A 72,089-nucleotide genomic window follows, 5' to 3' on the forward strand; every position below is an offset into this window, starting at 1 on the left:
TGTCATTTGTGAGGGGGATATCAAGGAGGTAAGTACCTCAGAGGAGTGTTTGATTACCTCTCCTACTTTTCCAGTATCTAAAGTCTGATCAATTGAGTCATATTTTCTCTAGATACAGATAGTACTTACTTGGGACCTGGCTTGATTTTTAAGGTAGGGTTTACCAGAAACTCCTGTCTCCCATTCTGGGATTCCATGGGTCTTGTATGTAGAAAAAGAGTGGGTTTTTGTTGTTGTTGTTGATAGAAATGACTGGTTCGTGATCCTAGCATATGTATCTGGCAGGACCAATATGGGCAGCCCCCATGTTCATCTGGCCATTTTTTTCCAATCATCTTTTGTCTGTTTAAAGAGAAATCAAGCAAAGAGATCATAATATTTGGATGGAATAGTGGATGTAGGAATCACAGCAATTTGGCTTTATTTCCTGCATCCGGCTACAGAGCAGTTTCCTGACTCTATTTGGAAAGACTACTACCAGTAGGGGTTTCTTGAATCTCAAATCTCCAGATGTAAGGGCTACCCTGGATGGAAACCAACAGGATGGGGAGTATGAGAAGCCCTTGTCTAATTCAGTGAGGTAGAGCACAGCTGCTGGATTGGAGTCTCATTTTCTGAGATTGGAGACAAGGTGGGTGGTCTTGATGTTTTCTGGAGTTTAACACAACAGGGTCCTGTTTTGGTCAATGTGTAAAAAGAAAAGTCATTTTGAGGTGGAGGGGTGAAAGGTTTGTGGTGACACTTGTGGACCCTGTGAGAGAGTTCCTCGAGTTAGCAGCTATAGTAGTCACGAAAATTGCATTGAAAGTGCCCTGCCATTTAGGAGAGAGGGGTGTTGGATGATGGTCTGGAGGGGATAGATGAACTTGGTCTCCAAGACTGACAGGCAGTGGATAGGGGACATCTATTGACCATGGTAGACAGAGGTCAGCCTAGTTCCATAGGAGAGAACAGAGGTGGCAAAATAATGGGGTAAGTAGATGATCAGGGAGGGGGAGAGCATTTAGGTGAAAGATCAGGAGTTAGGACCAGATGTCCATATATGAGTTCAAAGAGTGTGATGAAGAGAGGTTGCTTGGGGAGGGCTTGTAGCCTGAAAGGATCCAGAGGTAGGAGTTCTACCCAATGGAGGTGAAGTTTCTGGGACAGGTTGACAAGAGTGGTTTTTAGGAAGCAGTTAGTTCTTTCTACGTTAACTGAAGACTGGGAGTGGTAGAGAATATGAAAATGCCAGTGGATGTCTACGGTTTTAGATAGAGTTAAAGGAATTTGGGAAGTGAATTATAGACTTGTCTGACTGGAGGGAGGCTGAGACAAAAAATCAAGAGATGATCTCTTTGAGAAGGAGATCAAGAATTGCCTGAGCTTTTTTGTTAGCTGTGGCAAATGCCTCCACCAACCCTGAGAAGGTGTGCACCAAGACCAAGAGGTATTTGACACATTTGACAGTGGGCATGTGGGTAAAGTCAAGTTGCCAGTCAGTTCCAGGAAGGGAACTTCTAGCCTGATGGGTAGGAAAAGGGATGCTACTATACCTGGAGTTGGAGTCTGACATCTGACAAATTTTCCAAGAGACAGTGATAGATTCTGAGAAACTTAAGTCCTCAAGAGTAGGCTGTAGATGGGTCTTAACAAAATAACACAATGCTTGGCTGTTAAGATGAAAGAGTTGGTGAAGATAGGGCAGTGTTTGATGAGGGTCAGGGAGTGTGAGTAGGAATGTGAGTTGCATTGTAAGAATGTCCTGGGGAGGGTGAGAAGAGTCTATACCCCATATATGCCTCAACTCTAGCTGCCTTGTTAGCTCAGTAGTTTCCTTCAGAAACAATGGAGTTATCAGTCTGGTGGGATCTGCAGTGGACAATCCCAATAGCTGTAGGAAGATTGGAGGCCTTTAACATGGCCATAATTTGGTTTGCTTTAGTTACTGGTTGTAAGGATCCTGTCATGCTCCTTTCACATAGTGGCACAAGGCAGCAGCATATGGAAAGTGTACTTGGAGTCTGTGTAGATGTTGAGGAATTGTCCCTGTGACAGTTGAAAGGCATGGGTTAGGGCTATTAGTTCAGCCTGTTGATTGTTGGCATGAGCAGGAAGGGCATGTGCCACAATCATCTTTGTGTCTGACACTATAATATAGCCAGCTCTTCTGGACCCTTCATGTAGAAAGAAGTAGCTGTCTGTATACCAGGTACAGAAGGCTTGAGGCAATGTGCCCTCCTGTATGTGTGAAGGATGAGGTAATAGTTCCTCTAAAGTTTCAGTGCAGTAATGAGATAGGGAGTGGTTAGTATTTGATCCAGGAAGAACATTGTAAATACTAAGAGGCGGGCATGATTGGAAGGAAAGTGTGGGTATTAGTGATACCCGAGGAGAGGTATAGTCTGTAAGGCATTGTCAGTTAGGAGCTGTAACAAGTTCTGAGAAGAGAAGACAGTTATAGGCTACCCAAAGTTTAAGTTTTTTGACTCTCAAATAAGGAGTTCAGTGGCTGCCAAGGTACAAATACAAGGTACCCATTCCTGAATAGTTAGATCTAGTTTTTTGACAGGAATGCTACAGGCACGAAAGAGGGTCCCAGTTGGTGACCTAAGACTCCAAGGGAAAATCCCTCCTTTTCAATTACGTAAAGGGAAAAAGAATGAGGCAGGTCAGAGAGAAGTAAGGCTAGGGACTTAAAGAGGGCCTGTTGGAGCCTTTGAAAGGGCTTGGTAACAGGTTTACAAACAAGAGGTACATGGGCGGGAGGAATCTATTTCTGCTTGAGATAAGGGGCAAGAAGGGAGAGGAAAGGAAGGATCCCAGGAACGTAAAAAACTAGGTATTCTTAAGAATGATAAAATCTCTTCCTTTGTAGAAGAAACAGTTGGAGTTTGAATCAGATTCCTTCTACCTAATGTAATGGCCTTGTGGGTTGGGGTAATTATTAGTCCCAAATAGGTGATCTGAGGAGTAGACCTTAGAAGGTGAGACCCTGTAGCCAACTGGAAATTCAGAAGAGCAGAGGTGTCAACTTGACTAAATTTTAGAGAAGGGCTACCAAGAAGGATATTATGTATGTAATGCATAATCTTAGCTTTAGGGAGAGACAGAGAAAGTAAGTCAGAAACCAGGGCCTAGCCAAATAGGTATGGGCTGTCCCTGAATCCCCGAGGTAGAACTTTTCAGGTGTCAGGATCTGTCCAGTAAAAAGAAAATATGTTCTGTAACTGGGCATCTAGAGTGATAGAGAAAAACGTATCCTTGAGATCTAGGACTGAGAAATGGGAAGTTCCTGAGGGGAGAGTGGGAAAAAGTGTGTATGGGTTAGCCACAACAGGATGGAGGGGAACCACTGTGGTATTAATGAGTCCGAGATCTTGAACCAGGCAGTAGGTTACATTAGGTTTCTTTTTTTTTAGGGTTCCTAGCATTTATTTTTTTATTGGATATTTTATTTACATTTCAGATGCCATCCCTTTTCCCCATTTCCCTTCCCTAGAAAACCCTATCCCATGCCCCCTTTTCCTTTTTGCTTTTAAACATTTTTTTAAAATGTTAATCAAAGGCTTTATAAGTTTGGTAATGCTCAATCAGAAGTGTAACCCAATACCCAGCCTAGATATATCAACTATCATTGACTGGTGGAGACACGTGAACATCTGCCTTCATGCCCCCCTCTCTTTCTCGCTGTTTCTCTCTCTCATAGCCTAGCTTCTCCACTCCATCATCTTCTTCTCTCCTTACTCTGTCTCTTCCTCTCAGTACTCCTTCCCACTTAGCTCCTCCTACATATCACCCTTCCTGTTAAAATAAAATTTTTCTCTCAAAATACAATCAGAGCATAATTATGACTATTTGTACCAGTGAGGTACAAGATAGTCCTAATACCCAGTCCATCATTTTGTAGACTAACCAGAACCTCTGTCATCTCTTCTAACTAAAACACTTAGTTCTGAACCTGGCTTTTTTCTTGGCTTTACAATGAATGTCAGCTGAAAACCATCCACTCAAATCTTTTCTCTCAAAGTAAATAGCCAGGATTGGCTATGAGTCTATAGGTTTTCAACCCCGTCAGAAATCCAGAATGACTGAGTTAACTGAAGTTATGGGAAGCACAAAGCATAGCTTCTAAAACTTAGCCAATTTATAGATACCTCTGAACACCTGGAATGCGCCTATACTACCAAACGTTGGAGCATCAAATCTTCAGCCTTCTGGCCCAGGATCATCTGACAGACCTTACTGATGCAGAATTATTAAGGGCTGATTACTCTGTCTAGGCAGATGTAATCAGTCGACTATTCTGCAAGTGTGTCCTTTTCTGGACAGTAATTTGTGTTTAGATGGAAAGAGGCAATTCTTGCCTAGTGGCTGTCACCGCACAACTGGAGTAACTCCAAGGATGCTCAATTTCTTCCTAGAATCCAAGACAGGAAGCTGTCAGGAGCAGACAGGTCTCTAATCAAAATGAACATTAATATAGAAATGTTTGTAACATCAATTCTATGGACTTCTGACGTTTTGAAAACCAACTATCCATGTAAGGTAACCTGGACTGTTGTCTGTTAACTCCTCTCAGCTATTTCTAAATAAAATATAGACAACACCCTAACAATAAACTCCAAGCCATGAATTTGCTATAGTCCCTTAACTCACAGGCTAACCATCTCAAATCAGTTAAAAAAGTTAAAAAAGGACTGGGTCTAAGCTTTGTATTCCTAAATGTGTTATACAGGCACAATGTCCATGAGAGTATCAATATTCATCTCCCTTTTATATCAATAAGGAGCTCGTACCAATGGAAACCTTAAATTTGAAATCAAAGTAAATTTTGTGCCATTTAAGAAATTATAACTTCATCTTGATAATAATTATACAGATTTCTACCAATAGGTTATGGCTATGCAATACATCCTAGCTAATCCTCCCTGTTCCAACAAAACCACTAATTTTCCCTAGAAAGACAGCCCAATATTAACCACCTTAGTCCCCAAGCCCAGGGAATAGGGGCGCTGACTCTTCATTAGCTTCTTCAAGCTGATTAAGGGCGTTGAGATATTAGAAGAGGGGTGGGGGAAGAGCAAATTGATAAGATTTTATCCCCTTACCCCACTTCCTCCCACCACCCAGAAACCTCCTATCCCATGCCCCCTCCTCATGCTTCTATGAGGGTGTGCCCGCAACTGCCCCCTGCCCCCACTACCCCCTCCCCACCCTCACAATGCCCCCCTACTCTGTGTTCATTTTTCATGGGACCAAGAATCTCCTCTCCCACCTATGCCCGACAAGGCCATCCTCCCCTACATATACCGCTGGAGTCTTGGGTCCCTCCCTATGTGTTCCCAGGCTGGTGGTTTAGACCCTAGGGGGCTCTGGTTGTTAGGTATTGTTGCTTTCCTCCTGGAGTCACAAACCCTCTCTGCTCCTTCAGTCTTCTCTCTAAGTTCTCCATTGGGAAACCCTTGATCATATCAGTGGTTAACTGTGAGCATCCTCTTCTGAATGTGTTAGTCTTTGGCAGACCTCTAAGGAGACAGCTATATCATGTTCTTGACAGCATGCACCTCCAGCCATCCACATCAGTGTCTAGTTTAGGTGACTGTACATGGGATGGATACCCAGGTGGAATGGTCTACTGATAGCCCCTCCTTCAGATTCTGTCCCATATTTTGTTTACATATTTGCTTTCTTGAGTATTTTTGTTACTCGTTCTAAGTAGAACTGAGGCATCTCCTCTTGGTCTTCCTTCTTCATGAGCTTCATGTGGTCTGTGGGTTGAGTCTTCGCTATTCCAAGCTTTTGGGCTAACATTCGCGTAACAGTGAGTAAATACCATGTGTGTTCTTTTGTGATTGGGTTAACTCACTCAGGATGATAATTTCTAGTTCCATCCATTTAGCTAAGAATTTCTCCAATTCATTATTTTTAATAGCTGAGTAATACTCCATTGTGTAAATGTACCACATTTTCTGTATCCATTCCTCTGTTGAGAGACATCTGTGTTCTTTCCAGCTTCTGGCTATTATAAATAAGGCTGCTATGAACATAGTGGAGCATGTGTCCTTATTATATGTTGGAGCATCTTCTGGGTATATGGCCAGGAGTGGTATCGCTAGATCCTCAGGTAATGCTATGTCCAGTTTTCTGAGGAACCACCAGACTGATTTCCAGAGTGGTGGTACCAGTTTGCAATCCCACCAACAATGGAGGAGTGTTCCTCTTTCTCCTCATCCTCAACAGCATCTACTATCACCTGAATTTTTTATCTTAGCTACTCTGACTGCTGTGAGGTTGTTTTGATTTGCATTTCCCTGATGACTAAGGATGTTGAGCATTTCTAAAGGTGCTTCTCAGCCATTTGAGTTTCCTCTGTTGAAGTAAGTCAGGTTTAGGGTCACTTAAGTATACTATCATGTCATCTGCAAATAGTGAAATTTTGACTTCTTCCTTTCCGATTTGTATCCTTTTGACTTCCTTTTGTTGTCTAATTGCTCTAGCTAGGGCTTCGAGTAGTATATTGAATAGGTAGCGTGAGAGTGGGCAGCCTTGTCTAGTCCCTGATCTTAGTGGGATTGCTTCAAGTTTCTCTCCATTTACTTTGATGTTGGCTACTGGCTTGCTGTATATTGCTTTTACTATGTTTAGGTATGGGCCTTGAATTCCTGATCTTTCCAAGACTTTTAACATGAAGGGATGTTGAATTTTGTCAGATGCTTTCTCAGCATCTAGTGAGATGACCATGTGGGTTTTTTTGTTGAGTTTATTTATGTAGTGGATTACATTGATGGATTTCTGAATATTGAACCATCCCTGCATTCCTAGGATAAAGCCTACTTGATCATGATGGATGATTACTATAATGTGTTGTTGGATTCGGTTTGCGTGAATTTTATTGAGTATTTTTGCATCAATATTCATAAGAGAGAGTGGCCGGGCAGTGGTGGTGCACGCCTTTAATCCCAGCACTTGAGAGGCAGAGGCAGGCGGATTTCTGAGTTCGAGGACAGCCAGGGCTACACAGAGAAACCCTGTCTCGAAAAACCAAAAAAAAAAAAAAAAAAAAAACCATAAGAGAGAGTGGTCTGTAGTTCTCTTTCTTTGTTGGGTCTTTGTGAGGCTTAGGTATGAGCATAATTGTAGCTTCATAGAACAAATTGGGTATTGTCCCTTCTGTTTCTATTCTGTGGAACAGTTTGAAGAGAATTGGTATTAGGTCTTCCTGGAAGGTCTGATAGAATTCTGCACTAAAGCCATCTGGCCCTGGACTTTTTTTGGTGGGGAGACTTTTAATGACTGCTTCTATTTCTTTAGGTGTTATTCGACTGTTTAGATGGTTTATCTGCTCCTCCTTTAACTTTGGTATCTGGTATCTATCTAGAAAATTGTCCATTTCATCCAGATTTTCCAATTTGGTTGAGTCTAGGCCTTTGTAGTACGATCTAATGCTTTTTTTTAATTTCTTCTGTTTCTTTTGTTATGTCTCCCTTTTCAGTTCTGATTTTATTAATTTGAGTACTGTCTCTGCTCCCTTTGGTTAGTCTGGCTAAGGGTTTCTCTATCTTGTTGATTTTCTCAAAGAACCAGCTCCTAGTTTTGTTGATATTTTGTATAGTTCTTTCTGTTTCAACTTGGTTGATTTCAGCCCTGAGTTTGATTATTTCCTGCTGTTTACTCCTCTTGGGTAGATTAGCTTCTTTTTGCTCTAACACTATCAGGTGTGCTGTCAAGTTGTTAATGTATGCTCTTTCCATTTTCTTTTTGTGGGCACTTAGAGCTATGAGTTTTCCTCTTAGTATTGCTTTCATGGAGTCCCACAAGTTTTGATATGATGTGTCCTGATTTTCATTTAATTCTAAAAAGTCTTTAATTTCCTTCTTTATTTCTTCCTTGACCAAGTTAACATTTAGTAGAGCATTGTTCATTTTCCAAGTGTATGTGGGCTTCTCATTGTTTTTGTCCATGCCAAAGACAAGTCTTAGTCCATGGTGTTCTGATAGGGTACAAGGAATTATTTCAATCTTTTTGTATCTGTTGAGACCTGTTTTGTCACCAATTATATGGTCTATTTTAGAGAAGGTACCATGAGGTTCTGAGAAGAAGGTATATTCTTTAGTTTTAGAATGAAATGTTCTATAGATGTCAGTTAAGTCCAATTGGTTCATAACTTCTGTTAGTTTAATTGTGTCTCGGTTTAGTTTCTGTTTCCATGATCTGTCCATAGCTGAGAGTGGGGTGTTGAAATCTCCCACTATTATTGTGTGAGGTGCAATGTATGCTTGAAGCTTTAGTAAAGTTTCTTTTATGTATGTGGGTGCCCTTGCATTTGGGGCATAGATGTTGAGAATTGCGAGTTACTCTTTGTACATTTTTCCTTTGATGAATATGAAGTGTCTTTCTTTATCTTTTTTGATTACTTTTGGTTGAAAAACTATTTTCTTTGATATTAGAATCGCTACTCCAGCTTGTTTCTTGGGACCATTTGCTTGGAAGATTGTTTTCCAACCTTTTACTCTGAGGTAGTGTCTGCCTTTTTCACAAAGGTGCATTTCCTGTATACAGCAAAATGCTGGGTTGTGTTTATGTATCCAGTCTTATAGTCTATGTCTTTTTATTGGAGAATTGAGTCCATTGATATTAAGAGATATTAAGGAAAAATGAATGTTGTTTCCTGTTATTTTTGTTATTTGCAGTGGAGATATGTTTGTATAGCTACCTTCTTTTAGAGTTGTTGGAAGATTACTTTCTTGCTTTTTCTAGGTTGTAGTTTCCCTCCTTCTGTTGAAGTTTTCCACCAATTATCCTTTGAAGTGCTGGATTTGTGGTAAGATATTGTGTAAATTTGGATTTGTCATGGAATATTTTGGTTTCTCCATCAATATTGATTGAGAGTTTTGTTGGGTATAGTAGTCTGGGCTGGCATTTGTGTTCTCTTAGGGTCTGTATGATATCAGTCCAGGGTCTTCTGGCTTTTATGGTATCTGGTGAGAAGTCTGGTGTAATTCTTATAGGTCTGCCTTTATATGTTACTTTACCTTTTTCCCTTACTGCTTTTAGTATTTTTTCTTTGTCTTGTACATTTGATGTTTTGATTATTATGTGGAGGGAAGTATTTCTTTTCTGGTCTAAACTATTTGGAGTTCTGTAGGCTTCTTGTATATTTATGGACATCTCTTTCTTTAGGTTAGGAAAGTTTTCCTCTATAATTTTGTTGAAGCTATTTACTGGTCCTTTAAGTTGGGAGTCTTCCCCCTCATCTATACCTATTATCCTTAGGTTTGGCCTTCTCATTGTGTCTTGGATTTCCTGTATGTTTTGGGTTAGTAGCTTTTTGTATTTTGCATTTTCTTTAACAGTTGTGTCAATGTTTTCCATGATATCTTCTGCACATGTGATTCTCTCTATATCTCTTGTATTCTGTTGGTGATACTTGTGTCTATGACTCCTGATCTTTTTTTTTTTTTTTTTTTTTTTTTTTAGGTTTTCTATCTCCAGGGTAGTCTCCCTTTGTGATTTCTTTATTGTTTCTACTTCCAATTTTAGATCTTGGATGGTTTTGTTTAATTCCTTCTCCTGTTTGGTTGTGTTTTCTTGCAATTCCTTAAGGGATATTTGTGTTTCCTCTTTAAGGGCTTCTATCTGTCTACCAGTGTTCTCCTTAAATTCTTTGAGAGTGTTATTTATGTCTTTCTTAAAGTCCTCCATTATCATTATGAGAAGTGATTTTAATTCTGAATCCTGCTTTTCCGGTGTGATGGGGTTTTCAGGGCTTGCTATGATGGAAAACTGGGAGGTCTTGATGCCATGTAACTTTGGATTCTGTTGCTTACATTCTTGCACTTGCTTTTCGCCATCTGGTTAACTCTAGTGCTGCCTGTACTTCCTGTTTCTGACTGAAGCCTGCCTTTCCAGTTATCTTGCTTGTGTCTGATCTCCTCAGGGTCCAGATGTCTCTGTGATCTTCTCCAGCTGCTCTGAGTACAGTGGTACCTCTAGGATACCTTAGGATGTGGTGCCTCCAAGGTAGCTGACCAGCTCAGTATCTGCTGTTCTGGGTGCAGTGTCTCCTCTAGGATGTCTCAAGAACAGGTGCCCACTGCTCTGAGTGCAGTGTCTCCTCTAGGATGCCTCAGGATAAGGCATCCACTGCTCTGAGTGCATTGGTTCCTCTAGGATGTCTCAGGATATGTTGTCTGTTGCTCTGAGTTCAGCTGTTCCTCTGCCACTCTGGGTTCAGTGGTACTTCTGCTGCTCTGGGTTCAGAGGACCCTCTACCACTCTGGGTTCAGTGGATCTTCTAGGTTGTCTCGGGTGGAGTCCGGTGTCCACCCAGGAGTGGACCGGGTGTGGGTCTGCACCAGGCCTTGGATCCTGGAGAGAGGTGGAAGGGGAGATCCACTCCGCAGGGGCGGGAGGTTGGGTTTCTGCTGGAATCTGAGCACTCACAACACTCAGTTATGGCCGTAGAGCACTGTGTGGCTCCTCTTACCTACTGCTCTGGGTTCAGTGAACCCTCTATGATGTCTCGGGAGGGGTCCGGTGTCCACCCAGGAGCGGACCGGGCACAGGTCTCCATTAGGTTTCTTAACTGCTAGTTTAGGAGTGCTAAAGAGAGAAGGGGTAGAGTGAAGGAGGTTTTTTTTTTTTTTTTTCATTAAGAGGTCAGAAATGATAGAGTTATGTCCCCAGAGGCTTTGGATAGTGAGGACATATTAAGCTTGGCCAATATTCCTGGTAGAATCCAGTAATTGGATGACAACAGGAGAAGGATGTTTAGCAACAGAGGGGTTCTGGACATCCCAGACTCAAGGGTCTACCTGACAAGCTGGTAAAGGAAACAACATGTTAAGGTTAGTAGGCTTACTGACTAGAAGAAGGAACAGCGGGGCCACTGCCAAGCTTGGGTTAGGCAAATGTGGGGAGCAAAAGAAATAGAGGCTCCTTACTTAGCTAGAAGATTCCTTCCCAATAAGGGGACAGGACATGTTTGTGCTACCAAAAAGGAATGGGTGAGAGATACACCCCTAAAAATGCAACTACGTGGTGGGCTTTGGTGAGGAAGTTAAGGTTCTCCCCCTCCCTTGATGATAGGAAAACAAGAGGGAGAAGAGAGTCCCCAAAACTCCTTCAGGACCAAGTAAGTGTCCCCAGTGTCCAAGAGCAAGGAGATGGACTGCCTACATTCCCTGATGGCTACTCAGTGCTCCATGCTAGTGATGGCTTTGGTCAGGTCAAGGGAGCTCTGGCCTCTTCAGTCCTCCATAGCCAAGCCTAAGCGTTTGGCTGGAGGGTCACCTGGTAGTGATGTCTTTCTATTTTGTTTGACCTAAAGTCAATCGACAGGCCAGCGTCCCTCTTGATGGCACCTAGGACATGGCACCTTTGGTTTGCATGGGTTAGGGCAAGCCCCTCCCCCCAGTGACCTTGTTGATCACATGTGTAGCAGGAGCCTCATGGTCTCTGAGTCTTAGAAGACCAAGAGTCTGGGGCAGTGGCTGAGACTGGTCACATAGCCTTTGTCAGCATATGGTATTTTTGTCTGTGAGCCTTCCCATCTCTCTCATGGTACACTTTGAAGGCCAGAGCCAAAACATCTGCCTGTGTAGTTAGAAGTCCATTCTCCAGCTTTCTAAGTTTAGCTTTTTTGTCATGGTAGCTTTGGGAAGCTAAGTAGATCATCAGAATTTGCTTACCCTCTGAGTTTTCATGGTCCAGATTAGTGTCCTTAGATAAGTCCTTTATAGGCATTCTTAAAACTGATATGGTTTTCTTGTTTGTCCTGGATGACCTCTTGGAGTTTTTCAAAAATTACTGGTTTTAAGGCTGCCCTATGGAGAGCAGCCAAGAGGTCTATCCCTGGCTAAAATACCACCTGGAGAACTATAATTCCATTGAGGAGCTTGGTCAGGTACTGTCTCAGATCTGATTAGATACGTTCTATCTGTTTGATGAATTTCATCTGCATGTGTTCTCGCCTGTTCCCAAACTTACCTGTGTTCATCGGGAAGTAACTAATTATTAGGGATCATATGTACATCATAGAAAGTCAAGCTATAACATTGAGTAATGTACTGAAATTCTTTAATAAAGGTGGAGGAGTTTGAGGTATAGGAACCCAGTCTGCTTTCTATTTGAGAAATTTCACTCAGTGAGAAAAGAGCATGTATTCTGACAAGGCCATCTACCCCAGAAACTTCCATTAAAGGAAGGACTGAGGCTGGGTCAGGTGTCCCTGGGGGAAGAAAGACTTGATGGTTTGACTGTGGCCTTAGGGAAGGTGTTGGAAGTGTTGAAGGTAGGTGCCAATGCAGGGCGATTGGAGAGACCTGCAGCTGGCAAAGGAGGCGGGGAGTGTTCCAGAGAGGTCAAGCAAGAAGGCTCTGATGTAGCCTGGAGAGAAGGAGAAACTGAGGTGGTAGTTTAGGTGTTCAGAGACATGGAAACAGGTCTGCAGTCAAAAGGAGGTGATTTGTTAGCTGGATCGAGGGTTGTAGTATCATCTGGTGGAAGTTTAATGGCTAAGAGAAGTTGGGTTGGGGAACAAGTAGAACACAGAGAGGGGTTGGAGCAAAGATAGGTAAACACTTGGGCATTTCCATTTAACAGACTGCTGGGAGTATGTATGAAGATCCCGTAAAATAATTGGATCTAATGTGCCATTAGGTGGCCATTTGGAGCCATTTTCTAATGGGTATTAAATCCAGACCTTATTGCAGAGGCGTATTAGCTTTAATACCCTCAAGTGGGGCATTAACTTTAGAGATTTGAGATTTTCCAGGAGACATTCCAGTGGGGAGCATGGAGGTATGGTCGAAGACATTGAAGCACCCACTGGGTGACAGGGATGTTATTGACCTATTCATACTGGAGTTCTGAGAAAAGTTCAGAAACGAGTCACAAATGTCCACGTTGTCATGTGAACACCTAAGGGGCTAAGGGGAATCCAGGACTTTCCAGAAAGCATTTCTACCTAGGCCTAGGGGTTTCTGAACAGCTGCAAGAGCCCCAGAGGTTAGGAACCACTTTCGAGAAGGAAAGTCACCCAAGGGTCAAAGGCATATCTTGTAAGTCAGCTAAAAGGCTGATCATAAGGACCTAAGCCGTGAAACACCAACCTCGTAGCCCATATAGGCTGGAGAGGCTTCTTTTGCGAAACCAAGGCCCTTCCTGCTGACTGGAGGAAAAAAAAAAAACTTACCAATCTGCCAATGTTTGTGTGAAAAGTTTAGCACTCTGGTAGCAGGCAACGTGAAATTGTATGGTTAGTGTGGGCTGGGCCAAATGAGTAGCACATGTGGCAGAAGCTAGCCCATGTGGTGGACTGGGGAAAGCAGTTCACATGGTAAAAGTCTATGAGTTCCTCAGCAGCACCTGGTGGTCTTCAGCTGCAGTTGCAGAAATCTGCATGGCTGCAGTGGTAGCTGGGGCAATGGTGGAAGTGGCTGGGGCAGTGGTTGCAGCAGCGGTTGAAATCTACGTGGTACAGTGGTGGTGGCAGGCAACAGTGGCAGTGGCGGTGGTTGTGGCAGTCCACATGGTATGGCAACAGAGGTGGGCGGCGGTCACTGTTGATCACTCATGGTGGAACTGCACTGACCTGGTGTGGTCTGTCTGGATGTGAGCCACAATTCTATCACAACATTGATCCCGAAACCTAGGAATCGCTAGACCCAGGAGTGCTGTGGACACCGGGTGACATGTCTACCTTCCTCTGTTTACCTAGCATAGCCATTCAATGACTGCCTGTCTAAAAGACCCATTACTACCTAACCCTATCTTTGCTCACATAGAGACTGCAGGCCCAGGTGAAGTCATTGTCCTCAACCTTGTATTCTAGCAAAAGCAGATCCTCACAGCACAGGCACCCATCCACACCCTTGAGGCCAGTTATCCACAATGACAAGGCTATACATCTCCCAGGAGCCAGATCCATGTCCAATGCCCGTGGCAGTCTAATGATTTCTAGGGGTGCTCTTGCAAAGCCTGAAGCACAAGAAAATACCTTCAAACAGCCTTTATGAATGTGATACGGGTCCTTGAAGAGGCAATGCAAAAATCCCTTTACAAATCCAGGAAAACACAAACAGTAGAAGAAAATGTTTAGAATTGCTCAAGACCTGAACTAGGAAATAGAATCAATGAAGAAAACTCAAACTGAGAACATTGAGAAAATGAAAACAGTAGAAATTGGAACAGCAAGATTTACTAACAGAGTACAAGAAATAGAAGAGAGAATCTCCAGTGTCAATGACACAATAGAAAATGGATACATCAGTTAAAGAAAATGTTAAATCTAAAAACAAAGCTCCTGAAATGAAACTTCCAGGAAATCTGGGATACTATGAAAACATCAAACCTGTAAATAAAGAGGAAGCAGAATCTCAGTGCAAAGGCCCAGAAACTGTTTTCAACAAAATCATAGAAGAAAATTTCTCCAAACTAAAGAGGGTGAGGCATATAAAGTTACAAGATGCATACAGAACACCAAATGTATTCCACCAGGACATATAGTAACCTAGGCTCGTAGTAATTGAAACACTAATCGTACAGAACAAAAGAAAGTATATTAAAGGTTGCAAGAGAAAAAAAGGACAAGAAACATACAAGGTGGGCACATTAGAATTATACCTGACTTCTCCATAGAGACTCTAATACGACAAGGACATGAACAAATGTTCTGTGGGCTCTGGGAGAACACAGATGCCATCGCAGACTCATAAACCCAGTAAAACATCCAATCACTAGGGCAAGGGGGAATGAGATATTCCATCAGAAATTCAAATTTAACCAATATCTATCTACAAATCAAGCCCTACATATGCTGTGAGAAGGAAAACTCCAACTTAAGGAGGCTAACTTCACTCATGAAAACACAGGAAATGATGAATTTTCTACCTGCAAAATTAAAAGAACTATAACACACATACATGCATACACACACAGTGTCACAAACATGCCACCAGCAACAAGTACCAAATAACAGTACTCAACAACAATTGGTGACTGATGTCACTCAGCATCAATGGTTTCAACTCCCCAACTAAAAGACACATAGTACAAGAGAAGATGTAAAAATGTGATCCATCTTTGTGCTGCATCTGAGAATCAAACCTTAACATCAAGGATATACATCACCTCAAGGTAAAGGTTTAGACAAAGATATTCAATAGAAGGGGCTTAAGAAGCAAGCTGGTACACAATTTTAATATCTTACAATATAGATTTCAAAGCAAAACTAATCAAAAGAGATAGAGAAAGACAAAACACACTCATCAAAGGAAAAATCTACCAAGAGGACATTGCAATTATGAACATCTATGCCCCAAACACAAGGGCACACAAGTTGGAAAAAACTGGCTACTATAGTTTGAATCGCACACTAACCCTCACACACTGTTAGTGGGAGACAATAATATACCACTCTTACCAGTGAACAGGTCATTCAGACAAAGAACTAAACAGAGAAAAACTGGATGTAACCAGCAGTATATATTAAATAGACTTAACAGAGATCTACATAACCTTTCACCTAAATACCAAAGAATATATCTTCTTTTCAGCACCTCATGGAACTTTCTCCAAAATTGACCTCATAGCCTAGGACAAAACATGTCTCAACAGGTGCAAGAGAATTGAAATAACTCTCTGCATCCTATGAGATGTCCAGGGATTCATGCTGTGTTTCAACAAAAACAGTAACAAGAGAAAGCTCATTAAAACCCCATAATTCTCTACACAATTCTATACCAAAAGCAAAATGGTACAATATAGAAATTAAAGAAAATTTAAGACATTCTAGAATTCAATGAAAATGAAGGCACAGGATACCCAAACTTATATGATGTAATGAAAGCAGTGCTAAGAGGAAAAGCCATAAAAACTACCAGTTTAAGAGTACACATGAAAGCTCTAGAATAAAAAGAAGCAAAAGCACCAAGTGGAGTAGAGCACCAGAAATACTCAAATCTGGGGCTGAAATCAATAAATAGAAACAAAGAGAACAATACAAGGAATCTGTGAAACAAAGAGTTGGTTCTTTGAGAAAATCAAGAAGATTGGCAAACTTTTAGCTACACCAGGAGAGAAGCAGAGACAATATCCACATTAACAAAATCAGAAACTCAAATGAAGACAAAACAACAGACATTGAAGAAACCCAAGGATTGAGAAGGATATACTTTTTAAAAAAACCTATACTCCAGCAAATTGGAAAATCTAGAAGAAATGGATAATTTTCTTTATACCTATCACTTACCAAAGTTCAATCAAGATCAGGCAAGCAATTAGGCAGATCTATAACTAAAAGTTAAACAGACGCAGTCATTAACATCTTCCAAACAGTAGAAGTGCAGGGCCAGATGGTTTTAGCACAGAATTTTACCAAATGTTCAAAGAAGAGTTAAGGCCTACAGTATTAAAATTATTCTACAAAATAGAAACATAACAGGCATTTCCAACTCCTTTTAGTAAGCCAGAATCAGCATGATATCCAAACTACCTAAAGGCCAACAAATTATGAAAATTACAAACCAACTTCCCTTATGAACACAGATGCAAAATACTCAACAAAATACTTGCAAACTGAATCCAAGAACACATCAAATAGATCATCCACCGTGATGTAGGCTTCATCCCATAGATAGATTGTCATTTCAACACGTGAAAATCGATCACATTCATCCACCATATAAGCAAACTGAAAAAAAAAAAAAAACCAACCACAGGATAATCTCATTAGATGCTGAAAAAGACTTTTTAAAACCCACAACACTTCATGCTAAATGTCTTGGAGACATTTGGGATGAAAGAGACATACCTAAACATAATAAAGGCTACTTACAGAAACCTTTAAGCTGGCATCAATTGAAAGAAGAGAAATTCAATGCAATTAAACTAAAATCACTAACAAGACAAGGTTGTCCACTACATATCTATTCAATATAACACTTGACGTTCTTGCTAGAACAATAAGACAACACAAGGGGAATGTGGGGCAGTAGACCATAAGAGGAAGCTGGATATGGTTGAGCTGAGGTGGAAGGTTCAGGACCCAAAGGGATGGTAGGAACTTCACCTGCTCCTTACACCAGACCCCTGTCACATAGCAATAGACACCCATACGAAGAGTTGTGGTCATCAGTTATGTAGGGGAAGTGCCTCCAAAATCCTCCACATGTAGATGAGGCATTCCTAACATCTCAGACCAAGCCAATAGGAACCACCAGCTGTCGGGCTCCAACCTACCCCTAAACTTTATATAAGATCCTATCCAGAAGGAATAAAGATGTGTGAGAATTACTCCATTGCCTGAGAGCACCTGTTGTATAAGAGCTGCAACACTTCCTAGCAAAGAATGCTCTCAACATTGGAGGGCAGCTGGGGCAGCAGCAGAAGCAGCAGAAAGCAGCAGCAGCACACAGTGGTGGTGGTTGCACTTCCTCCTTACTGGTAGCACCCTTTCCCCTTCACATGAATGCTCCTGCTGCTGGGGCAGGCGAGAGGCCTCCATTGATAGTGTCAGGTGCACAAACCAACAATTGGTGACCACATGGGGCACAACAGCAAATTTATTGCAACCAATACCATGGGAAGGTGAGCCCCTCCCTTCCCAACTCTGGAGACAAGCAACTCATCCTTTCCTGCTGTGCTTTCAGTCAGAGCCATCCAATGGATTTGAACAAGCTGAATGGGCACCTGAAGCCTTCTGGCCAAAGCTATTCCCTGGTGTTATTGGAAGGTCCCTCTAGCCCCTGTCTAAGTACAGCCAGCCAGCAATGGGCATTGGGAAAGACTCTCTAATTTCTCTTTAAAACAAAAAGAAAAAAAAACGGTAATGCAGCAGCCACTTAAAAGCCACAGGGTGGCTGCCAGTTCTTATATCTGCAGGAAGGCTTAGCATTTTGGACCTCTCTGGGATCCCCCAAAGCCTATAGGTCAAGGGAATGCTTCCATTGTACATGATATTTCTCCTCTTTTCTGTCATGGGAAACTCATCACCACATAAAAAATTCTCCCAGGTCAAGGAGATATGTACCCTACTAAAATCTCATGGAATAAAAATAGCCAAAAAAAAAAAAAAAAACCAAGCCTCCTTGTTTTGGGAGAAATTCCTTCAGATAGCATCATACATGGCCAATGAAAATATGTACAGCCCTGACTCATGAACCTGAGTAGCTTCTCTCATCAGAAGCAAAGATAACCAAAAGGGAAACCACCCCCTCCAGTGATATTTGGCTGACCCTAGCTTCAATTCAGCAATGCATAAGGCCATATAAATAAGACAGGCTGATACCAACACAGACCATGAGGCACCCTCAGCCAGAGAAGCCTAAACTCAAGGTCCTAGAGACCACTCCATTTCAGATCTCATAGCCCTTACCTAATTAATGAGGGATATACAATCCATCTACTCACCCCTGTTTCCTTATCCCTCAGAGGAAACAGCAAACATATCATCTAATGGACAGAGGTCCATTAGAAAAACAAATGAGCTGCCACCAGGCTCTCCCCTCCTTCCCCCACCCAACCTCCCTCTTCCCCCAGTCACATAAACCAAACACCTATAAAATGGTTCAACATAAACCGAATAATCTCCACAGTCTCCTTCCCCTAACCATTTACCATGCAATAACTTTGTAGTTTTCCTGACTCCCTTGCATAAATAAAACCCATGTCTGATGCTACTTATGTCTATGTTACTAAACTAGAATCTCAAAACACGCAAGAATTCCCCATTAATATTAACTCCAACAGAACTAAACCACTTAACTGGTACCCATTCCTAGCCTCAGACTTAACAGAACTCAGGCAGGCAGTAAAGAAAGACAGCACCTATGCACACTGGAAAATATTGTTCCTACAGAGCCATATTGCCAATGTTGTGCTACAATGGCAGCAATTTGGACAGATCACACCAGGCCAGCAGAGTTCCATAGGAGATATTTATTGGGGGAGAAAAGGACAAAGGGGGCGATGAAGAAGAAGAAGGAAAGAGAGAAGGTCAGGGGGCTCTGCCTTTTATTTGGGCTGTGAAGTAATCACAAGCACAGCTCCTCAAAGGTAAGTGTAAGCAGATAGATTCTGGGAATGTATGGAGGTTGTCATGGCAACAGAGTAGTGGGTCCTTTTGTTGTTGCCTAGGGGTGACATCATCTTCATGTCTGAGTTCAGAGGTGACCTGTGACAATAAAGCCACTTCCTGAATATAGAGCCAGTTTCTAATGGCAACATATCTCCCCTTTTCTTATAATAAAGTGAAGGAAAAAAGGATGGAGGGAGAAATCAATGGTGAAAGGGGAATAGGGGTGATGGATCTCTTAAGCTGCCTCCTGATGTCTAGGAGTATCTTCAATTTCAGGGTGTAGCTGACGTTCAACATCGAGGTCCACTTGGTAAATGTTCACATCAGTCTCCTCTGGGCAGCGGCTGGTAATCCTGTAACATGAGTTGATTAATTGTTTGGTTAGAAATATCTTGAATTTATTATTGAGAGAATGTAGAAACAAGATTAATGAGGGAGGGAGCAAATAATCATGCAAGGACAATGATTAGAAAAGGGAATATGCACTTCTGTATAGAGTTTTCAAAAATCTAGGAATTGGAGACCTCATGTTCCCTGAGATTCCGGATGTCTGATTATACCTGCTGGATTTTATTTCTTACTATCCCAGATTGGTTGACATAGAAATGACATTCTCCTTGGAGGATCAGGCAAAGGTCATTGCATTTAGTTGTCAGGACATCGAGCCCCTGTTGGTTCTAAAGCACTACAGCTGCCAAAGAATCTGTCTCTGGATTATAAGCATGATTTCAGTATTTCTTTAAAAACCAGTGCTAAGCTTGAAAATGAACTTATCATATTGGGTTGTGGAAGTAGTTATCCCTGCAATACCAGTACCAGCACATATGACTATTCCAGCAGCGACTAGGAGTGGCATGACCTGAACTGCCCTTTTATGTTGTGCCGCTATCATATCTACAACTGGGATTGGCAGGGGCTCATTTCCCTAGAATACTCCTAGTTCAGGGAAAAGAAGTACCAGCGTGCAAACTCCTGACCAGTTGATGGGTAGGCAATGATATACCTGAGTGCAACAAGGATTTGATGTGTCTTTGTTTGCAGGGCATTGTAGCAGAGATGAGGTATCAAGGGTTGTGGTTCTATTGCAGACTAGGGAGCTTATGGTTCCTATAGAACGTGTCATGGAAGTCTTAAAAGAATTTACCATGCAAAGAAGAGGGATAGAGGAAAGATATGGAGTCATGGCAATATCATATTCAGGGCAGCTGACAAAAGGTGAGGTAAGATTAGTTGGCAGTATCACAGGGGAAGCTGTAAGTGGCAATTGTGAGTTAGTTCTGGGGGGTACACATAGCCAGCAATCTTTAAATGTCAGGTGACATTAAGGAGTTGGTATGCAGAGATCAAAATGTGTCAGAAGCAAAATGTGAAATGACAACTTAGTGCCATTTGTGAGGGGGCATATCAAGAAGGTAAGGACCTCAGAGGAGTGTTTGTTTACCTCTCCTACTTTTCCAATATCTAAAGTCTGATCAATTGAGTCATATTTTCTCTAGATACAGATAGTACTTACTTGGGACCTGGCTTGATTTTTAAGGTAGAGTTTACCAGAAACTCCTGTCTCCCATTCTGGGAATCCATGGGTCTTGTATGTAGAAAAAGAGTGGGATTTTTTGTTAACAGAAGAAGTGACTGGTCCATGATCCTATCATATGTATCTGGCAGGACCAAGATGGTCCAAGATGGCCACCCATCTGGCCATTTTTTTGTTACAATCATCTTTTGTCTGTTCAAAGGAAAATCAAGCAAAGAGATCATAATATTTGGATGGAATGGTGGATGTAGGAATGACAACAACTTGGCTTGATTTCTTGCATCTGGCTACAGAGCAGTTTCCTGACTCCATTTGGAAAGACTACTATCAGTGGGGGCTTCTTGAATCTCAAATCTCCAGATGTAAGGGCTACCCTGGATGGAAACCAACAGGATGGGGAGTATGAGAAGCCCATGTCTAATTCAGTGAGGTAGAACATAGCTGCTGGAGTGGAGTCTCATTTTCTGGGATTGGGGACAAGGTGGGTGGTCTTGATGTTTTCTGGAGTTTAGCACAACAGGGTTCTGTTTTGGTCAATGTGTAGAAAAAAGAGTCATTTTGAGGTGGAGGGGTGAAAGGTTTGAGGTGACACATGTGGTCCGAGTGAGAGAGTCCCTCGAGTTTAGCAGCTGTAGGAGTCACGAAAATTACCTTGAACGTGCCCTGCCATTTAGGAGAGAGAGGCATGGGATGATGGTCTGGAGGTGATAGATGAACTTGGTCTCCAAGACTGACAGGCAGTGGATAGGGGACATCTATTGACCATGGTAGACAGAGGTCAGCCTAGTTCCATAGGAGAGAGCAGAGGTGGCAAAATAATGGGGTAAGTAGATGATCAGGGAGGGGGAGAGCATTTAGGTGAAAGATCAGGAGTTAGGACCAGATGTCCATATATGAGTTCAAAGAGTGAGATGAAGAGAGGTTGCTTGGGGAGGGCTTGTAGCCTGAAAGGAGCCAGAGGTAGGAGTTCTACCCAATCGAGGTGAAGTTTCTGGGACAGCTTGACAAGAGTGGTTTTTAGGAAGCAATTACTTCTTTTTACGTTATCTGAAGACTGAGAGTGGTAGAGAATATGAAAATGCCAGGGGATGTCTAGGGTTTTAGATAGAGTTAAAGGAATTTGGGAAGTGAATTCTAGACTTGTCTGACTGGAGGGAGACTGAGACAAAAAATCAAGGGATGATCTCTTTGAGAAGGAGATCAAAAATTGCCTGAGCTTTTTTGTTAGCTGTGGCAATTGCCTCCACCAACCCTGATGAGGTGTCCACCAAGACCAGGAGGTATTTGGCACATTTGACATGGGCATGTGGGTAAAGTCAAGTTGCCAGTCAATTCCAGGAAGGGAACTTCTAGCCTGATAGGTAGGAAAAGGAATACCTCGAATTGGAGTCTGACATCTGACAGATTTTCCAAGAGACAGTGATAGATTCTGAGATACTTAAGTCCTTGGGTGTAGGTTGTAGGTAGGTTTAAAAAAATAAGACAATGCTTAGCTCTTAAGATGAAAGAGTTGGTGAAGATAGAACAGAGTTTCATGAGTGTCAGGGAGTGAGAGTGGAGATGTGAGTTGTGGTGTAAAAATGTCCTGGGGAGGGTGAGAAGAATCTATGCCCTTAAGGGCTACAACCCTAGCTGCCTTGTCAGCTTGATTTCCTTCTTGGAGACAATAGAGTTACCAGTCTGATGGGATCTGCAGTGGACAATCCCAATAGCTATGGGGAGATAGGAGGCCTTTAACATGGCCACAATTTTGTTTTCATTAGTTACTGGTCCTCCTTTAGTCGTAAGTAACCCAAGCTCCTTCCAGACAGCAGTATGGGACAGGAGGATATGGAAAACATATTTGGAGTCTGTGTAGATGTGGCGGGATTGTTCCTGTGCCAATTGAAAGGCAGGGGTAAGGGCTATTAGTTTACCCTGTTGATTGTTGGTATGAGCAGGAAGGGCATGTGCCTCAACCACTTCTGTGTCTGACACTATAGCATAGCAGCACTTCTGGCCCATTCATGTAGAAAGGAGCAGCCATCTGTGTACCAGGTATAGATGGCTTGAGGCAACGTGCCCTCCTGTATGTTTGAAGGATGAGGTAATAGTTCCCCTAAAGTTTCAGTGCAGGAGTGAGATAGGGAGTGGTTAGAATTTGGTAGAGGTAGAAGACTGGAAATATTAATAGGTGGGCATGTCTGGATGGTGAGTGTAGAGTCTTCTATTACTGATACCTGAAGAGAAAGGACCATGGAGTGAGGCAGAATCTGTAAAGCTCTGGAAATTAGTAGCTGTGACAGATTTTGAGAAGAGAAGAGAGTTACAGGTGACTCATAGTTTAGTTGTTTGACTCTCTAATAAGGAGTTCAGCAGCTTCTAAGGTATGAATAAAAGATGCCTATCACTGAATGGCTAGATCTAGTTTTTTTTGGACAGTAATGCACCAGGTGCAAAAGAGGGTCCCAGTTGGTTGCATAGGGCGATAAGTGCAAATCCCTCTTTTTCAGGTACATAGAGGTAAAAAAGACTATTTATGTCAGGGAGATGGAAGGCTAGGGTCTCAAAAAGAGCATGTTGGAGCCCTTGTAAAGGCTTGGTAATAGGTCTAGAAGGGTTCATCAGTAGGGCCTAATGCCACTTCATATAAGAAGAGTAGGGGAAAATAAAGAACACAGGAACATAAAAAGCTAGCTAATCTTAGGATTGATAACATTTCTTCTTTGGGGAAGGAACAGTTAGAGACTGAATCAGACTCGTTCTATCTAAGGTATTGTGGGTGGAGTAATTGTTAGTCCCAAATAGGTGATCTGAGAAGTGGACAGTTGGATTTTAAAAGGTGAGACCCTGTAGCCTGGACTGGAAAGGAAATTCAGAAGAGCAGAGAAGTCAAGAGCAGACATTTTTTTCCTTAAGAGGTAAGAAATGATAGGGTTAAGTCCCCTGAAGCTCTGGAGAGAGAAGGGGGGTTATTGAACTTGGGTGATTTACCTGCTGGAGTCCAGTAATTGGATGACAGTAGAAGAATGATGTTTATATCAAAAGAGGGGCTCTGGATGTCCCAGACTCAGGGGTCAACCTGAGAAGCTGGTAAATGGAACAACATGTTAGGGTTAGTAGGTTGACTGTCTAGGAGAAGTAGCAGAAGGGCTGCTGGCAAGCCTGGGTTTAGGCAAATGGGGATGGGGAGCAAATGAAACAGAGGATCCCAATAAAGCTAGATGATCCCTTCCCAATAAGCGGATAGGACACGTTGGTACTAGTAAAATGAATGGGTGAAACTAACACTCCTAAAATTGCATCTAAGTCGCAGGATCTGGTAAGGAATGTAAGATTTTTCCCCCTACCCTGAAAATAGGGGAGTGAGAGGGAGAAGTGGCTCCCAAAACCTTCATTAGGACCAAGTAAGTAGCCCCAGTATCCAAGAGGAAAGAGGTGTGTCTCCCACATACCATGATGACTACATGGGGCTCTCTAGCTGGTAATGGATGCAGTCCGGTCAAGGGAGCACGGACCTCTTCAGTCCTCCATAGCCAAGCCTAGGAGATAGGCTGGAGGGTTACATAGGAGGCATGTTCCTCTGTTTTGTGTGATGTGAGGGCAATCGAGAGTCCAACATTCCTCCTAATGGCACCTAGGACATGGCCCCTTTGGCTTGTATGGGTTAGGGCAAGCCCTTGCCCAGTGACCTTGTTGACCACATTTGAAGCAGGAGCCTGGTGGCCTCTGAGTCTTAAAAGACCAGGAGTCCAGAGTAGTGGCTAGGACTGGTCTCACAGCATATGGTATTTTTGTCTGCAGGCCGTTTCATCTCTCTCATGGTACTCTTTGAAGGTCAGTGCCAAGATTTCTGCCTGTGGAGTTAAGGGTCTCTTCTCCAAATGTCTAAGTTTGGCCTTTATGTTAGAGTAGCTCAGGGAAAAATGTAGTTCATCCGAATTTGCTTACCTTCTGAGTTTTCAGGTCCAGGTTAATATATTGGAATAAGTCCTTTGTAAGGCATTCTAAAAACTGAGATGGGTTTTCTTGTTTGTCCTAGATGACCTCTTGGAGTTTTTCAAAATTTACTGGTTTTAAGGCTGCCTCATATAGGTTGGCCAGGAGGCAGGTTATGAATCTATCTCTGGCTAAAATACCACCCGGGGAATTCCATCGAGGATCTTGGTCAGGCACTGCCTCAAATCCAATTGGATCTGTTGCGTCTCTTTGCTAGTCTCATCTGCCATGTATTCTGACCTGTTCCCAAACTCACCTGTGTACATCAGTCAGTAACTTATTAGCCAGGATCGTATGTACATTGTGGAATGTCAAGCTATAAGATTGAGTAATGTATTGAAACTGTTTAATAAAGGCAGAGGAGTTCGAGATATAGGAACCCAGTCTGCTTTCTATTTGAAAATTTTCACGCAGTGAGAAAGGAACATGAACTCTGACAAGGCCATCTACCCCAGAAACTCCCCTTAAAGTAAGGAACTATGCTGGGTCAGGGTCCCAGAGGGAGAATACTTGGTGTTTTGACTGTGGCCATAGAGCAGGTAATGGGAGGGCTGAAGGTAGGTGCACCTGGGTCTAGCAATCTCCTAGTCACATCACCAAATGTTGTGTTAGAATGGAGGCTCCTCAGACAGACCACACCAGGCAAACACACTTTCATCGGAGAGTTTTATTGGGGGAAAAAGGACAGAGGAGGGGGACAAAGAAGAAAATGGAAAGACTAAAGGTCAGGGGCCTCTGCCTTTTATTTATATAATCACAAGCACCACTGAATGCAGGCAAGGGCAGGCAGATGGACCCTGAAAATGTATGGCAGTCACCATGGCAACAGATGAGCTGTTTTTTTTTTTTGTTTTTTTTTTTTTTTTGTGGTGGCATAGGGGTAAGGACATTGACATCTCTGGGTTCTGCAGTGGTGAGGGGCTATAAAGCCAGTTCCTGACTGTAAACCCAGTTCCTAATGCCAACAGCTAACATAAATACACCCCAAGACTGGAGAGATATTTGCTGCTTTTCCTTCTTGTACTGCCCGATGTTTCTGATGTGGGAAGCCCTATTTTATGATGGATGTAGTCCGCATGTAAGGCATAATTTGGACTGAGAAGACACCCGATGGGGTTCTGATGAACTCTTTGGCCAGAAAGACTTTTCCATTAGAGCACAGCAAGCAACACAGACAGCAGGGTATTATGATCAGGTCTACCTCTGTGGAACCTGAGCTTGGGACAGGTTCATTCAGGCCTCGGGATCAGAAGACCCTGCCTCCTCCCTTCCCTCTCTCCCTCAAAAGCCAGGAGAATCCCTATCCAATTTTATTCTCAGAACTAGAACAAGCTTAGCAAGAAAAAAATCCCCAGCCCCACAGCCAGAGATCTCTTTCTTAAAACCACTGTAAGGGAAGGCATGACTTCTGAATCCAGACTAGCCTGCTAGGAGGTCTGGGAAGAGCACCACTATAGGGCACTGAGCTGAGAGACAACCAGGTGTCTGGTTGAACGAGTTTCAAACCCCGGAGACCCTTATGAGGGATGGTAGGCTGTTTGGCTCTGTTCCTGGCCCCCTGGTGCTCTCAGCTTCTGCCTTTACCGCTTCACAGCCCCTCCCTCAGAGAGGTTGAGAGGTCTACGACCATGACCATCGGTCAAGTAGGAATAGTGCCCCAGGCTCTCCTCACATGCATATGAGGCATCCCCAAAACCTAGACCAAGCCAATGAGGTTACCTGTTGCTAAAACCTTCACCCACCCCAAACTGTATATATTGAGCCTAATTGACAAGTAAAGCACACACAAGAACCATCCAGGCATCCATGAACTTCCTTTCATCGTTGACCCGCCTCCGCAGCCCTTCTCTGCTACCTGGCCGGCACTTCCCGGCTTGAGAGCTGTAACCCTTTAGAGCCTGCTGGGCTCCTACCTAGCTGGCACCTCCTGCTTAAGAGCTGTAACGCTTCAGAGCCTGCTAGGCTCTTCTGCTATCTAGCCGCATTCCCCGGCTAAACAAAGAGCTGTAACGCTTGTAACCGCCGGCTCTCCCTGGAGCCTGCCTGGAGCACCCGGCTGCCTTTCTGTCAGCTAGACTGGCTCCTTATCGGCCTGGCCCGAGCCTGGACCAGTTTAGCACAGAGTAGCAGGGCAACACCTGGAGAAGATTAGCCAGCGACGATGACAGCCTGCGGACGCCAGCGGCCAGGGCAGGAAATCCCCCCCTCCCCACTCACGCCCTGCCACCAGCCAGGAGACCACCATGGGACATCTGCAGGACCAGGTCCCCACACACCACCATAGGTGGATTGTGGCAACTGATGCAAGACATAGGAACCATATCATACCAGATTATATGCCTGGTTCAGACATTTGTGGCAGCAGTAAAATCCGAAGGAATTTGCTGGAAATGTGGAGAGACAGGACATTGGAGAGATAAATGCCCACAAAGCTCCCTCACCATAACAGATCCTAATTCCCCTAAGAAAATTTGCCCTGTTACAGGAAAAGGTTTCCACTGAAAAGATAGTGTACTCCATATGTGATAAGGACAGTAGGCCACTGGAGCCTTTAAATTGCAGTGGGGTTAGCCCTCAGCCCTGACAGTAAGAGGTACAGCTACTCCCAAAGAAGCCTTGTGGGTGTCCAGCATCTCAGAAGGCTCCCACAAAAATCACCCATGAAAATAGATACTAAAGCATTCAAGTGTCTCATTGATATTGGAGAAGACAAGACAATCTGAAAACTACAAGAGATCCCACTGAGACTGGCAACTGACCCCTGGGATGCAGCTCCTAGGTGTAGGTGGTACCTCTCATGCATTTATCACCAAACAGGCCTACAGATGGGAGAACCCCGATGAAGATACCGGCCTCATATGGCCCCTGGTAGCTCAAGTAGCCACCAATATTCTAGGGAGAGCTATCTTACAAGCCCTAGAGATAGTGCTTACCACCCAATCAGAAAGAGAATACATCTGTATAGAGTACATTACTCATAAAGAAAGTAATACTCAAGAAGGAGACCCTAAAAACACGTACCAACCTTAAAACTCATTTACAGATTTCCTTCAGTGATCTATGAGATGAACATTGGTGAACTGGAGTCATGGGTAAACCCTACCTTAATGGCCCAGCCCCATCTTTTTTCATTTCCAACCCCCCTTTCAGGTAAAGCCAGTTCATCCATGGTCATTGGATGGCTACACTTACTGAATGCTGACCAGGGAGAGACTTGCATTTTGCTGGGGGAGAGATATTGCTTCTATGTCAATTAATCTGGGCTGGTAGAACAAGATGTACAAATGCTCAAAGAGCTCCAGGGGAACTCATTGCTGTTGCTATGCTGTCAACACCCCTACCCCTTGGTACTTTAACCCCTTGGTAGCTTGGCTTCTTCCCTTCCTTTACCTGGTAGTATCCACTGGAGACTTGCTTCTTTTGCAATTTGCCTAATCCAATTTCTAAAGCAGATGGTGAATAGCATTGCAAAGATCTTTACTAATCAGGTCTTGGTTAAATACCAAACTGTTGCCAACATAGGAGACAGTTATTTTGATGACAATGACACCTTTATAAAATGAAAAGGAGGAGTTGTGGGGCAGTGAACCATGAAAGTGGCCTGGCAAGTTGAGATGGATTGAAGCCCCAGGACCCAAAGGATGGTAGGAGCATCACTTGCTCCAGACACCAGGACCCAGTAACATAGACACAGAAAGCAGAGAGAGAGAGAGAGAGAGAGAGAGAGAGAGAGAGAGAGAGAGAGAGAGAGAAACAGAGACAGAGACAGAGAGAGACAGAGACAGAGAGAGACAGAGACAGAGACAGGCACAGGCACAGGCACAGGCACAGGCACAGGCACAGGCACAGGCACAGGCACAGGCACAGGCACAGACACAGACACAGACAGACACAGACACAGACACAGACAGACACAGACACAGACACAGACACAGACACAGAGAGGCAAAACATGAACCGAGCTACAGACCTTTGGACCTGCCAACTCTACTGCCTGCAGAATATGCTGGGGCAATGGTGGTGTGGAAATTATGGGAGTACTCAACCAATGTCTCATTTGACTTCAGGCCCATTCCATGAGAAAGATCTCATATCCAATGCCATTAGGGTAACAAAGATCCAGAGACTAGACAACTTAGAGACCTAGGGGAAAACCAGCATTACTGGTCTTTAAAGAAACAACATCATCATCATCAACAACAAAATGCCAGTGACTCATAATGTTATTCAGTTAAATTCATAGACAAGTGCCTTACCCAGTCAGCACCAGAGAGGCTTCCTCCAGCAGCACATTGGAACAGATGCAGAGACCAACAACCACACCTTACAGGGAGAGAGTATAGGTTGGACATCTCAAATTTCACACCGTCAGTACTCAGGAAATCCCATGGAAGTTGAGGCAGAAAGATTGTAAGAGCCAGAGGGGATGGAGGACACCAGGAGGACATGGCCCCATGAATCAACTAAGCAAGTTGCATATTAGCTCAGTGTGACTGAAGCAGCACACATGGGGCCTACATGAGTCTACACCAGGTCCTCTAATTATATGCTATAGGTATTAGTTTAGTATTCTTATGGGAATCCTGACTGTGAGAATGAGTTGGCCTCTGATGCTTGTGCTTGCCTCTGGAAGTCTTTTCCTCCTGTTGGAAAATATTGTCTAGTCTTGATGTGATGATTTTTGTTTATCTTACTATATTTTATTTTGTCATGTTTGGTTGTTACCTCCTAGAAGCAGGGTTTTGTTGTTGTTGTTGTTGTTGAAGAGTAGAAGGAGGGAAAATTAAAATCCAGATATGCTGTATGAAAATAAAATCTATTGTCAATTATAGAAAACAAAAGAAAAACAGAGACATAAAGATAATGATCCTTGAAATTAATTAGACACTGAATCAAGAGAATTGTTTTTAAATAACCTGCCCTTTCAATTGAGTGTGTGTATGTCTCTCTCTCTCTCTCTCTCTCTCTCTCTCTCTCTCTCTCTCTCTCTCTCTCTGTCTCTCTCTGTGTGTGTGTGTGTGTGTGTGTGTGTGTGTGTGTGTGTGTAGGTGATCCTATCTCCCTGTAAGTATGGTCCCCATAGAGGACATAAGAGGGCATGGATATCTCAGAGCTAGTAGTATTCTAGGCAATTGTAAGGGGCCCCATGGGAGTTTCAGGAACCAGACTCTAGCCGTCTGCAAACACAACACATGTTGCTCTCAATCTCTAGACTCTATGCATGTTCCTATGCTCACAGAACTTCCTGGGCATCCTTTATGATTCTTTCCCATTATGCCAAGTAACCCTGATGTCCTTCAGGATTGGCCTGACAAAACATGGTACAAGCTTTGTAAATGGTGCACAGATCTCAAGATGTCCCAGGACTAGATGAAGATCAATTGGATGTTGAAGGGCTTTGGCCCACAAAGGTGCAACTGGATGGAATCCCTCTAATGGACAAATGATCAGAGTGTCACAGGGTTCTTCTCCAATCTTTTCTCCTTCAGTGGCCAGATCACCAATGGGACTTCCTCTCAAGTCTGGCTGCAGTCTGGCCCAGTTGAAGTATGACCATCATCAGCCCAGGTGCATGCTGAAGGCCAGGCATGCGACCCTTCCTCATGTTCCTCAAACACTCAACATGTCTTAGATAGCTGGATGGTCAAAGGCCATGAGCTCTGGGGATCCATTGGGGGAGATGGAGAGATCATAGCATGGATACTAACTGCAACATGCCAATCACAATCTGTGCCTGGAGTATGCGAGAATGCATCTGTCCACATGGCAAAGGGGAGCATGTATTCGTGAGGGTGGTAGGATTTAAGTCTGTCCTGAGTTCTTCATTTTTCAGGCCAAATTTGTGAATGTAAGTCTTTATCCATGTAGGAGGGAAAGCAGGAAGAGAACTGGGGGTGGGGAAGAAAAGGAGAGGAGACCAGAAATTCATGGGAAAGGACATGTTGAGTAATGGGGACATGTATGGCAGTGAACTTGGATGCTCTGGGTGCACAAAGAATGGGTCATCAAGGATGACCTCTGGGGCAACCACTAGGGCACAGTGGTGTGACTGGGAGAGAACTGGGGAGGTGTGTATGGAATCCCTCACTCTTTAGACTCAGATTCCAAGGCTATGGATGTGTGAATATGAGAAATCTCACTGTCACATTGTAAATTTCCACAGAGGAAGTGGAATCATAAGACATAATTATAGGCCAGTGGGTTACTAGAAGGTGAGTAAGGTTTGGGGACTGGGAGCAGGTATAAAGGAAAAACATTAAAGAGCAAATACTTGTTTTTGTTTTGTTCAGATTCTGAGCATTAAATTGGGAAGACTTTATAGAGTAGGGTTAGAGCCCTAGAGCAACTGGGCAAAGGAACTGACTCCTAACAGAAGTTCAATATACTTGCCCTGAAGGTTGCTCTCAGGGTACAGAATCTCCCTGTGTATCAGAGGTAAGAGCCAGTCTCACTACACAGATTACTAAAAAACTACATCTTTTGAGGGGTCCTCAATAAAAAGAGGACCCTCTAAGCCACAGATGACATAGTAGGCAATGGGGACACAGGGGGTGGAAGCAAAGAAAAATCTTGTGACTACCCCTGTGTCTCTTGCATCAGGAAGCCTGGCTGGGGAGGGAAGGGGTCACGGAACCAAACATCCTCAGCCATGCATTCTGGTTCTGCTTCTCTTTCTGAATGGAACAAGGGAGGAAAGAAGGGATTGAGAGGGAGAGACAAGAGCAGAGAGAGAGTTCTGAGGATGCATGTTCTTTTGCCCTAGATGGGCTATCACTTGACCTGCACCACCCACTATAATCAGGGTAGCTTGCAGGAAGAAGAGCAGCTTGTTACACTGGGGGACTCTGGTGGATTTTCCTCCTTTACCAGTGCCTTCAGGTCCCACCAAAGTGTCACCTTGGTCAGCCTCTGTCCATTAACAATGGGCAGTAGTTCTTTGAACAAATGGTCAAAAAGAACTCACCATCTCTGTCATGAGGTAAAATGAGGATGATCTGCAAAAATTCAGGTGATAGTAGATGCTGGCGAGGATGTGGAGAAAGAGGAACACTGCGTCATTGTTGGTGGGGTTGCAAGCTGGTACAACCACTCTGGAAATCAGTCTGGCAGTTCCTCAGAAAATTGGACATAGCACTACCTGAGGATCCAGCTATTCCACTCCTGGGCATATACCCAGAAAATGCTCCAACATATAATAAGGACATATGCTCCACTATGTTCATAGCAGCCTTATTTATAATAACCAGAAGCTGGGAAGAACCCAGATGCCCTTCAACAGAGGAAGGGATATAAAAAATGTGGTACATTTACACAATGGAATATTACTCAGCTATTAAAAATTATGAATTGGAGAAATTCTTAGGTAAATGAATGGAACTAGAAAATATCATCCTGAGTGAGGTAACCCAAACACAAAAGGACACACATGGTGTTTACTCACTAATAAGAGGATATTAGCCCAAAAGTTTGAAACAACAAAGATTCAACTAACAGACCACGTGAAGCTCATGAAGAAGGAAGAACAAGTATGGATGCCTAGGTCTTACTTAGAAAGAGTAACAAAATACCCAAGGGAGCAAATATGGAGACAAAGAGTGGGACCGAAACTGAAAAAGAGGCTGTCTGGAGACCATGCCACCTGAGTATTCATCCTATGTGCAGTCACCAAAAATAGACACTGATGTGGATGACAGGAAGTGCATGCTGACAGGAGCCTGATAGGGCTGTCTCCTTAGAGGTCCTCCAGGTTCTGACATACCCAGAGACAGATATTCACAGTTAACCATTGATCTTATCAAGGGTTCCCAATGGAGAAGTTAGAGAGAAGACTGAAGGAGCTGACAGGGTTGGTGGCCCCATGAGGAGAGCAACAATACCAACCAGCCAGAGCTCCCCATGGTCTAAACCACCAGCCTGGGAGCACATAGGGAGGGACCCATGACTTCAGCTGTATATGTAGGGGAAGATGGCCTTGTAGGGCATAGGTGGGAGAGGAGACTTTTGGTCCCATGAAGGCTGAACACTGATGTGGGGGGGGGGAATCTGAGGATGGGGAGGTGGCATTGGGGGGGGGTAGTTGGGAGCACACCCTCATAGAAGCAGGAGGAGGGGGGATAGGATAAAGAGCTCCGGGCTGGTAGGAGGAATGGGGTAACGGGATAAAATTTGAAATGTAAATATAATATCCAATTTTTTAAAAGACGGAAAAAAAGGAAAAGTTGTTAGAACCAACATCTTTAATAAAATGTCAGCCATCTTAAGAAACTATCTTGATACTAAAATTTGTTTTGAGAATTGTATATTGCAGAATACACAGCTTTTGTGTATCTACTCATCAGGCAAGCTGAGCAGACATGCTCGAACCTCTGAGGTCCTGGAATTCCATCTGGATGCAGTGAAGACACAGTGTCAGAGGCTTATCAATTTACTCTTCCTCCTGCCCCTCTTCTAATATCTCAATGCCCTTAATCAGCTTGAAGAAGTTAATGAAGAGTCAGCGCCCCTATTCCCTGGGCTTGGGGACTAAGGTGGTTAATATTGGACTGTCTTTCTAGGGAAGTGTAATGATTCTGTTGGAACAGGGAGGATTAGCTAGGATGTATTTCATAACTATAACCTAGTGATATAAATCTGTATAATTATTATCAAGATGAAGTTATAATTTCTTAAATGGTACATTTACTTTGATTTCAAATTTAAGGTTTCTATTGGTATGAGCTTTTTAATTGATATAAAAGTGAGATAAATATTGTTACTCTCACAGGCATGTGCCTATATAACACATTTAGGAATACAAGGCTTAGACCCAGTCCTTCTTTAACTTTCTTAAATAATTTGAGATGGTTAGCCTGTGAGTTAAGTGCCTATAGCAAATTCATGGCTTGGAGTTTATTGCTAGGGTGTTTTCCATATTTTCTTTAGAAATAGCTGAGTGGAGTTAACAGACAACAGGCCAGATAGCCCTACATGGATAGTTGGTTTTCAAAATGTCAGTAGTCCACAGAATTGACGTTACAAACATTTCTGTAGTAATGTTAATTTTGATTAGAGACCTGTCTGCTCCTGACAGCTTCCTGTCTTGGATTCTAAGAAGAAATTGAGCATCCTTGGAGTTACTCCAGTTGTGCGGTGACAGCCACTAGGCAAGAATTGCCTCTTTCCATCTACAAACAAATTACTGTCCAGAAAATGACACACTTGCAGAATAGTCGACTAATTATATCTGCCTAGACAGAGTAATCAGCCCTTAATAATTCTGCATCAGTAAGGTCTGTCAGATGATCCTGGGCCAGAAGGCTGAAGATCAGATGCTCCAACGTTCGGTAGTATAGGGACTGTCCAGGTGTTCAGAGGTCTCTATAAATTGGCTAAGTTTTAGAAGCTATACTTTGTGCTTCCCATAATTTCAGTTAACTCAGTCATTCTGGATTTCTGACGGGGTTGAAAACTTATAGTCTCATAGCCAATCCTGGCTATATACTTTGAGAGAAAAGATTTGAGTGGATGGTTTTCAGCTAACATTCATTCTAAAGCCAAGAAAAAAGCCAGGTTCAGAACTAAGTCTTTAAGTTAGGAGAGATGACAGAGGTTCTGGTTAGTCAACAAAATGATAAACTGGGTATTAGGACTATCTTGTACCTCACTGGTACAAACTGGCATAATTATGTTCTAATTGTAATTTGAGAGAAAAGTTTTATTTTAACAAAAAGGGTGATATGTAGGAGGAGCTAAGGTGAGAGGAAGAGAAGGAGTAAGGAGAGGAGGAGAAAAGGAGAGGAAAAGCTAGGTGATGAAAGAGAGAGAGAGAAAAAGAGAGGGGGGACATGGAGGCAGATGTTCACATGTCTCCACCACTCAATGATAGTTTATATATCTAGGTTGGATATTGGGATACACTTCTGATTGAGCATTACCAAACTTATAAAGCCATTGATTAACATTTTTAAAAAGTTGTATAAAAGCAAAAAGGAACAGGAGACATGGGATAGGGGTTTTCTGAAAAGGGAATTGGAAAAAGGGGATGATATCTGAAATGGAAATAAAATATCCAAAGGAAAAAAATGATGATGATCTAGATTGTTGGATCTTAAAAGACCAGCTATCTCTCCTGAAACTGACCACTTGGGAAGAGGTGACAGGCATCCTTAGGAGTGAGTTTCTCAATTGTTCAAATAAGATGTCACGAGTCAATGTACAACACATAGGTGATCACTGTGGTTGAGCATATGCCCCTAACACTGGCAGGATGCAACTGTTGTCTTCTGAGTGACCTCAGCAGGAGTTGGTGAGATGCTTAGAGGTAGAGTCTCAGGGAAGTTGTGAAGTTCAGTCTATCTGCCGTTCAGAGGCCGTTTATGGGTGTCTGTTGTTTCTGTAGGTATCCTTTGTGAGTAGATGCATGTCTGTACGGGGGCAAGGCATATACCCACAAGGAAATGTGTTTTGCTTCAAGTTCCACATATCCTTCAGGAGTTGGCCACTTTGTAGAGACAGACTTTTTCTTGGATGTGAAACTAATGATTACCCTGGGCTTGCAGGCCTGTGATCCCACTAGATGCACCCACCAGTCAGGGCATCACTGGATCTAGGACTCTGAGGGCAAGCCTCCAGGCCTGGCTTTCCACCATGAACTCACTCACTCCTGTTCATGCTGTAAGCACCTTTAATGTCTGAGCTAACTCCCCAGATCCTTTTCAATGGCATTGCATAGATTTGGCTTGAGCCCGCACAGGTCGGTTCTTCTAACTGAACTGCTGGCCGCTCATCCATACAGGGGCCTTTGGATATCCATATGAATCAGTCAATCAATCAAAAATCAATCAATCAATCAATCAATCAATCAATGAATAAATAAAAGACAACACAAATGGATCTTGAAGGGGTTACAACAAAACAAAAATAACAGCCACAAATTTAAAAGAATGTGGAATGTTTAGGATCTGGGAGAGTTGGGGGTGAATGTGATAAAAAGACTTTGTATGAAAATCTCAGACAACCAAAAAGAGAGGATTTTTCAAGGTTTTTGCCAGAGGTCATGACCCCTCAGCTTCCAGCTCATTTCCTACCTCAACTGAGTACTCTGTGCCTTGCCCTGTGCACTTCTATAATGTCTGCAGCTGTGCTGCTTGGGCCTGCAGCCTCTAACCTGTGACCTAAATATGCTTTTGGATGAGTTATGCCAAGTGTAGCCATTCATTCCTGAATCCAGAGTTTCCATTAGAATGGGAGTCAGCATCCAGTGGGTGTTATTGCCAGGGTGTTAGCAGTCAGAGTGTGTGTCTTCTGTACAGAGGGCCAAGCTTTGCCTCTGATGTTCATTGAGCAAAAGAGTTCTAGGTAACAGTACTCGTGAAAATCAGAGATTAGGGCCTGGCAGGATTGTCATCCCACATGTCACTCACTATGCCTTTCGATGACTTGAGTTCAGGTCCTGGAACTCAATGGTTTGTAGAGAGACTGGACTTCTTGTGTTGGCCTCTACTCTTCAGATATGTGTCTTAAGTCATTGAATGTTTGAACACTCAAACACACACTGTTTTGAAATGTAAGGAAAACATCAGAAAAATTGGAAATTGTGTCCTGAAAGCACCAGAATCCTTGCCCAGGTTCCCAAGGGCTCAGGGATATAAGGAAACCAGTTTGGAGAGTGCTGCTTGCTTACTGAATACATTTCCCCAGCCAAGCATGGAGGCAGCAAAGGACAAGGAATAAAAATGGCCTCACAAGTAGACAAAGAACCCAGGAACTCCTTGCTGGTGTCCCATCTCTTCCAATGTACATGCACTTTACTCTCAAGTCTAATGGCCCATCTTGTATCCCCTCAATGGCCTCTACTGAAAGGAACAATATGTTTCATGTTCCTCAAAGTTAAGGGAGCCAGAGCTAACAATAGTTGGTTGAGGCTCTTTCTTTACCTTAAAGCTGTTTCTTTCTTCTTTCTGCTGTTTGGAAGGAGCCAGCTACACACTGGATAGTCCATGACTGCCCTTTCCATAAGCTTGCCACTGAATCTGCCCAGAAGAGTTACCCAGTAGCTGCTAGGAAACGGTGCCCATCGTGTAAGCAGCAGTTCTATTTGGTCAGTTTCTGTGTGAGCTCAGAAAGCCACTAATATTCCAGGACATGCATGGGTTTCAGGGTTCACTGTCAGACTAGAAGACTGTGTATCAGGGCAGCAGGGGAGGCCTTTTGAAGGCCTCCCAGTAAGACTTTGTCCTTTCTCCTGCATCCTAGGTTTTGGCCCCTAATGCCCAGATTGCCCTGAAGCCCTACAGACTGCCCACTGCCTCCTGACAGGAGAGGCTTTTCCCTCCAACAGTCTCATCCTGTCATTATGTACCCAAACATCATGAAGAGAGGAACTTCAGTAGAGTCTGAAGTCTGTTAAGCAATCTCAGCAACCCTACCCCGGCATCACCATTTGCAAGGAGGTCAAACCTTAGAGCAGTTGCAGTTTGCCCACAGTGAATTGAAATGAGGAGGGCCACCATCCAGAGGCAAGAAAGCTCTAATCCCAAGAGAATGCTCTTTGCAAGAATGACATGGAGGTCTGTCCATCCCTTCCTGAACAGGCCTCACCTCTCCCTGTGCCCCGTGCTGCATGTACACAGCAAAACTGTATGTGCCATGAGAATGTCCTACAAATGGGACAACTGCAGGGAAAGATTCGTGTCTGTGGGAATAGCACCCACTGATTGGACTGGCCCATGAATGTTTGTATTCAAAGGCAAGGTAGTCATGAGGGATGGAGTTGAGAATGATGGGGAACAGGAATGTTAGAGGAGACTGGAGGGAGGGGAGAAAGGGGAAGCTGCAATCAGGATGGAAAATAAAAAAATTAGCAATAATAATAATAATAATTACAAAAACACTAAGGTAGTGATCTACACAGGAAGAGAGCTGATGTTATCTATGGGCTTTACAGGCACACTCCCAGACAGGTTCTCACAATCATACACGGAGAAAATATAATAAAATAATACACCACAAAATAATGACAATAAACCAGGATGGAATTTCCATGCAGCTGCCGTCAGGAATGGTATACATTCTTATTTTTATTTCTTCATTTTAAAAATGAACTAAAACTAGGTCAATGTGGATTTGCTCTTCTGGGACTTCAGAATGAAAAAAATGAGTTCCAGTTTGATTCTGCAACAATATAACAAACTGTTATGAATTTAATGGCATTTTTAATCTACTAACATTCTTTGGTCTCAAAATAAACAGATACAAAGTATTTTAAATATTTCAGTATTTTCAAATTACTTCTGAAATTATATACTAATTTCAGGCACTAATTATAAATATTTTGTACAAATATGAATTTTAATTAACAAGATTTGAAAATAAAAAGAAAGAGTGGATACAGAGTAGTCATTAATTATGGTCTAGTGAGATTATCAAAAGTGCTCAAGTAACCGGGGGTTGTGGAGTAGTAACAAGGGCTACCTCATCCAGTAAGAGGACCACTAGTAGGAAGAGCAAAAAGCAAGGGTGAGGGCTCCCAAGCCACTCCAGTGACTGGGACAGAGTTCTTGGCCAAGCTCTTAGCGTCTTATCCACTGTAGGATGAAGTTTTCTGGGGGTTGTGATAATTACGCTAGCGCCTGAGCCTTAGCCAACATGTCAAAGGTTCCTGCATCCCCAGAACTACAGAGACACAATGGATCGTCTTGTTAATTGAAGCGGCTCTCTTGAGTATCCAACAAGGTAGACCTTAGGCCTCATGGTTCCATGACCATCCTCCTACACTATCATCTAACTCTGAAACTTTCCTGCCATGTACTCTGGAGAGGGGCAGGTAGGGATGCTGGATGCGGAGGGGACATCAGGAAGACTACAGTTAGCTAAAGTATTAGGTAGGCGAAGATGTTGCAGGAGGAAAACATGGCATTACTTCAGAAAGGGACTGTTGGAAGAAACAAAGATAAGCATTGCTGTTTCAAAAGGAGAATTAGTGAAAAGTGACCAGGCAAACTTAAGTGCAATGGAAATTTAACTCATCACCATCAGTATCATGGCTCAGACAATGTGTTACAAAACTCACAATGTGTAACACAAATCAGTTGTCTCCAGAAGTAGAGTAGAGATCACTGCTCACTTTCTTTAAGTCTCATAGTCTCTCACAGGACCACACTATGACATCCCACTTAACACAGAGGCAGGCGCTCACAGAAGAGATCCTGCTTTCACAGTTGGAACAGGGGATTCCGTGCCATCTGGTACAATTAGAGAACAGCACATCCTTGAAAGAAAGCAAATCAATTCCATATCAGAAAATTTAAAATCCACATGTGTATACCCCGACAGACCCCTCAGGTCAGAGAGAGATAAGCTGGTGCTTTATACAGAGCATGCATGTCAAGGGACATGTGAGGATGAAGGATGACAAAAAGTTCAGTCAGTGACATGTCTCACACATGCTTCCTTTAACTAGTACACAAGAAGCTCTGCTTCTCATGGCCAAATGGCCAGGGAGAAGGGTGATCCCACTAGGATGCCTTCACCCACACAGTTATCAAGACATCAAATAATGGCTGGCAGGAATGTTTCTCTGCCTCCTCCAGCTCCCTCTCTCATTCATATTCATATATCATATATATGATATATGATATATATATCTCACTATAGTGTGTGCTGCTCCTGAGCTATGGTGAGCAGCTGCTCCTGGATTTCAATTCAGTCCACTCAGAAGCAACAGAATGAGCGTGGAGGGGAAGAACATGTTCCCTTTAAGCACACATGGCTTTCAGGTTCCCACTGCAGAATGGTTGCCATGCAGCAAACTGGAGCAATGGCCAAGTCTACAGTTGACCAAGCCCAACCTGAGCACCCACCCCTCTCATGTGGCACACAGGCAAGTAAAATGCTGTCCCTTTTGTCAATTCACATAGGGGTGAATTTCTGCACTCCCAGCTGATCTTCTGAATGATCAGGGACTTTACCAGCTACTAAAAAACCCAATGAAAACAACAAAAAGCACACACACATCACCAATATGACCACTGATAGACTCGTTTAGAGCACTTTCCACCACTGGCCATTGACCAATAAGGGAACACTTGAGGGACAACTGCACAGCCACCAGCAGCTTCTAGTCAATAATATGTGTATACCCAGACCTTGATTATACATAGTGCCATTATGGAAAAAGATAGGGCTTGTAAGTCCCTGCAAACATTCACCACGTCTCACCAAATTTCTGAGAACATAATGATGTCCTCCAAACCTTTCTCCAGTGCAATCCTTACCTACTCCCTAGACTGCCGAGCCTGTTCCCAGCAGGCTACTGGAACTGCTAATCTCTGTGTCCTCCTCTACATGAAACTATGGCCTTCCTGACCTGCCCCAGTGTCTGTAGTTTTATTAGTGACATGAAGTACCAGAGAGGAGGAGTGGGAGGAGGGATAACACACAGTTCTGCCATCCCAAGTCACCTTCTGCTACAACCATAATTGAGTGAACACATGGGAAATTTCTCCAGAGACCCACCATTTGGTGTGGCTAAGGAGGACAACTTCTCTTCTTCCATGTAGGTTCACACTCCTGGAAGTTTTATCCACCACAGGACATTGGGTTGCAGCTTTAAGCCTTCATTCCCTGGCTTCAGTTTCTGGAAGGTTCAAGTGACTGTCTCCTACCGAGCACATACATCCCAACATATGTAGTAACCCTTCTTGTGGGGGCACTCAATAAACTGACATCAAGAAGACATGTGGATGTATGCCTTCTATATATACACATATATATGCATATATATACATATGGTGTTGATTCTTTATAACAAGAAGCTGGAGGGAATGATGAGCTGTAAGAAAAATCAGTGAAAACTCTCAGTGTATGAATCACATCACACACATTTGGGGATCACTAATACCCAGTTTTCTTCTGTATAGGCTAAAACACAGCACCACAACCAAAAAGGCGTATTTAAAGACAGGCAGGATAGTTGAGACCTTCCCAAGGACAATTCCCATCATAGGACAAGTGTTGGGACTCATCCAGTGGCAGTAGACTGCCTTGACCTCAGAGGAGACCAAGCCACCAAGATGGTAATGCAGCACCTTCTAAATGTGTTTTCACATCTATCCTCTGGGGGGTGGGGGGGGCAGCACCATGGCCTTCTTACATCCTCTACTTGAGCATCCTCTGGAACATCTTCAGGCTTTCTTGCTGTCTCTCCAGCTGGCACATGTCCTCTGGCTCCTGCTGCTGCCGAGGCCCCCCTGGCAAAGAGCTGGGTCTGTTGGCTCCCAGGCTGAGGGTGAGGCCATTGAGGCCCTGCACTAGCATTTCCCAGGAGGGAGGGTTGGGGGCTGCGTTCCTCTGCCCACTCATCCCAGAAATATTCTGCACGTGGCCCTGGCATAAAAGCTGATTCTGATCTTTGTCGCCTGAGGGAAAGCCTCTGACATCCCTTTCAAGCAGGTAAGGTGCCATGTGATCCCGGTGCCAGCGTCTCGAATGCCTCAGGAAGACTTTCTTCCTCTGAGGAATGCCCTGCTTCTCCCAGTACTGCTGCCACAGGGCCTTCTTCTCCCGGGCCTGCTGATGGAACAGCCCCTCTGACAGAGGAGCTGTGGCACCTGAACTGGGACTGGGGCTGACGCTCAGGATGCTGAGGCCCATGTTTAGCTTTTCAGAAGAGGAAGGCTGAGGCCTCTTGGGAGTTCATCACAGTGGCTATGCGGGAGGGCGCAGAAATTGACATTGGATCCCATTTCTGCAGTGGATTCATGGGGGTCTAATCTGAGCTGAAGGCCACACTGAGCCCTGGTTCCAGGAGGAAACGTGAAAGTGGAGGCTTGTGGAATAACTAGGCGAGAGCGAGAAGGGGCGGGTGCAGCCAGGAAAATGCAGACTGTAACAAGAGATGAGAAGAGAAGAAAGAAAGCTCATGATTATTCATCTCACTTTGTCTGTCCCTCATCTTCAAAGTGGGGCCACCTCCCAGGCTTCTTCTGAGGTTACATGAGATGACACATGTCCAGAGAGCTTAGGACAGGGCAGTGTCCATCAACAGCATCTCTGGCACAGCTGCGGTATTCTTTCTCTTGTCTGACAGCTCATGAGGAAGGTATCATCACATGGAGAATCGCATTGATTCTCGACTCTCTATCCCCCAACTCTCAAAAGCAACTCTATTGCAATGTATGGACAGTGGTGGCCATTCTTCATCTCGGTGCTTGCATATATCTGCAGGGCAGGATTTTATGGGCTTACCAGGAACTGTACCCCCTGGGAGCTTGTCCATCTCTGACTTCACTTTACTGATCATTGGCTGGCATGCTGTCCTAGAATCTGCTCAGTTACCTGTGTGAACTCTTCCATGACATGCACAGATCATAACCAAATCTCCCTCTTTCTGATAAGCCTGGAAGGATCCTGGCACACTACTTTGACTCTGAGGTGGCTCCTTCCTCTGTACCAACATGTGATCTTAGGCAAAAGCCTGAAAGTGACCAATCCCGAAATTAGCTGTGGTGGGCAAATTCTACATTGGGGGTCTAAGAGATAACTTTGTCAGGACCATGGCGTAGAGGGTGGATAAAAGGAATAAGAGCAAGCTAGAGCACTATATAGCTAAAGGGGCAGTGAGATCATGGTTGAAATCTGCAAGCTGGAGAGGACTGAGATCTTCACTTGGAGACCTCGTGGGAGGGCACATAAATTATGTGGCAGAGATGACTTCCAGGCAGGTCAGGCACTATGTATTTGAACCCTCTTAGCATAGACATATCCCTCAGGCATGAGACACTGGATATCACTAGTGAGCAGAAAAGTTCATTGAAAACTATGCCTTGAGGAATCCCACATTGCAAATGCCAGGTTTGATGGTTTGGTTAAACCGAGAAAGAAAAGGCAAAAGGAAAATAAAATATAGTGTTTCACATCATTTAATGAAAACAGTGTGGAAGTATAGTCTCACCTCAGTCTTGTCCCCTTAGTCCAGAAACCATGTGTTTAGGGCACACAGTGCTCTTTCTTATACATTTTCCACCATGTCCTAGTAGCTTGGTGCTAGTAAGCAATCTCTGAGTTAGATAATAGAATTCCTTTGGCTTTGTGGAGTATGTGGGTGACCTTCATGTGCTTCACTGAAGCCAACTGGTCCAAAACCCACCGAAGCTGCTTCAATCTTAAACCATAATATGTCCTCAGCTAAGTAACTCTTAGTTCTGTGGTCAGAAAAGACCGATTATTATCTAACAATTTTTAGTAATTTATCATCCTTCTTTCTGTTAATTTTTTTCTTTTTAATTTTTAGTTCAAGCCAGGCGGTGGTGGCGCATGCCTTTAATCCCAGCACTTGGGAGGCAGAGGCAAGCGGATTTCTGAGTTCGAGGCCAGCCTGGTCTATAGAGTGAGTTCCAGAAAAGCCAGGGCTCCACAGAGAAACCCTGTCTCAAAAATTTTTAGTTCAGGTCTCACTTTTATTGTAGTTTGGACTGGAACTCACTGTGTAGCATAGAATCCTCTCAGAAGTATAGTCACCTTCCTGCCTCTGACCCCTTGGGACTTATAAGAATTGACCACTGAGCCTATGTGAATATGTGGGTCTGTGTCTGTCTGTGTCCTACACACTTACCCATTCTCAGATGCAAACTACATGTGTACAGTGTTAACTGGATTGGATCTCATCATGAAGCCAAGGCCTGCCTCCAACCTTTGATCCTTCTGTCTTGGTATCCCAAGTGCCTAGAGGAGTGGCATGCTCATATATATCTGTCTGTCCTTAAAAACTGCCAAAGCATCTAAGTTCTTGAGCTCAGTGTTGCAAATATGGCTGTCCCAATGTTGGCAAATATTTGCTCACTACTAGAATCTTTGTTCTCTACCAAATCAACACCTTTCTCAACAAGAATGAAGGTATTTTGATTAAGAAAGAAAGCAGGGGAGGGGGGAATGCCTTATTACGTTAGATCTGAGCAGTCTTCTTTAAACTCTGGGGATATATTTGAAAAAAATTATCTTTAGTGGCTCTACACAATGCAAGACCATATTTTAGCTTCTTAGATTCTCTACAACAGATGGTTCTGACCAAATAACTTTACCCAAGCAAACAGATAAAGCATGTCTCTGGACTCCAGTTTAAATACCCTCGCAACTTGCCTCCAATTATTGTATGCTTCTCTGTGAAATGCCACAGCCCATGTGCCAATAACAGCTGCTCTGTCAGTTGTTCTGTATGACTTCATACCTCATGTGTATGTCTGCCTTTTGAAGTTAGAGATCAAGTTGGAGGTTAACTAGGCTAACACCTAGAAATGACACAGTCACTCCAGTGATGCCTCTCTTTATAAAAATAATAAAAGTGAAATGGAAAATTGTAGGACCGTGAAAGGACAGCATGGTTTCTGGTTGAGCACTGGCTATAGATGGCCAGAGACCCAACAGGTTTCTCTGCAAGGGACTGCATACATTTCACCATACTCCCAGACTCCACGCTCCTGACATGAGGCCTAAGATCTCCATCAATCCATGCCACTCAGTCACACAGGTCAATGTCCCTACTAGCCCCTCCACAGGTAGAGGGCATGACTACAGGCCACAGAGACTAAAGAGATCTCCATATTCATGAGATATCTAAAGGCCAGAGGGCATAGCCAATTAAGCATTCCTTCCCAGACCCACCTCCTACTTGCAAAAGGTAACATTAACCTCAACCCCCGAACCCTGGAAACAGAGGGTACAGTTTCATCCACTTTCTGCCATGACAATAAACATTTTAAAACCATGGACTCCCTCTCATCATTGGGGCCCACTGTGGGGAACCCTGTAGAAGGCCTTCAACTACTGAGCTGCCACCTAATCTCCCCCTGACCTCTCTGCATTCCAGACACAGAGCCCACCAACTCAAGCAAGCTAGCAAAGCCAGCCAAGACCCAGCCAAGCAAGTCACTGTGACCAAGAGTCTTACCCAGTGGGGCACGACTGGAGCTCATCTCTCCCCCTTTCCCCTTTCAGCTGCTGGTTGGTCCAGCCCATATGCCACCACCCCCCCATCTTGGTCCTTCCATAGCCTCTCAGCAGAGCCTGGGAGCTCATGGGCTGAAACCAACCAGTCTATGGAAGCCACTTGGCCTGGAGATCTCCAACCCAAAAGCTCCAGCCCACGTGGGGTCTCAGACTCTGTTCTCCCCATGCCTAGGGTAGAGTCCTGCAGCTTCTCACAGCCCAACGTCCGCCTGGCACATGTGGAGTGAACTCAGTCAACTTCCTGTGCTTCTGTCCCCTGAGCCATAGCTCCAGCTGTCTGGGGCAACAGACACACAGGACCCACAACTCAGCCCAAAAGAACTCACACCCAAGCGTGAGCCACAGCCCTACATATGCATTCCTGATTCATCTTCCCTCTGATGATGTCCACATGGCAAGTGGATTCTCATGGAAAAAGTTTCAGACTGTGTCTTTGCTATGTCTAGATGCATGGATTCTGGGAAAATGTGCTACAATCAGTATGCAGCTCTAAGCAATCACACCTTACAATGTCCTTGGGTCCACCTGCAGAGCACTATGGGGCATACCCAAGGACCACAATATACCCACAACAGTATCATACTGCACACAGTCCCCTTCATGGGGGGATGCTGCCAGTCAATGCAAGACACTGTTCCCACTGTGGTAAATGTACCCGAGGCCACACAGAGAGCTGGGAAGTGACCAAGGATGTGTCAAGTCCATATCAACAGCGAGGGCCTGTAGGACATAAAGGAGACTCAAGACTGACCATGTTTAAGAAGAGTGGTGGCCAAAGTCATGTCCCAGTTAGGTCACAGGGATACTAACACATCAATCGTTGGTAAAGAGGGTGTCACCAAGGCTTATGGATGCATGTGTTCAGTTTCAGTAGGTGAGTAACTTACCAGCTTGTTGTGTCTGTATGCTACCTCACCACCTTGTATCTTTCCAGTAGAGGAAAGAGCCAGTCTGATGTCATACTTACATTGACTCCTGAGAGATGACTACATAGGACATATCTTCCAATCCAGCTTCGGGCATTAGACAGAGTTTTCATTTATTTGCATATGTTTGCTTTTGTCCATTTGGCATATCGACCTACTACATGGTAGGAATATGCTACCACTGGACTATATTCCCTACCTTCTGCTTTGACTTTTGACATGAAGGCTCAAAACAGGGCATTGGCTGTCCTTGAACTCACTCTCTAGCTCTGGATTAGAGCTTGTGATCCTCCAGGCTCAGCAGCCCAATGAGCTGGAATTACAGGCTTATACCTGCAGGCCTATGTATTATTGCTGTTTGAAGTCAAGCACATGGACCCTTTTCTCTTCCAAGAGAAGAAATGAACAGTACTCTTTCTCCCAGAGGAGAGCCATTGATTCTCCGCTCTTCATCTTATGCTTCATTTACCTGGTATGCCCCATGCTGGTTTGAGAATTGACAACTGATTCTTATGTTGTCTATCCCAGGAACATTCAGTGTACAAAAATGCAGTGACAATGACAACACATGTGGTAAAGACCAGCCCGTCATGACTGTACCAGTAATGGACCTTCCTCAAAGTCAAGAAGTTGTGTACTGATTATGCAGCTAATCACTGTCACACTCTTTTAAGGAAACTTGAACAATGCAAGCCTACAGGACTTAGAATCACATGTTGGGAAGAGTGCTTCCTATCTACCTGCTGCTCCATATGACTATTTATTCTTCAGGACCTCATTGGACAGGTAAAGGACTGGATGAAAGATCCTCTTGCTGCCTGTAACTTGCAAAGCTCACCCTACTTCTATATCAAACAGTGAGATATGGAAATGATGGGGTCATAGCACATAGTAGGTTGTTCCTAGAGGTAAGTTAGGTCCTTACTCCCTGCACACAAACCCTGTCTCCCCCTTAGTGAAACATTTTTCCTTTTTCCATGTTTTTAATTCTTCAGAGGAAAATAGTCCCTTCTTCCCCATGCTATCCTAAAAAAGAACTTGTACGTTATATGACAGTCAGTCTTGATGGACAAGATTCCATCTTGCCAATCAATAATGAGAACTTTTAGGACATAGCCTGTTTATAAAGTTAAAGGAGTTCTACAAGACAGTAAGTGGATGACATTTTGCATGTCCATATTGAATTTAATACCTGATTCTATGACTTTGGTGTCACTGATAATTACAGAACGTTGTAGAACATGAAGTTCACTTGTAGAGAGTGTGCTTAGCAAACAGTTGGAGGCCATTCTTTTCTCAGTAAATGTGAAAGCCAGTTGTAGGCCTCACAGACACAGGGAACAAGGCATGATGCCTTCAGTTCTTTGATCAGCAAGAAAATATGGGCATTACACAAGTCTGCCCACAGGCTGGGCTGGCTTCTCAATATGACTAACCACCAGGGATAGATCCATCACCAAGGGGCATTGCCTGTTTCTTCTAATGGTAACTCAGCTCACCCATCATAAGCCACATTAACTGTGATGATAAATTTGCCATCCTGGGCCTCTGCTACAGGCTAGGCAAGCAATGTTCTACTGTGGCCCATCCAGACACACTTCCCTGTATGGATTTTGATGACTTGAAATGCTCTCTTTCCCGTGAATGGTTTGTTAGACAATGGACAGTCACCCACCCAGCTTTACAATACTTCTCAAGTCAGATATCATTTGCAATGGCTTAGATTTTATCAACATTGGACATAATAGAAAGAGCTGTAAGAGACAACACAGAAGCAGTAAATATCCAGATTTTGTGCTTAAGCCACAGCATTGCTGTGCACTTCTCTGACTGAATTATAAGTGCTCGACACAAGTCTGAAGAGCACACACAGGAGCCTTAAAGGAAGAAGGCTTCTCCCTTGGAATACAAAGAATGTAGCTGCTAGACACAGGCTTCAAGTTCACAACCTACATGGGCTGACGTTTGCATGAGTATAGGTAGAGAAGGACTTCTGTAGACATTTCCCTTCCAAGGATCAGCCCACATTCATATCAGAATGAGAGCAAGCCACCCACATTTCCCCTCTTCCACAATGCTCATTACTGGTTTGGTACTGGCTTCTCCATTGTTTGTTCTATTATATTTTGAGAAAAAACACACAAACTTTTCCAGGCCACTTAACTTTTCAAAATAAGGAAATCACATTTTAAACAACATTTAACATGAACACCCTAAATAAGCAACTTGGAAACCAACCTGGTTTGTACATGTAATCCATTCAGTCTCAGGAGAAGTCCTCATGCTGCTACTTTAACATGAAAAGAACATCAGATGTGACAGAAAACATATCAAACTGCCATGAATGATCCTTTGAAACTGTAATGGTGGCGCAAAACAGCAAAAGAATACAACACCCATTGATTGACCTCTTACTGAAAATATAGACAAAAGCCAAGACTGCTTTGCATGAGTGCCATTGAAATTTATAAACAAGGGTGATTAGGTCATCATGCCTAAGTGTGTTTTCTTTGATGAAGGCTGTAAAAATGAGCCTCCTTCAAGATGTTGTTAATGTGCGAGTAAGTATCTTCGACTTGGCACTCTTCATTGCCCTTCTCTTGGGATAAGCCAAGGATGTTGTAGTTCAGTTCAACAGTGCTCTGGCTCAAGCTGTTTTCTGGCACTCTCTCATGATTGAGGTTGTTGACATTGATTTGGTTACGCCCGATGTCACTGCTTGTTGACTGGAAGAAAGACAGACGGAGGATGGCTGTTATGATACTGTCATCACTTCCTGTGCCCCTTGAAGAATACTGATATCACATTCTACAAAAGACTTCACAGTCAGTAATATTCAATCACTTTGGTCAATTCATTACCTCCTGACAGCAGACTTGTTGGTGATGCAGGGTTGAATAATACCCATTTGACAGAACAGAAAATAGATCTCCAGTGGCCCCAAAGGCCAGTCCCTAGGAAGTGTCAGGGAGAAAGTTTAAACAGAGGTGCTTTTGCTCCAAATCCCTGAACTTATCTACTGCCCCTGCTTGTACCAAGCTTTCCAATTACCTGCATCAAGAAAGGAAGTTCCCATGCTCCGAGATCAAGAAGCAATCAATTCTGCAGAATTGGGTAGGAATTGAGCCCAAAGCAAGTAAGATGGAATACAATTACAAGTGCCAATGTTACAAAGAAATGATGGGAAACATTTTATTCTCATATATGGGCACACATGCTTATCGAAAAATAACAGGATCTTTCCCTATGTATCCATGAGAGCAAACAGACATGCTCCTCCTACAGCAATTCAAGGCCCCTCTCACATGTTTAAATGTCTTTGACATTTTTTAATGAAAGCTATAGTAAGTGACAAATCAGAATTTTTGATGACTGACACCCATTTGTCTACTATTTGGGGGCTTATTATAGTACATTTCAGTATCTGCTCTTACAATTGTGTTTTTGAAATTAATTCATTCTGTCATATTGGTTATACTATGTGAGATCTCCAAAACAGAGTTATATTCTCCAATTTTGTTGACTAGGGATATAAGTCAGTGCTAGAATGCTTTTCTAAATCACTATCATGTTCATACACCCACCAACATCTTTCTCTAACCTTAAGACTATCAAAGGAGGAGGATGTGATCACAAGGAGCCTTATCTAATTAAAATACTTACCAATTTTGGTTTTTATGGATTCTGTGCCATCATTTTCAATATAGCCTTAATAAGGACTGAAACCAAGACATGTCACCGTTGTGAGGTTATGTGAAGCTCTTTAGCTCAGTACATCACTCACAAGAATCAAATAAAAGTATTCAGGCAACAACACTCATGCATTCAAGGTCTGTCTATGAGAGTCACTGAACCCAAACAACCTATGTGTGAGTATCTGGGAAATGGGTATCAATTGATTTGAGGGCTACCTACATGTGTGAAAAGGTTCTCAGAAGAAACTAGAAAGAATATCTCTTATAAGACCTACAGTAAAAATCTACATGTAGCACTTAACTTTTACAGGTAGCACTATTACCATATATTTTACTTATAAATTCTCAAAGTCCATGTAAGATATCACATTGGGAAAAAATACCACCTTGTACACATTAAGGGTTCCTTTATGTACATTTCTTGTTGTTTTCATTTTGTTTCATTTTGTTTTGTTTTGTTTTGTTTTGCTGGACTGTATTCTGAACAATATGGTCAGGGGAGGAATCATCAAAAATGGCAACATATTTGGTTTGACGCTCTGTGTCGTGAAGATGATAGTATTATATGAGGAGGGGTATAGTTAGTAAGGGGCTGAGGATATGGTAACATTGGTAGAAAGCTTCCATAACACACAGGAAGTACTGGATTCAAACCCAGCCCAGCACACCAGGGACTGAGCACACCAGGGACTGAGCAGCACTCTTTTTTTTTTTTTTTTTTTTTTTTGGTTTTTCGAGACAGGGTTTCTCTGTATAGCCCTGGCTGTCCTGGAACTCACTCTGTAGACCAGGCTGGCCTCCAACTCAGAAATCTGCCTGCCTCTGCCTCCCAAGTGCTGGGATTAAAGGCGTGTGCCACCACCACCCGGCTGAGCAGCACTCTTATAAAGCCAGGTAGACTTAGGAGAATCAGAATGTCAAGGTCATATGCTTCTTTAGCAAGAGGGCCAGTTTAACCTGAGACACTTGTGACTCTGCCTGTGAGATCTTTCAGGAAATCTCAGAGCCCAGAAAGAAATTCTTCAGAATCATTTTGAAGAAAAGAGTGGATGACCAGTCCCCAATTTCTGATTGAGACATAACATTTGTAAGTCTGTATGTAAGTACAGACATCACCATTACAGCAATGTTCATTGATTGTTTTTACAACTTCAGCATCTTAAATAGGGATGATCACAAGTCACAAAATGGGGTTTTTTTTGGATGGAAGTTACTTGCTAGGTATGTAAGCACATACCTGTGATCTCAGAACCTGGCAGGCTGAGATAGGAGGATATGGAGGCCAGTCTGGATTACATACTGAGTTCCAGGCCAGCCCCAGATATGTATCAAGAATCTGCCAATACACAGAGACAGGCAGGCAGACAGGCTACAATAGCTAGACAGGCAGGCAGACACACAGACAAGAAAAAAAGTAAGAGACAGACAAAGAAAGACAGAAAGCAAGAGATAACCTGAAGTGTAGTCTCCACTCTTACTGGACAGCAAATGTTTTTGTCAATACTCAAAGCCACCCTCCATATACCTGCTGACCAGACTTTGTGTTTCATCCTTACCAATTAGCAACAGGATTAGATACTTGGGACATTCCTGCTTACAGTTTTAATTTCTACACTGCTTGAACCATTAATTATAATCTTCTGGCTTTTAACTTTTGGACCTTGTGTCTTAAACACATTGGTTGCCTTCGTGCAGAATCATTCTCAGCAAACGCAGCTATTCACCATGGTACTTATCCAACACTATAAAGAAATGTATTGAGTGCATGCACATATGTTCTTTGGTCTGATTCATATGTGGCTTTGGTCTGTATGGGAAAGAGTATGCTATAGAAGACTGCTAGTCAGAGATAGGTAAGAATCTTCTTGAGCTTCTATAGAACTAGGACAGAGGCAAACATCCTATGTTTGTCCTCCTTGACAGGTAATAAGGAGCAATATAGACACTGACCTAAGTCAGACATGGTCACCTGGCAAATCTACCCTAGACAGGATTATGGAAAACAAGTTAATCTTGTGTCCCCATCCAGGTATTGGTACTGCTCATCTTTAAAAAACTAAAAAGGAGGAATTGAGCCCTTCCCCAACCTTGAGAAGGCAGGAAAGAGATTGTTTACCACAATATACCTTGCTGCAATAGGACTTAAGTGGAGTTATCTGCCATAGCTATACGTGCAACTTCCTACAGAAACTTAGAACAATAGAATGTATGCTCCCTGAGCTTGCCTTGCGACATAATCCAGCTGAAATAAAGAAAGGATTAAGTGGGGCTTTCTATACATATAATTGCTGAGTATTAAACTTTGAGCCTTGATCAGAGAACTTTGTCTTGGCTTCATGCATCTTTCTCCTCTTTGTCTCCATTTCATTTCTAACCCTCCTTTCAGGTGAACCCAATTCATCCAAGACTGCTGGATGCTAAACTCACTATTCAAATTTTCCAAGTGTGCTACACCATGGTGGTATAGGCTCTATCTGTGTGCAAAGGCAAGGCTGTATTTGGTTCAAGGTCTTCATAAAATTTGCATATTTACTTCAGGGCCAAAGAAACTGTGAGGACAGCATTCACTGCTATAGTTCTATTTAAGGACACAGAATCACCTGGGGGTGGGGGGTGGGGCTTTTTCTAGGCTTGCCTCATATCTTCCTTACCTAGGCTGCACTAGTGAAAGAATGCTGGCTAGGCACATGTCCTGCCAATGTACAGTCAGTCCAAACAGTTGCTTATGTGTTTACTGACCAAGCAGGAAATTCATCCCATCTCCAGTGGCCCTCCAGGTGTAACTGACCTGACAACTTTCTCCTGGAGGACCAGCTTTCATGAGGATTGTCCTCCATGAAGACAAGCTTCCAAATGAGGGAAGCAACCAACAGTCCTACTCAGCTATGATGCCTGTGAGTCACCACAATGATCAGCATGGCACATTAACCCTAAGGGGGCACTAATGGAACATATGCCTTGGTGGTAACCCTACAGCTCTTTACTCAGCTTTCTTTCAGGCCTTCTCAAAGGATGGGAAACATGCCTAGGACAAGAAACCTAGCCTACTTCTCAGGGATAGATATATCAAAGAAATTTGGGACAGAATCACCATCCCAAATGGCATACCAAATATTTTCCTTATACCCACAGTGTACCACAGTCCTCGGGCCACATAAAGAAAACATCTCTTCACAACTCACTATTAAAGAAAACTACACATCATCAAAGGGGAGACATGTGGAGGCCAGCTTCAACTGATACATCAAACAATTGTTAGAACCAGAGGGTCGTAGACTGTCTTCTGAGACTGTGTCTTCTAGAAATGTCAGAAGCTACATCCATAGAGTCTCACAACATAAAGACTGCCTAAACACGAAGTGAAAAGAACCAGAGTAGACACGACAGAGTGAACAGGGAATTCCCAGGAGACCTCAATGCTACAAAAGAACTACAGGCAACTAAGAAGAGCTGATAGGGAGATAAGGAAAGCTGGGAGGGGAAGAAGAGAGCACACCTGCTGGTTATCCACACCAAAGCTCAGTCCTGAAAACATACATACAAGTAGCACTATTCAGACTGGACAGCTTGTATTTCTGAGAGAGAGAGAGAGAGAGAGAGAGAGAGAGAGAGAGAGAGAGAGAGAGAGAGAGAGAGAGAGAGTTTGTGTGTAAGATTAACTAATGACAAGGAGGACACAAGTTAGATAGTGAGCAAGAAAGACGTGTATATGAAAGGGTTTGGAGGGAGACAAGGGAAGGGTAAGATGATGTCATTATACTACAATATCAAAAATTAAATACATAAAAGAAAACAGTCCCCTGCAACACACACTGCGTGATGGGAGGAATACTAACAGGAAAAGTGTGCCTACTGAGGAGAACAAGAGCTCGAGAAGGATGAGGAAGATTTTGAGGGGCAGTCAGATGCTGCTGCTAGAATGAGGAGGGTCTGTGGCCCTTGGGAAATGCTTGAGCCATGGAGGTGCAAGAGAAGACAGGAATGGGGTATCTATGTGAGATGAACACACAGATATCCCAATGGCTGGCTGTAATGGATAAACAGTAGAGGAGACTGAGGAGCACTGAGGCCACCCACACAGTTGCAAACTATCCAGCAACAGGCCTTGCAGGTCTTGATTCTGTTGGCAGAAACCTAAGGGATGATCCAGTGATGCCCAGAAAAGCGGAGGAGGAAGGAGTTGCTGAGAGCACTGTACAGATCCACAAGGACATCCCACCTTTACAGGCAGCACTTGGCAATTTAAACATCTCTGTGCTTCAGACTGGCAGACACCCCAGACTGAGTTCTCCCTTGTAAGCTATAGCAGAGCAAGGTGGCAGATGCCAAAAGTAAGGTGAGGCAAGCAGCTGTTGGAAAGAAGCTGCCAAAGGTTTAAGTGGCAGGAAGGAATGCAGACAGCAGCTTAGAATCACAGGACAGAAGAAAGGCAGCACCTGAAGAAGCATCATGGCCCAGCAGGCTTCACAGTAGGTGGAAAGAGAGCCTCAGTGGACTAATGACACAAATTCAGGAAAATGGAACCTGTAAAGAAGAACTTTATCAGGGAAGGCCATGACAAGAACTGAATGGTAATTCATGTGTGTTGATGATACAGAACTGTAAATGCCTCCTAACTTATGGAGCAAGTTAATTCAAGGTAATTGTACCTTCAGTTCTGTCTTTCCACCCATTTCCAGTTTACCTCAGAGATACTCACTTCTAGGAACACCAACAGTGTAACAGGATTCACCCTTGTATGACATGTTCACACAGAAATGTTGTTGTTTACAAACTGAAACTGACAAGCCCTAGCAAGCCCACTAGAGTCTTTAGACTAGGAGCTCCCAGAGGCTCCTCACATTCAAGCTGACTGCCTCCCCTTCCCTGAGCCCACCAAAACACTGCAAAACCTCTTGAGCCAGAGGACAGCCAAGGAAGCAGACTGTTGAATTACTACCACTTGCAAAGGACCAAGGGATGACAGACATACATGTGTGAAATTCTGTGCACAGGCAGGGGGTTCAGCTAGGCTTTCTGAAGACCAGAAGGTGAAATTGGACCAGCCCTTGAGCTCTGAGCAGTTTTCAATGGAAAAGTAGGTACACCACACCTCCAGTACACACGTGGAACTATTTATCTTCAGGAAGCAATTCAGACTCTAAAGTGAGCTTGAGTAAGAGACTGCTTGCCATACTTTGGCATGCTCCATGAACAAGAATTTTTAATATGTCTGCACTGCTATTTGTCCATCTTTTGCAGTCTCCATGCCTCCATACACAAAAGTTCAATGACTGTATCTTCTAAGAAGGTCATTTCAGAGGGGACCCCCTTTGCTTAGGGTTTCATAATACAACTAGAGACATGGCTTTGGCTCACAGGCATAGACTCAGAGCCCTCGAATGTCTCCAGAAGTTCTGTCTTCCAGATCATATGGAGACATCTAGATTGACAGAAATGGTCCCACACTCATTTCATTTCTGTTTCTGTGATTAAAACATCCTAACTAATAGCAATTCAGGGGAGAAAGTCTTAATTGGCTTACAACTCTAGGTTTTCATCTCTTGTTGTAGGAAACTCAAGGAAGGACACTGAAAGCATCTCACCTACACTCAAGGACAGACACAGAAAAAGCACAGCAATCCTAGCTTGCTCGCTTGCTATTTGATATCCCATCAGGATGATGATTCAACTACCCTGTAAAGGCCACAAACTGCCAATACCAGAAAGAAAGAATACAGTTTACCAAACATTCCATCAGATACCTGAACTTACCTTGTGTACTAACAGTAATTAATCCAACCTTTTGGGGAAATCGAACTTACACAGAACTTGCACAGAAGTCAAACTTAAGTATATGTGAGGTCCCTAATGCATTTCTCTCGTTCACCTCATTGCTGTTTCTTCCTTGGAACTTGAGTATGTGGACATCAATTAGTTCCCATGTGACATGGTGGAGTAGAAGTCTGGCATCTGCACTAGTGTAATCTACACACCTGCCTTACACTCTCTGTCGTCTGTTTTACTCAGACGTACTTACACTCATGGGTGTGTGTGTGTGGGGGGGGGGATCCTGGGAAGCCATTGTTCTTTATCTGCAATACAGGCAAGCATGGAAGCTTCCTGTCTTTGGGTTTGGACCGCCTTATCTTATACCTTTGATCCAGGAAGCACAAAGGTCAAAAGATGCTGACCTTGGAAATAAAGGCCAGGATTGATACTTGGGTAACTGTATGCAACAGCACATTCTATTGCCCGAGACCACTAATTCATTGACTAGGGTAGTCCTGGGACCCAGACTCTAGGTACATTTTATCCAAAACCTACCTGTGTTCATGTCCTAGAGGCAGGGATGGTACATGTTGATAAACCTTTGTTCTCTTTCTCAAGAAAGGTAAAAGTGAGCATACTTACTCATTGCCTGATGAGACTTGTTCAGAAAGACTTTACAATGCTCTCTCCTCAGTATGTTATTCTTCCATTGAAAGCCTGCTATTATAACTACACAACACTAGCTATTAACGTGAAGATTTCTGGAGCTGAAATGCCAGCTCTTCAGCACAGGCATCACTACTAAAGCTTTCTGAAATGCCTTCACACAACTCCAGGTTTGCTTTCAATTTTTCCAGGGAGGGGCAAGAAGAGCATTGTAGCTAGCTACTACCATGGGGCTCTGTTCTTCAAGTTTATTTCAGTCCTAACCATATCAGCTGGGGTGCGATTCTTCCTCCCCATTTGTGTGGTGGTGACATTTTTGGAACCCAGTTCTTCTTTGCTGTGCTTAGGAAAGCCTCCTTTGTTGACCCTTTCTCTGTCCTACTGTACAGTCAATCCATGCTTGAGACAACACTTAAAGCCCTGTTTTGGCTCATAGCCACTGCAGCCTATGAGAAACTTTCATGAGGGCACCTGGGATGGTTCTCTTGCCATTGTGGGGATAGAAATGTAAACCGCATTGTGAGCAGAGAGACAGAAGAATCAGCTATGTTGCCATAGTTCCTACCTGTACAGCACGAGGGTCCTGTAAGGCCTGGTCCTTCTTAGTCCTCTTCGAACATTGGGGGACGATGGTTGTCTTCCTCATTGTCGTATGGTCGTCTTTTCCTGAAAACAGTTTTCAAAGGTAGAAGGACATCTGTCATTCAGTAATTGATCTTGAATGCTTAACTTGTCGCCCTGTGCCAGTACCCAAATCTGGGGGTCTTTTCTAGGAAAGATCTATTCAGTGCTGCTCTGATGGACTTCCATTCTGCAGCAGGTGGCACTAGGCAGTGGAGGAATCACGTCAAACAGAACTCTATGTGTACCCAAAGACCAAGTTCAATTTCCCCAAACCAACATCGCAATTTCAACCACTGTTTCAAACTAGAAACAAAGAATTTTACAGTCAAATGTTAAAACTCTACCTGACCAGACCCTTTATCTTCTTATTCATCCAGTCCAGTTTAACAGCTTCTAAGCCCTGCCATAGGGCAACTCTCAAGATACTTGTGACTTCTAGAGTCTTCTTGGTCTTATGTCCCTTTAGCCAGTGGCTGTGAACACTGAACAGATACAGATTCTTTCTGTGTACTGTCATGTCATTCCTGTTACTATAACAACAATTATTATGTCACTAAACTGCCAGCATCACACCATGGCTGATTACTTTCTTGAAACCATGTCTAAAAGTTGTCTTAATGCTTCAGTTCAGTATATCTTGTACCCTATTCTGGTTTGCAGAAATACTTAGATTGTGCTATTTGGCAATATCATTCTTGAATATTTTTCATCTGTCATTATATGGGTGTTTGTGCAAGTTATTTAGTTAAATATAGTGGCAAGTTGTTTTTAATCATACATTTCTTCGAGTTCATTTATTTTTTTTTTGTAGTCTTCAGTCTTGCTTCATTGTCTGAGAGAATTCTTGTTCGAGTATCCCATTTTCTCAAAGTCTTTTCAATTAAATTGTCTTAAAATAACTTCTAAATATAAAAGGGAGAATTTATACCTAGATAAAGAGGTGTTTACACACATTTTGGGGTGGATATATTGAGTGCTACATTTCCTTTTTTTTTCCTGACATCTCTTTACAATAAAATAAATGAAAATCCAGACAAAGTAACTGAATCAGTAACAAGAACAAAGGTTTTATGAACTTACTATTTAATGTAAAGATTTCTTTAATGGAGAAATATTTCTCGATGTGAAAAATAATGAAGTACTCTATGTCTAAATCAAATAATATCATCATGGTACAAACATTACATGCACAAAATTATTCAGGACATTTGTTTATGGTGTTATTTTGTTTAAAAAGTTTATCCTGTGTGTGTCTTTTGTTATGTATTTATGCAAAGCAGACTCACTTCACATAGCTTTATCTAAATGTAGATATGAAAGATTTTTTTAATTTGATAAATTCTTTACCATAAGTTTTTCTTAGTAGTGATCTTGTCTACAATTAGCCATAATGTACAGGATAACCATGTTATAATCAACAGAACCAAGAAGTCAAATAACCTGGCAGGCCCAAGGGAGGATAGTTGAATACTTCTCAGAAGGGGAAACAAATTAGATATCAGAGGTCATTGGAAGTAGGAGGAGCAGGTTGGGGACGGAGAGGTGGAGGACAGCAGAGTAGAGAGAAGGAAAGTGGGCTGGGTGGTGGTGGCAATCTCTAGGATTTGCCAGAGACCTGGGATTGGAAGAGGCCCCAGAAGGTCTATGGGGTTGACCCTAGATGAGACTCCTAGCAGTTGGAGAGATGGATCCTGAAGTGACCACTTCCTGTAGCTAGGCAACTCCCAGTGGAGGGATAAGAACACCAAACCACCCACAAAATTTTAAACCCAAATTATTTCCTGCCTACAAAAAGCACAGAGCTAGAGACTAAGAGAATGGCCAGCCAATGACTTCTCCAAATTGAAACCCATCCAATGAACAAGAACCAATCCCTGACACTATTAATGATACTCTGTTATACTTGCAGAGAGAAACCTAGCATAACTGTCCTCTGAGAGGCTCCACCCAGAAGCCAATGGAAAGAAATGCTAAGACTCATACCCAAACAGTGGATGGGCTCAGGGAGTCTTATGGAAGAGTTGGGAGAAGGACTGAGAGATCCGGAGAGGACAGAGACTCCACAGGAAAACCAAGACAATCAACTCACTTGGACCTCTGGCAACCCACAGAGACTGGATCATCAACCAAAGAGTGAGCACAGGATGGACCTAGGCCCCCTGCACATATGTCACAGATAAGCAGCTTGGTCTTCATGTGGGTCTCCCAATACCTGGAGCAGCGGCTGTCCCTGAGCCTGTTGCCTACCTGCCTGTGGATTCTGTGCCCCTAAATAGAGAGACTTTTCTGGCCTCAGTGGTAGCAGATATGTAGGAGGCGAAGGTGTTGTATTAGTCGGATGGTGGAGGGGGGGGATGACACCTACAGGGGAAGAGGGAATGAGGGCAAGAATTTCATGGGGAGTACTGGGAGAAGAGGAAAGGCTGATATTGAGTTGTAAAGTGAATAAATGAATTTTAAAAGAGTATTGAATGAAAAAGAGTATGTATTTTTCAATATACTTCAAGTATTTTAACATACATTCATTTCTCTCTGTGTGTCTCTGTGCGTTTACATGTTATGGATTATATATGGTAGTCAGGAGACAACTAGTTGTAAAAAAACAACTGTTTTTTTCCTTGTACCACATAGGATCTGGTTGAAATCAGATCATCTGGCTTGGTGCCAAAAGCTTTTAAACACTTTTAGTATTCCATTATGTCATATATGCATATAATTTGTTTTGATCAAATCTACCATCGAATTTTCGTCATCTCCCTCCTGCCACCTTTCTCTCCCAACGTCAAGTACTTTTCCACATCCCCCTGAATCCATGTAATGCTAGTAGTATGTGCATGGGTGTAAGAACATCTACTGGAGCATGGGTGGCCTCTCAGAAGCCTAAAGAAACTGGATTCTTCCCCAATAACCATTAATAGCTAGTAGCTCCTCAGCTAGTGGTGTACGTTCATGAACTGCTTCCCAATCTGTGCTGAGAATTCTCCGGGCTTAATCTTGTGTACGTGTTTTGAATGTGGTCACAGCTGCTGTGGGGTTCGTGTAGGCAACAGTTCTGAACTTTTCTGCAAACGAAGTTTCCCTACAAAGATCCCACCACCTCTGACTTTTATAAGATTTCTGTCTCTCCTTCCCTGACAATACCTGAGACTTGGAAGGGACAAATTCATGATTTAGATATTCCACTCAGGGGAGAGAATTCAAAGATTCTTATCCTCTTCCTGTTACTCATTAAAGGTTTGTGTGTTCACTGTCATCTACTATAAAAGAAGGCTTCCTGTGCTGTTGTGAGGTGAACTAATATATGGACATAAAGAGAATTTGGAGGGAAGTTCAATGTGTCCATTAAGCAGGTTAATAATAGTATTAAATTCTTTCTTAAGGCTTAATAATCCCAGGACTAATGGAGCCTGTTCCTTGGTTTGAGCCTTATTCCACAATGATTGAAACCCCAGTGGCAGTGGGACATTCAGATCATCACAAGCCTCAATTTTCAGCAGTAGAGAGGACCAGGACTGGGAAGCACTCACAAGTTGGATATTTCTTCCTTAGGATGCGCTGTACCTTGAGGCTAGCATCCCAGATCTAGGGTCTACAGTGTTGGGATCCTTGGCTCCTGACAGGGGCTACTGTCACAGACCCAAGAACTAGATTTTGAAGACCTTTGGCCCTTCCAGGCTCCTTGAGCACTTTCATGGAGGTAGACCCCACCCTTTCTCATCTCTGGCTCCCACAGCCTTCTGTCTTTCTTCAGCATTAAGGCTCTGGCTCCTCTGACTTTCTGCTGTCCCTTGTTACATCCTCTCATGCTCCACATCCTTTCTGCCCCAGGCTGTCTCTCTCAAGAACTCTCCCACTGCCCTCTTGCGGCCACTGGTGCTACCGCAAGGGCTGCTGCCTCTGTGGGGACAGCAGATGCTGTTTCTAGAAGGGTGCTGCCTCAGCTGCCCTCTATCCCCTGTTCTGGCTTATCTCTGTGTGTCATGGAAAACAAAACCCCACACCTTAAAACTGGCCAGAAAAGACCACAGTGGACATTCTTCTAGTGGTCCTAGCATTACATCAGCAGAGGACAAGCTGACCCAGAAAGTAAATCCAACTGCCAGCTCACACAGTAAGAATGGGGGTGTGGCAAGTGTGTTTGCACCAGTAACTGCACAGTCTTTCATACCAATGGAGCTTGGTGAACTGGACCAATGCAGCCATACTGCTGGGCCACCAGAAGGGTGTCTTACCCTCTGGCCTGGGTGAGAATAGCTGCACAGACTTCTAAGGTGTATATCCAGGCCTGAGATGCCAGAATGCAAACCCAAACAGAAAGCTCTTAAAGCTACTTGACAGCACCCTGGCAGGTAGAGCATCTTCTGCAACTTAAGTTGGCATGCATATGTCTCCACAGTGCAGCGTGTTCAGAGTCTGTGCAGTGTTCCAAGTCACCTGGTTACAACCTGGGCATTGTAGTGGACTTCCAAATCAGAGTTGTTTAAGGCTGACAGGCACAGGGACTGGCTTGTGACGAACTTTGCTCTGAAGAGTCTGAGCTACACAGAGAGAACATTCAATGAAGATTTACAGTAGAGTCCGAGAAAGGTTCAAATAGCACTAACAATTCTAGCATTTTACAGCACTTAACATTATTTAACAACCATAAATGAGGCTTAATATCCCAGGGTTGGAGTGAGAGGCGGGCCCTCTGATCTATCTCAGAAGGACAAGCATTACTTGGCATTTTAGACATAATTTACTAAAAGTAATCACTGTGGGATGGAAGCTGTAAAGGGCAGGCATCTTAACAGAAGACAGTAAATGGGGAAAGTGGGTCTAAAAGTGACCTGAGGTGTAAAAGGATGTCAAAAGAGCACCTAATGAGAAAAGCAGGAGCCGCTGGTCTCCTTACTGCTCTGCTTTGCCCACGGATTAATCAAGCAAAGAGGTACTGTAGAAATCGAATAGGGGTGTGTTGCAGTAAGTTTCCTTTTTTTATTGGGTATTATATTTACATTTCAGATTTTATCCCCTTACCCCACTTCCTCCCACCACCCAGAAACCTCCTAGCCCATCCCCCCACCTCATGCTTCTATGAGACTATACCCCTACCTACCTTTCACCCCCACTCCCCCATCCCCACACTCACATTACTCCTCACTGTGTTCGTCCTTCATGGGACCAAGAATCTCGTCTCCCACCTATGCCAGACAAGGCCATCCTCCCCTACATATACTGCTGGAGTCATGGGTCCCTCCCTATGTGCTCCGAGGCTGGTGATTTAGACCCTGGTGAGCTCTGGTTGGTTGGTGTCATTGCTTTCCTCCTGGGGTCACAAACCCTTTCTGCTCCTTCAGTCTTCTCTCTAAGTTCTCCATTGGGAAACAATTGATCATATCAGTGGTTAGCTGTGAGCACTGTCCTCTGAATGTGTTAGTCTTTGGCAGACCTCTAAGTAGACAGCTATATCATATTCTTGTCAGCATGCACTTCCAGCCAACCACATCAGTGTCTAGCATGGGTGACTGTACATGGGATGGATACCAAAGTGGAATGGTCTCCAGATGGCCCCTCCTTCAGTTTCTGTCCCACGTTTTGTTTCCTTGTTTGCTCCCTTGAGTAGTTTTGTTACTCCTTCTAAGTAGGACTGAGGCATCCCCACTTGGTCTTCCTTCTTCATGAGCTTCATATGGTCTGTGAGTTGAGTCTTCTCTATTCCAAACTTTTGGGCTAACATCCGCTTATCAGTGAGTAAATACCATGTGTGTTCTTTTGTGATTGGGTTAACTCACTCAGGATGATAATTTCTAGTTCCATCCATTTAGCTAAGAATTTCTCCAATTCATTATTTTTAATAGCTGAGTAATACTCCATTGTGTAAATGTACCACATTTTCTGTATCCATTCCTCTGTTGAGGGACAACTGGGTTCTTTCCAGCTTCTGACTATTATAAATAGGGCTGCTATGAACATGGTGGAGCATATGTCCTTGTTATATGTTGGAGCATCTTCTGGGTATATGCCCAGGAGTGGTATAGCTGGATCCTCAGGTAATGCTATGTCCAGTTTTCTGAGGAACCACCAGACTGATTTCCAGAGTGGTTGTACCAGCTTGCAATCCCACCAACAATGGAGGAGTGTTCCTCTTTCTCCACATCCTTGCCAGCATCTACTATCACCTGAGTTTTTTTATCTTAGCCATTCTGATTGGTGTGAGGTGGTATCTCAGGGTTGTTTTGATTTGCATTTCCCTGATGACTAAGGATGTTGAGCATTTCTTAATGTGCTTCTTGGCCATTCTAGTTTCCTCTATTGAGAATTCTTTGTTTAGCCCTGTACCCCATTTTTAATAGGGTTATTTGGTTGTCTGGAGTATAATTTCTTGAGTTCTTTGTATATCTTGGATATTAGCCCTCTATAGGACGTAGGATTGGTAAAGATCTTTTCCCAATCTCTTGGTTGCCGCTTTGTCATATTGACAATGTTCTTTGCTTTACAGAAGCTTTGCAATTTTAAGAGGTCCCATTTGTCAATTCTTGATCTTAGAGCATAAGCCATTGGTGTTCTGTTCAGGAACTTTCCCCCTGTGCCTAGGTATTCGAGTGTCTTCCCCCACCTTCTCTTCTATTAGTTTCAGTGTATCTGGTTTTAAGTGAAGGTCTTTTATCCACTTGGATTTGAGCTTTGTACATGGAAATAAGAATGGATTGATTTGCATCTTTCTACATGTTGACCTCCAGTTGAACCAGCACCATTTGCTGAAAATGCTGTCCTTTTTCCACTGGATGGTTTTAGCTCCTTTTTCAAAGATCAAGTGATCATAGATGTGTGGGTTCATTTCTGGGTCGTCAATTCTATTCCATTGATCATCCTGTCTGTCTCTGTACCAATACCATGCAGTTTTTATTACTATTTGCCTGTAGTACAGTTTGAGGTCAGGGAAGGTGATTCCCCTAAAAGTTCTTTTATTGTTGAGAATAGTTCTCACTATCCTGGGTTTTTTGTTGTTCCAAATGAATTTGCAAATTGCTCTTTCTATCTCTATGAAGAATTGATTTGGAATTTTGATGGGGATTGCACTGAATCTATAGATTGCTTTTGGCAAGATGGCCATTTTTACTAAATTAATCCTGGCGATCCAGGAGCATGGGAGATCTTTCCATCTTCTGAGATCGTCTTCAATTTCTTTCTTCAGAGACTTGAAGTTCTTGTCATAAAGATCTTTTACTCGCTTGGTTAGATTCACTCCAAGGTATTTTATATTGTTTGTAACTATTGTGAAGGGTGTCATTTCCCTAATTTCTTTCTCAGCCTGTTTATCTTTTGAATAGAGGAAGGCTACTGATTTATTTGAGTTGATTTTATATCCAGCCACTATGTTGAAGTTGTTTATCAGGTTTAGGAGTTCTCTGGTGGAAATTTTAGGGTCACTTAAGTATACTATCATATCATCTTCAAATAGTGAAATTTTGACTTCTTCCTTTCCTATTTGTATCCCTTTGACTTCCTTTTGTTGTCTAATTGCTCTGGCTAAGACTTCCAGTACTATATTGAGTAGGTAGGGTGAGAGTGGGCAGCCTTGTCTAGTCCCTGATCTTAGTGGGATTGCTTCAAGTTTCTCTCCATTTAGATTGATGTTGGCTATTGGCTTGCTGTATATTGCTTTTACTATGTTTAGGTATGGGCCTTGAATTCCTGATCTTTCCAAGACTTTTAACATGAAGGGATGTTGAATTTTGTCAAATACTTTCTCAGCATCTAGTGAGGTGATCATGTGGTTTTTTTCTTTGAGTTTATTTATGTAGTGGATTACATTGATGGATTTCTGAATATTGAATCATCCCTACATTCCTGTGCTAAAGTCTACTTGATCGTGATGAATGATTGCTTTAATGTGTCCTTGGATTCGGTTAGCGAGAATTTTATTGAGTATTTTTGCATCAATATTCATAAGAGAGATTGGTCTGTAGTTCTCTTTCTTTGTTGGGTCTTTGTGAGGTTTAGGTATGAGTGTAATTGTAGCTTCATAGAAGGAATTGGGTAGTGTTCCTTCTGTTTCAATTTTGTGGAATAGTTTGAAGACAATTGCTGTTAGATCTTCCTGGAAGGTCTGATAGAATTCTGCACTAAAACCATCTGGCCCTGGACTTTTTTTGGTGGGGAGACTTTTAATGACTGCTTCTATTTCTTAAGGGGTTATGGGACTGTTTAGATGGTTTATCTGCTCCTATTTTAATTTTTCTACTTGATATCTGTCTAGAAAATTATCCATTTCATCCAGGTTTTCCAATTTTGTTGAGTATAGGCCTTTGTAGTAGGATCTGATGATTTTTTAAAAATTTCCTCAGTTTCTGTTGTTATGGCTCCCTTTTCAGTTCTGATTTTATTAATTTGAGTTATGTCTCTGCACCCTTTGGTTAGTCTGGCTAAGGGTTTGTCTATCTTGCTGATTTTCTCAAAGAACCAGCTCCTGGTTTTGTTGATATTTTGTATAGTTCTTTCTGTTTCAACTTGGTTGATTTCAGCCCTGAGTTTCCTGCCGTCTGCTCCTCTTGGGTATATTAGCTTCTTTTTGTTCTAACGCTTTCAGGTGTGCTGTCAAGTTGTTAGTGTAGCTCTTTCCATTTTCTTTTTGTGGGTACTTAGAGCTATGATTTTTCCTCTTAGTACTGTTTTCATGGAGTCCCATGAGTTTTGATATGATGTATACTCATTTTCATTAAATTCTAAAAAGTCTTTAACTTCTTTCTTTATTTCTTCCTTGACCAAGTCATCATTGAGTAGAGCATTGTTCAGTTTCTACGAGTATGTGGGCTTTCCGTTGTTTCTGTCCATGTCAAAGACGAGTCTTAGTCCATGGTGGTCTGATAGGGTACAAGGGATTATTTCAATCTTTTTGTAACTGTTGAGGCCTGTTTTGTGACCAATTATATGGTCTATTTTGGAGAAAGTACCATGAGGTGCTGAGAAAAAGGTATATTCTTTTGTTTTAGGATGAAATGTTCTATAGATGTCAGTTAAGTCCAATTGGTTCATAACTTCTGTTAGTTTCATTGTGTCTCGGTTTAGTTTCTGTTTCCATGATCTGTCCATTGCTGATAGTGGGGTGTTGAAATCTCCCACTGTGGGGAGCCAACAGAAGGTGACTATCATCCTTGCAGCCATCTTGAGCCATATACCCTGACAAGAGACTTGATTACATCAGCCTACAACAGCTGAGCACACTCTGATAACATCTTCCTTTAGATACCCAGGATCTTCCCTTGGCTATGTGAGACTTAAAGCTGTGATTTAGAGCCAAGACTTAAGGGCATGACTTAGAGATCAGATTTAGAGACATGGCCTAAGGGCATGACTTAAAGGCGTGACTTAGAGGCATGGCTTAGAAGTGAGACATATAAAAGGCAAGAGGCAGACAGAAGAAAGCAACAGATTATTAGGCACTAGAGAGTACAACTTGGAACTAGGAATTAGGTTAGAGAGTACAACTTGGAGCAGATTATTAGGTATTAGGCACTTGGCACTTGGAGGAAGAACTTGGAATTAGGTATTAGGCACTTAGCACTTGGAACATGGAACTTGGAGGCACTAGGGACTAAGAACTAGGGACTTGCAGAGAAGAAGAGAGACTAAAGAATAAACGAGATTGAATCATACTCTGTCTGGTCTCCATTCTTCGAGTCTGTTCTCACTCTCTCTCTTGCTGAACCCAAACCCACAGACTGGAGCAGCTTGGGGCAGTGCAGGCTCTAACAATTTAGCTCCCAAAGCTTTTGGCAGTGTGGGTTCAAACATTGATAGAGCGGTCTGAGACATTTTGGCCCCCAAACGTGGGGCAGCTCGGGCGGCAACATCCCACTATTATTGTGTGAGATGCAATGTATACTTTAAGCTTTAGTAAAGTTTCTTTTATGTATGTGGTTGCCCTTGCATTTGGGGCATAGATGTTCAGAATTGCGAGTTCCTCTTCGTACATTTTTCCTTTAATGAATATGAAGTATCCCTCTTTATCTCTTTTGACTACTTTTGGTTGAAAAATGATTTTATTTGATATTAGAATCGCTACTCCAGCTTGTTTCTTGGGACCATTTGCTTGGAGATTGTTTTCCAACCTTTTACTCTGAGGAAGTAAGTGTCTGTCTTTTTCACAGAGGTGCATTTCCTTTATGCAGCAAAATGTTGGGTCGTGTTTATGTATCCAGTCTGATAGTCTATGTCTTTTTATTGGAGAATTGCATCCATTGATACTAAGAGATATTAAGGAAAAAAATGAATGTTGTTTCCTGTTATTTTGGTTATTGGCGGTGGAGTTATGTTTGTGTAGCTATCTTCTTTTAGGGTTGTTGGAAGATTACTTTCTTGTTTTTTCTAGGTTGTAGTTTCCCTCCTTTTGTTGAAGTTTTCCACCAATTATCCTTTGAAGTGCTGGATCTGTGGTAAGATATTGTGTAAATTTGGTTTTGTCATGAAATATTTTGGTTTCTCCATCAATATTGATTGAGAGTTTTGCTGGGTATAGTAGTCTGGGCTGGCATTTGTGTTCTCTTAGGGTCTGTATGATATCAGTCCAGGGTCTTCTGGCTTTTATGGTCTCTGGTAAGAAATCTGGTGTAATTCTTATAAGTCTGCCTTTATATGTTACTTTACCTTTTTCCCTTACTGCTTTTAGTATTTTTTTCTTTGTCCTGTACATTTGATGTTTTGATTATAATGTGGCAAGAGGTATTTCTTTTCTGGTCTAAACTATTTGGAGTTCTGTAGGCTTCTTGTGTATTTATGGAAATCTCTTTCTTTAGGTTAGAGAAGTTTTCCTCTATAATTTTGTTGAAGATATTTACAGGTCCTTTAAGTTGGGAGTCTTCCCCCTCATCTATACCTATTATCCTTAGGTTTGTCTTTCTCATTGTGTCTTGGATTTCCCGTATATTATGGGTTAGTAGCTTTTTGTATTTTGTATTTTCTTTGACAGTTGTGTCAATGTTTTCCATGGTATCTTCTGCACATGGGATTCTCTCTTCTATCTCTTGTATTCTGTTGGTGATACTTGTGTCTATGACTCCTGATCTTTTTCCTAGGTTTTCTATCTCAATGGTAATATTCCTTTGTGATTTCTCTATTGTTTCTACTTCCATTTTTAAATCTTGGATGGTTTTGTTAAATTCCTTCACCTGTTTTGTTTGTTTTCTTGCAATTCCTTAAGGGATATTTGTGTTTCCTCTTTAAGGGCTTCTATCTGTCTACCAGTGTTCTCCTTAAATTCTTTGAGAGTGTTATTTATGTCCTTCTTAAAGTCCTCTATCATCATCATGAGAAGTGATTTTAATTCTGAATCCTGCTTTTCCAGTATGATGGGGTGTTCAGGGCTTGCTATGATGGGGGAACTGGGTTCTGATGATGCCATGTAACTTTGAATTCTGTTGCTTACATTCTTGAGCTTGCCTTATGCCATCTGGTTAACTCTAGTGCTACCTGTACTCGCTGTCTCTGACTGAAGCCTGCCTTTCCAGTTATCTTGCTTATGTCTGATCTCCTCAGGGTCCAGATGTCTCTGTGATCTTCTCCAGCTGTTCTGAGTACAGTGATACCTCTAGGATGACTCAGGATATGGTGTCTCCTAGGTAGCAGACCAGCTAGGTATCTGCTGTTCTGGGTGCAGTGTTTCCTCTAGGATGTCTCAGGATAAGGTGTCCACTGCTCTGAGTGCAGTGGCTCCTCTAGGATGTCTCAGGATAGGTTGTCTGTTGCTCTGAGTTTAGTTGTTCCTCTGCCGCTCTGGGTTCAGTGGTACCTCTGCTGCTCTGGGTTCAGTGGACCCTCTAGGATGTCTCAGGAGGAATCTGGTGTCCACACAGGAACAGACCGGTCGGGGGTCTGCGCCAGGCCTCAGATCCAGGAGAGGGGTGGAAGGGGAGTGGTATTCCACAGGGGCGGGGTTTGGGTGTCTGCTGGAATCTGAGGGCTCCCCCACACCCAGCTATGGGCGTAGGGCAGTATGTGGGTCTTCCTACCTACTGTTCTGGGTTCAGTGGACTCTCTAGGATGTCTCAGGAGGAATGCGGTGTCCACACAGGAGCAGACTGGGTGGGGGTCTCGCAGTAATTTTCAAAACAGTAAGCCCATATAAAAAACACACAACCTAGTTTTTATATTTATTTATAAGCTATATGCCTAGATTAAGCAAATATATCACTATCCTCACTTATTCCCCAGCTATGATACTGCTACTTGTAGTTTTTTCCTGGCCATGTGGTTCTGTTCCATATTGGCTTACAGCTCTTCTTCCTCCATTCTTTCTCTCTCCTTCTCCTTCCTCTCCACTCTGAGACCTCCAATCCCACCTTTCTCTTCCACTGCCCAATCATAAGTGCTAGCCTTTATTTGACCAGATAGAATGAGCAGAAGGTTCAGTGAGATCACTCAAGTACATGGTCTCTACCTCATCAAGTGCAGCCCCTCCTGAGTAAGCAGAATTAACATCAAAATATAAACAGCACCAGGGCAATCCAGAAAATTTCCCGTTTTGTCCAATTATAAAGCTCCTTTTTCTTAGATATAAATTGATCCCAACCATTTTAATTATGCAAATTATAAAATATAATATATACTTACCATCTAGTCTGTTAGAGTTGTCATTTTAGACAAAGCACTCTACAATCTATCCTAACTTAAAGAGCTGGTAATTTCATACCTGAGACAATCAAGGGGTTGTTTGGAGACATCATCCAGGGTTTAATTTTCAAATTATTAAGGAATTTAAAAATGCAGCATCACAATATGGTGCCACTGCTCCTTTTACTCTTGCAATTTTAGAGTCTGCCACAGAGGAGTGGCTGACTCGTGGTGATTGGAATACATTAGTGAGAGCAGTTCTTATCAGTGGTGACTATCTTATTTGGAAATCAGAGTATCATGAGAATTATAAAGAAACAGCTAGGAGAAACATTCAGGCAGGCAATGGTTGGTCCTTTGATGCCTTAGTAGGAGAAGGGCAGTTCGCTTCTAGTGATAACCAGATGCAATATGACCCAGGCTTATTTGCTCAAATTCAAAACGCAGACATGAAGGCTTGGTGTAAACTCCTGGTAAAGGGAGACACTGGTGCATGTTTAACAACAGTCAGGCAAGGGCCTGATGAACGATTTTCTGACTTTGTTCATCAATTAATGACAACAGCAGGGAGAATTTTTGGTAGTGCAAAGGCAGGTGTAGATTATGTGAAACAATTTGCATATGAAAATTCCAATCTGCCTGCCAAGCGGCCATTAGACCCTACAGGAAAAAGACTGGAGCAGCTTGGGACAGTGCGGGCTCTAACAATTTAGCCCCCAAGGCTTTGGTAGTGTGGGTTCCAACATTGATAGAGCAAACTCCAACATTTTGGCCCCCAAATGTGGGGTAGTGCAGTTCTCAACATTGAGGCTTCTTTGGTGTCAAATTATATGGTCAATTTGGGAGAAGGTACCATGAGATGCTGAGAAGGTATATTCTTTTGTTTTAGGATGAAATATTTTATAGATACCTGTTAAATCAATTTGGCTCATAACTTCTGTTACTTTCACTCTGTCTCTGTTTAGTTTCTGTTTCCAGATCTGTGCATTGGTGAAAGTCAGGTGTTGAAGTCTCCAACTATTATTGTGTGAGGTTCAATGAATATTTTGAGCTTTAGGAAACTTTCCTTTTAAATGTGTGTGCCCTTGCATTTGTGACATAGATGTTCAGAATTGAGAGTTCATCTTGGTGGATTTTTCCTTTCATGAGTATGTAGTTTCCTTCCCCATCTTTTGCGATAACTTTTGGTTGAAAGTTTATTTTATTGGATATTAGACTGGCTACTCCAGCTTGTTTCTTGGGACCATTTGCTTCAAAAAAAATTTTCCATTCTTTTACTTTGAGGTTATGTCAGTCTTTGTCATTGAGGTATGTTTCCTGTATGCAGAAAAATGCTGGATCCTGTTTACCTAGCCAGGCTGTTAGCCTATTTAATTTTATTTGTGAATTGAGTCCATTGATGTTGAGAGATACTAGGTACAATGATTCCTGGTTCCTGTTATTTTTGTTGTTAGAGGTGGAATTATGTTTGTGTGTTTCTCTTCTTTTGGGTATGTTGTGAGAAGACTAATTTCTTGTTTTTTCTTGAGTGTAATTTCCCTTCTTTTGTTAGAGCTTTCTTTCTATTACCCTGTGTAGTTCTAGATTAGTGGAAAGATATTGTTTAAATTTGGATTACTTATGGAATATTCTGGTTTCTCCATCTATGTAATTGGGATTTCTTTTTATGTTGGTGTTCTCTTAGGGTCTGTATGACATCTTACAAGGATCTTCTGACTTTAGAGTCTGTTTCAAAGTCTGGTGTAATTCTGCTGTTTTAGATGTTTCTTGACCCTTTCCCCCTTACTGCTTTCAATAGTCTTTCTTTATTCTGCATATTTGGTATTTTAAATATTATATGAAGAGGGGAATTTCTTTTCTGGTCCCAGCTTTTTGGTATTCTCTGGGCTTCTTGTATGTTTATGAGCATTTATTTCTTTATGTTAGGAAAATACTCTTCTATAATTTTGTTGAAGATGTTTGTTGGCCCTTTGAATTGGAAATATTCACACTCTTCTATAATTATTACTTTCAAGTTTAGTCTTTTCATTGTGTTTTGAATATCTTGAATGGTTTGAGGTAGGAGATTTTTGCTATTTGCATTTTCCCTGACTGTCATGTCCACTATTGTATCTTGTATGCCTGAGATTCTCTTTTCCATGTATTATATTCTGTTGTGACCAGGCCAGCTCAGTCAGTCAACAGGTTCTTCAGTACAGGAGTGAGGATTAAAAGAAAAAGACAATTAGACAATATTGCAGCATGACCCCAGCCAGTTCTGAGGCTGAAGGCAGGTTTATTTTTTCCCAATTTTCTTTTAAACCATTTTAATTACATGCAAGTATTTATGTCAGTTATAGGTTAAGGAACCAGTAATACAATAAATACAAATAGTCAAGGGACAAAAAAAAAAAAAAAGGCAACAGACAAAGTCCCATGATCACTGTTTCTAAGGGCTCATCAGGATGACAAAAATATTTGCGCCTAGTTCCCTGTCCTAGCCCATACTCACATTCATGCCTGAGGCCTTCTTCTTTGTTCTAGCCTAAGACTTAGATTCTCGATTGAACTTACTTCTCTGTTTTGGCCTAAGATTAGATTCCTGAATGAATTTACTACCTTGTCATGGCCCAATGTCAGATTCTTGCCTAAAGCTCATTTCCTTGTCCTTGGCCAATGTCAGATTCCTGCCAACAGCCCCAAAAGCTCTCCACATCTCCCCCTTTATTTTATTTAACAAGACTGAGCCTGTCTTAAGTCATTCTGACAAGAACGCCCCTTACCCATCATGGAATATGCATTATCAAAAGCAGTGCAGTTCTGTCTTGGGTTGGTAAGGTGCTGCAGAAGGTTGCCTGTCCTTGGCTTGCCAGCCTCTTAAATCTGGGGGTCCATTTTTAGTTTCAAGCCATATACTTTGGCTGCCAACATGTTGATGTTGTTAAAGACAAGCTTCAACATGATGGGCAGGAATAAAAGTAGTCCCAGAACAAAAAGAGCTAGCATGATCAAGCTATATATGCCATTCTTGAAGCTTAACCAAGATGGAAGTACTAACATCAGGCCATGAATAATTTTATCAGCAGTATCTGCTGGATCAAAGCTCAGTGGAGCAGCATTCTTTAAGTAAATAAATCTCAGTGTGCAAAGCTACAACATCCACAGAGGTGTTAGAATTATGCCAAATACCCTGCAAGTACCTTTGAACCTCTTCCCAATTATAGTGACTATCATAGTAAATTTTAGAAGTAAACCAAATTCACTGACTCCTTACATTTAAACCCTGAATCTCCTCTCCAATA

At 42.8% G+C, this 72,089-nt stretch overlaps 1 protein-coding gene and 1 pseudogene across 1 annotated transcript; both read right to left on the reverse strand.

Annotated features, from left to right (window-relative positions):
- Window positions 1–40,377: 40,377 nt before the first annotated feature.
- LOC117694098 (protein FAM156A/FAM156B-like) lies at window positions 40,378–41,431 on the reverse strand (annotated as a pseudogene).
- Window positions 41,432–47,930: 6,499 nt separating this feature from the next.
- Window positions 47,931–56,828, reverse strand: LOC117694273 (uncharacterized). Its single transcript, XM_076918182.1, has 3 exons — window positions 56,562–56,828; window positions 56,159–56,259; window positions 47,931–48,207 (listed from the first exon to the last, which is right to left on the reverse strand). Exons 2-3 carry the CDS (start codon window positions 56,237–56,239, stop codon window positions 47,977–47,979), a joined length of 312 nt encoding a protein of 103 aa, XP_076774297.1. The 5' UTR covers window positions 56,240–56,259; window positions 56,562–56,828; the 3' UTR covers window positions 47,931–47,976.
- Between the last annotated feature and the right edge of the window lie 15,261 nt (window positions 56,829–72,089).

This window comes from Arvicanthis niloticus, chromosome X (assembly GCF_011762505.2).
Source record: "Arvicanthis niloticus isolate mArvNil1 chromosome X, mArvNil1.pat.X, whole genome shotgun sequence".
Taxonomy (NCBI): Eukaryota; Metazoa; Chordata; class Mammalia; order Rodentia; family Muridae; genus Arvicanthis; species Arvicanthis niloticus.

Coding starts and splice junctions, on each gene's coding strand:
- LOC117694273 (XM_076918182.1), bottom strand. CDS start 56,239: ATGAGGAAGACAACCATCGTCCCCCAATGTTCGAAGAGGACTAAGAAG. Junction 48,208..56,158: donor AGGACCCTCGTGCTGTACAG/GTAGGAACTATG, acceptor TCTTTCTTCCAG/TCAACAAGCAGTGACATCGG.